Here is a 72089-nt window from a genome sequence, read left to right on the forward strand (position 1 = left end):
CGGTCATTTGATGCGTTATATTGAGCCTTTTTAAAAAATAATATTGTCACGATCTCTTTCAGATTACTTTTTTTATTGGTTCATGATCAGATTATAGTGTGCTTTTTTTTTTTGCTTAATTTGGTATACAAAATTAGTTTTTTAGATAAATTTCAAAATTATGTACTTTTTTGCTTCATTTGGTCTCATGATTAGATTATTTTCTAGATCATTGTGATTTTTTGGCAAACATAATAAATGTAGATTTTCTCGGATTATGATCAACAAATTTTTATAGCAAAACAGCCCAATATTATACTTGCTCTATGAAGTATCTTTTATCTCAAGAAGTGTAAGAAAACATGTCAAGAAGATTTGTGCCTAGAATATTAGAAATCAAGTGTGCACATGTTCTTGGTTTGGTCGGTTTTAATCTTGGATATCACTTATTTCTTCGACATATATCATTATCAATTGCATTAATCTTTCTAGAGTACATGCCAACAAAATTTATTTTGCTTTACGTGTCCTTTTGTAATTTTTTTGGTTGTGACAGGTTTTAAGTCTTCAATGCTCATCCAAAACGAAGGTTTTAAGATGTTCACGACGTATCGATCTCACACTCAAGAGTCCTTTTGTAGATATGATTTTGTTGCCTGCAATTAAGGAAAAAGGGAATGACCAGAATGCTGCTCTTTTGGTACTAACAACCTCTGGGCAACTGCATTATTTTGATGATACTATCTGTTCTAATTCAATTTCCAGAGGCGAGGAAAGAATATCGGCATCTTCTGTTGACATCCCTGCAGTAATACCCACAGACCATCCACATATGACTGTGGCAAAAATATTTATGGTACCTTCAGGTGGAAATTCATCAAATGCTTTGTTAAAGGTGACTAATAAATATGTGAAATATTATGGATTTCATCTCTTTCGTTATTTGCCGTTATTTACTGTGATGTTTTTGAGCAACAGATAGCCTCTCTCGCCGATGACACTCCTAAGGTGTTGCCGAAGGGTGCAAGATGGCCATTGAGAGGAGGCATATCTAATCCAATGACACTTTCAAAGGACAATGAGGTTAAGAGAGTGTATATTGCTGGTTATGAAGATGGATCTGTTCGTATGTGGGATGCTACACATTCAGTCTTTACTCTTCTTTTCATTTTTGAGAGCAATGTCACTATGCTATTAGAAGAACAAAGTAAAGTATGTACAATTGACTCACAATAATACAGAGGCATGATTATCTGAACTCTGCTCAATGAAGTTTCTAAATAATTGAAATGATATTGCAGATTGATGGCGTAGAGGTGGACTGTTCAAGTACTTCCATATCACAAATGGACTTCTGCTTCCTCACTTTAAGTCTAGCTGTTGGATGTGAAAGTGGTCTGGTCAGGCCTGCCTTTAGTGTTTGTCCAAGATCCGTCATTTTTGTGCTTATCTAACATGTACATTGGTCAACACTTGCAGGTTCAGATCTACAACTTCAGTTGCAGTTCCAGCATTAGAAGTTTTCACTTTGTCACACAATCCAAACATGAAGGTGATTCTTACTATAAACACTTATAAATCAGAAATGATTCTGAACTAATGATTTATTTTTCTTTGCAAACATTCCTTTTTGTTATGTCTATCTAAGTACAGAAAGTGAATAATAGTCCAAAACCTGCATCTGTTTATATACCAAGGGAAAAGTACATATATAGTGTAAAAGCAATGTGGTGTAAAGAGCATGCATGAAGAGTGGAATTTTGTATTTTCATAAGAAATAAATTCTAGATGTGGAATTAAGGTTTGCTATTGCATTTATTTTGTTTCTACTAAGGCCACCCAAGAAATCTCCGATTAAACCCAAGATCATATTAAAACAAAAAGCTCCAATGGTGACAAATTTCCCAGTTTTGTGAGATAGTAGATGAGGTTGTATGATGCTATTCCTACAGAGTCTATCCTTTCTGATAATCTTACAATCTATAAGTATTACTCCTGAAACTGAAATGTATCTTGTATTTTATATTATAGTTTTCTTCTTTTTCTCTCTGAGGGGAGCTACTGTCAAAAGTCCTTTCTTTTTGTATAGAACCTTCATGTTTTCAATCATTTTATAGACTAGGCTGTTTTGTTAGACATATTTTTAATGTGGAGCATGATTCAAATAAATCTACATTTATTATGTTTGCCAAAAATCACAATCTAAACAATAATTTGGATCATGATCTAGAAAATATCAAATAAAGCAAAAACTTTCACTAAATTTGGATCATCAATTTTATAAATTGTATACAAATTGAAGCCACAAAAATCACACACTATAATCTGGATCATAGTCTACCAAACAAAAGAAAACACTTTCAGTTTTAACTTAGACAATTTTCCAATGGGAACAAAATACCAATTTCCATATAAGGTTGTATCTAGTCACATTCATCTTATGTAAAAAGTTTCACTCGTGTGTCAGTCAGAAGTTTACTCCAAGGAAACTATGAAGCTATATTCTGCCTTAACTATTCCTCCATTAGAGCGCTACAGTTTACAAGTTCAGGATCCCAACTTCTTGTAGGATATGACTCTGGTGAAGTAAGTACAACATACAAATACTGTTTACCTTTTTAATATTTATCATCATATTTAGTTGATGAGTGGACATAGTGTCTCCATTTCAGGTAGCAGTTCTTGATATGAAGTCATACACCATTCTCTCCTTAACAGGGGTTCATTCTGTCCCTAGCTCACAAATTGTTTCTATTGCTTCAAAAACAATTATTCATTCTAACAATCATATTAAAAGTCCAAAGAATGAAGGACAAAAAGTTCCCAATTACTCTGAGGATGATTTGATATTTGTGCTAACGAAGGACACTAATGTCTGTGTTCTAAGGAAGAGTGTTACTGGCATAAGCAGCTCTCAACCGCTGTTCTTGAAGAGGACTGCAACAGCATTGTCTATTTGTATCATAGGAAAGTATCAGTTTTTCAATCCATTTGAGTAGCGACATATTCATATATTGATAATTTTCTGCTAATAGACAGTGAAATTATTTCAGACTTTGGAAGGGGGATTTGTGGATTATCGAACAAAGATCAGGATGAAGGATCCAGTAGCAATGAGCCTTTGCTGAAGAAGGCATTTGGTAGAACTGATCAAAAACCTACATCAGAGAATGCGGACTTTTCAGAAAGTTCAAAGGATTCACTTATGTTGTTGTGTTGTAAAGAAACCATTCGCTTGTATCATTTAGAGACTATAATTCAGGTCAGTATGCTTCATTCTCACTTCTTTTTCTAAAACATCAAGATCTTGTTTGATTTTTTTTTAATAATCTGATGTTTGAAAAACAAAACTTGTTTGATGAATAAGTGGATTATTTGGGTTAACTAAAATATCCTTTGTATTTACTTTTTTGTTTGTTTTTAATGTAAGGGTATTTTAGTATTAGTTGATGAAGTGAGTCATCAAACAAGGCATACATGTTTTTTTATTGAAGGAAGAGCCTGTAGATGTAAAGTTTATGCACATAATTATATAGAAAATGTGCATTAAAGGCAACCATGCTTTATTGATGAATACTTGATGTATTTGTATCATTACAATCACATTGTTGTCAGAGTTATTGAACTATACTGGCTCATCTCATATGGATGTAGCTTCAATGTTTTTAACATGGCATTGTGAAACTTTGAAGGGAAAGAGAAAATACATCGCTAAAGTGAAACTGGCCAAGCCTTGTTGCTGGGCAGCTACTTTCAAGAAAGATCAAATGGTTGTTGGCTTAGTCATAATCTTTCACAACGGAGATTTAGAAATCAGGTAAAAATAAATTACTAGTCAGAAACTCTCTCTATGAAATAAATTAATGTAATGATACCTCATGTCTTTTGAAACCCATGTATGAAGATCTTTGCCAGAGTTAGAATTGATAAAACAAGCTTCGCTTCAGTCAACTTTAAGGTGGAGTTTCCAGGAAAATTTTGAAAGAAGACTATGTTCCACAGAGGATGGTCTTATTACCTTGGTAACTTTTTTTGATATGAGTAACCTTCACATTTAAAAAAAAATTGTAAATAGATAAAATTATATGAAATCCTTTTTTAACAACTCTAGGTATTTGCTATATATTATGGGACTTGTGCATATGCATGACTTTTCTAGTTTTCTTGTAGGTAAATGGGTGTGAATTGGCTTTCATCTCCCTTATAGGCGGTGATGATAACATAAGGTATGATCTTGCATTAATACTCATCCATTACCCAAAACAAGTGCTTTCTTTTTTTCTTTAGTGGATCATCATTCCTTTGTAAAATTCGATCTGCACCTTGATTGGATTGGGGTGTCATGGCGGAGGGATCTTGTACGAGCCTCCTTTAAGAAAATAAAACTGGTCTAAAAATAAAATAAAACCATTCCTTTGTAAAATGCTTCTGGTGGTTTTCTTATTTGTATTGTCTGTGTAGGATATCAAAATCTTTGCCCTCCCTTCACGATAAAGTGCTTGCAGCCATGCCAGATACTTCTTCGGGGGAAAAACAGGTTACAAATTAGTGTTTTTTCCTTTATTCATGGAGATTTAACCCCATTTGGAAACACTTGTAATTTATCTTTTGTATCCGGATCAGGATCCGTATGAGACACACCTTTTAAATTTTTGAATCCGTCTCTCAGTAAATTTAGTATTCAAACATAATCTCATTAGTATTCAAACATAATCTCCTCCAGATACGTTTCTGGATCCAAATTTTTGGGGTGTGATATGCTTGTTGGCTGTGTTGTTGTTTTTGTTGTTGTTGTTGACTCTTTGTTGCCTTCTCAACGCCTTTTATTTGAAAAATGCCCCTTAACGGTTTGCAGAGTAACCGTTCCAAGTTATTTGGTGGAATCAAGAACACAAATACTAGTAAAAAGGCAGATATTACAAACAGTTCTGACTATAGCCATCTAGAAGACATACTTTCAAGAGATCCATTTCCTGAAGTCGTGGGTAATGAGAAGGGTGATATAGAGCTCGACATAGGTTTGGATTATCTCAAATATCTAGACAGTACTTTCTTATAGACTTACAATATACAACCTGAACAGCTATTTACTTCTAAGTTCTAATGCAGATGACATTAAAATTGATGAACCTGCATCTCTAGCATCTTCATCGAATAAAAATTCTAGAAACAAGAAAGGTATGCTTCAATGTTTGCTTAGATTTTTTCTTTTGTGTAGCTTTACAATTTGATCCAATGTGATTGATTCTACAGGAAAGAGTGAAAGGAAGAAACCAAGTGATGGTGCAGATGTTGATAACATGCCCAAAATTCAAACATATGAGGAAGTTCTTTCTAAATATAGGAAAAAGGTATTACCATTAGTGGACTCTAAAGAGGAGTTTTAAGTTTTAACACCTCAGCAATGTGTTGTAACTTATTTCACTCTTGGACTGTTCTACAGGATCCTTCTGTGATCGAACAAGCGAAAAACAAACTCATTGAGCGTCAGCAGAAACTAGAGGTGAGACATCTCATATGGTCTTGTTTGGATTTTAGGTTGGAGACCAGCGATTTTTGTTGTCGCTTGCCCAACCAATTACCAATAACTATATAAGCCTTAGGGCCAATAAATATGTCTTTTCAAGAATTGTTTTGACCTAATCCATAAGAATTGAAGTCATATTTGTTGACTCAGATGGGATCATATTAGGAAATAAGGAGTATATAATGTTTCAGAGACTCAGATTCATAAATTAATTGGCGGTTTCTCTTTCGAATTTCCAAATAGACTTTAGCCTGTTTTACACTACAATGTTAAACTTAACAAAAAGTCCAAATGAATTTTCATCAGGAAGGCATAATTGTTTCTCTAATTTTAATGAAACATCATTAGTTCACATATTTGGAGATGTTGTAAATATTTCCAATTCTTTGATTCCTGTTATACAGATGCTTAGTAAGAAAACAGAAGATTTGAAAAGCGGAGCTGAAGACTTCAATTCGTTAGCGGAAGAGCTTGTCAAGGTAATGAAAGAACGAAAACCATGGCATTATTGAAGCAAGAACAAGATTATTCTAGTCATTGGATGATGAAGATGAACCATTCAATAATATTATATTGCTTGTTTTTTTGTGTTTTTGCCTTGAACTGGTCATATGAATTATGAATCTATTTACTTAGGTTTGTTTAATAGGGGTGGATACTTTTCTAGTACTTTTTATTTTATTTTGTTTATAGAAATATCCATCAGTTTAACAGATTTACCAAAAAAATCCTCATAAACAACTCTATTTGCATTTATTGTGAAAAAAAAAGTTCAAACCTTTATTGTAAAATACCGTTCAAGCCTCATTTTGATATTTCAGTTGGTAATTGTATCTGAAATTTTAGTATCTTAAAACGACTATTTTCATTAGGTTAAACAAATGTTTACACTACAAGGAATGAATAATTCTTGTTATAAAAAATAAAGATTGTTTCATATATATATTTGGCTTGCAATTAAGAGTCCTTTTATAATTTATAATTAGATTGCTTTTTATGTTTGATTAACTTCAGAGATTAATGATTCCATTTTTAAAGTATTTGTATATTAAAGTTACTTTATATTCAGAAATTAATGTTATCCATGTATTAAAAAAATGTTTGTAAATAAGTCAAATGAGTCAAAAGAAAATTGTTTGGCTTCATCCAACTAAAATAAATAAATAAACCAGCCGAAAGCAGATAATATTATTGTAGACACTTGTTAGTACATAAAACACAAATTAATCCCTGAACTAAATAATACAAGATTTAAAATAATTCTCTAAATTTGCAGATGTGATATATTACACCTAAACTTAAATAAATACTCAAAATGATCCTTAACTTTAACAAAGTGTACTATAGACATGAACCAGATATTTATTACCAATAAACTTCAACCAACTCATTAGAATGATTTATTATTCTGAATATTATTTTTATTAAAAATATTTTAAATTGAAATATAATATTATTGGTGTAAAACTGGGTTAGTTTTCTAAATTAAAAAATTAAATAAAATTATAATTATTTTTAATAATCAATATTTTTTGTTAAGATAATTTGCATGAATTTTGTAAAGAGAAGTTTTAAAAGTAAAGAATCCATCAATTTTTTTTTTTTAGTATGAAGCGTTTGGTTCATTAGTTTATTAAGGAATTTGACAAATGATATGTGAATAAAAATAATGTATTATGACAAGTCTGGCCGTTTATGTCATATGACAACTCATCTATTTTGCATTGTCAGATATCAGTATTTGGTATTTGGAGTTTTTTTAAAAATGAATAACGTTGTTCGAGAAGTTTGGATTAAGATCGTAGATATGACATACCTAGGAAGATTAAAATAAATCGTCGAATTTTTATTAATCGTTGTTGTCTGATTCGTATAGTTAATAATGTTATTATTGTGATATTTTCTGAAATTCGTTTGAAATGATATCGGCCGGAAAGCTAATCGTCTTTGTCAATGGTCTACGAGTTCGATAATACTTTTTTAGACGACGTGTTTGTGTTTTTAATTTCATATTTTTGTAGTTTTTAATTTTATTTTCTAAACGATTAACATTCATTTTTAATTTCTCTATACATATTTTTTTTATTCAGCAACCAACCCTAATCCAAACCCAACATATTAATTTGGGTAAGTTAATTTAGGTTTGGTTGAATTCATATTGAGTTTATTTCAGGTTTGGTTGAGTTATCCAAATTACCCTAATTAAATTAATTTAATTCTCTCTTATTAATCCAATATAAATTAACCATCTTCCACCTCCAATATATTTTCTTAATTTTTACTACGTTGATCTTCATTACATTCAAATAGAAAATAATTAAAAAATTTATAACTCATTAATACTATATGGTGGCGTTTGGTAGGATGTATTAGACTATTAGGATAGTATACTTATACTAATAGTGAAATTAAAAAAGTGTTTGGTTTGATTAATTTTATATGTACAGGAAAACTAATGGTATAACTTATGCCTTGGATGAGATGAAGTATAAATTAGTAACACATCCTACCTGTTACAAGGCAGTATTAAAATTTTAATTTTTTTTATTGTTATTTTTATCTAATTTTTTTTAATATTAAAATTTATTTAATCAATAAATAAAAAGTATTTTAATTTCAACATATATTACTTTCTTTTATAAAATAAACTTATTTTACAAATTTTATTATTTAAGAATTTTAATAATTAAAAAGTTAATTTATTTTTAATAAAAAAAATTAAGGTTAATTTTAAAATTAGTAGTATAAAATAATAAAAATATGAGTATTAATTATAATTATTTATTTTTATATAATATTACTAATTATTTATTTTTATATAATATTATTAATTTAATAATAACATAATTATATTATTATTTATTTATTTGATATAATATTTAAACAAATTAAAATAAAATATAAATATTTAAAATATCAATAAATTTAACTAGGAATAATATTAAAGAAACAATTAACAAAAATAAAAATAAATAAAAATAATATTTTATTCTTTTACTAAATTTTATATTATCTACCCAACACAAATTATAAACTTATACAATTTATATTATATCTTATACTTCCAACCAAACAATAATAATATATATAACTTATATCTTCTTATACCTTCTTATACCTCCTTACAATTTATACATATATATAATTTATACCTTATATATTATACCTCGTAACAAACGCAGTCTATATTTATTAATTATAGTCTATCTATATAGAACTAACAAATCACTATTTTATTAAAACTTTTTAATGAATTAATTTATTTCTAAAAATAAACGGAGTTACTGTATTCAAGACTTTATTTAGTAATTATTTAAATCATCTATACTAATCTCACATATTATATCTTTAACTAATTTATTAATTAAAATATCAAAATAATTTCAAACAAATCAAAATTAGGTTAAACCTAGATAAAAAAACATATAATAATGTTAAATACATATTAGACGAAGCAAAAAAATAAATTAAACAGACCGAAAATATTAATTGTGTCACGAGTGTGTTAAACAGGCCAAAACATGTTAAACATATCAAAAACGTGTTAAACGTAGGGCTGATAATTTTGGACACGACACGAAAATACGACCTAGACCAAACACGAAAAAACCAGGTTAAAGTAATGTATTTTTTTGTTCAGGTCAAAATTAGGTCGACCTGTTTAACTTGATTATTAAACATGTCAAAATCGGGTCGACTTGACATGACCCAAAATAAACCCGATAACCCGTTTACAACTTTCTTTTGTTGAGTTTTGTGTTATTCTTTCTTATTCACTCACTCATTTTTTTTGTAAATTTTTTTACAAGTGAATTTGTGATTTAACTTTATTTTTATTTTGTATTGATGTCATCCTAATTTGAAATAGAGAGATGTGAATTAATTATATCGGGTTTGGTTCAAGTTGAGTTATGTAAATCGGGTCAAACGGGTCAAATGAGTCAAGTTCAAGTTTGAAATTTTTGACCCGAATTATTAAACAAGTCTGGTTTAGGTTATAATCGTTGAGCCCGTTAACCTACCAATTCGAACCCACCAACCTAAAATTTACCTAAATTGCCACCCCTAGTTAAACGTGCCAAAACGTGCTAAAAACGTGTTAAATGTGTCAAAAGCGTGTGAAATGCATTAAAACGAGTTTTTTTGGGAAAACGGTTAGAACCATTTCATTAAAATCTCAAAAATGGAAGTGTTAAAAATCAAAGCTAGACAAACCCTAGTTATGATTAAGGATGACAATCAAAACACCCTAAAAAACTGATTAGTAATATTCATATATTCTAAAAAAACAGAGATTACAAACAGAAAAAACTACATTCAAACTTAACTATCAAAGCTTAACATTTTTCCATGCCATTCGTTTTCATTGAGAGGTTTTTTTTCCCTTCTTCTAGCGATGAAAGGAGGTTGTATTGAAGAGGATGATGAATATTGTTGTTTCTCATTTTGAAATTCTCTCTATTTACGAGTCCGTTCTGATTTGATAGAAAGAATTGTTTTTGAGAATTTTAGGGTTTTTATCTTTGTTATCTTCAACTTGAATTTCTGTGTTCTTGTCTTCCTTATCTTCGACTTCAGCTTCAGACTCCACGTTGGTTTTGGAATCTTCTTTATCGGCTTTAGAATTTTCTGTTTCAGCTTTGAAATTCTGGGTATCTTCAATTTGAGTTTCCTCAACAACAACTTGAGGTTCATCTTCCATTTCCATCTTGATCCTTCGCATTATAGAAATTTTTTTTCCTCCTCACATTGATTCCCTTTACTTTCTTTCCTTCACTTTTTTCCTTTTTCCCAGAATCATTCTTACCCCCTTCTTACGAGTCCGTTCTGATTTGATAGAAAGAATTGTTTCTGAGAATTTTAGGGTTTTATCTTTGTTATCTTCAACTTGAATTTCTGTGTTCTTGTCTTCCTTATCTTTGACTTCAGCTTCAGACTCCACGTTGGTTTTGGAATCTTCTTTATCGGCTTTAGAATTTTCTGTTTCAGCTTTGAAATTCTGGGTATCTTCAATTTGAGTTTCCTCAACAACAACTTGAGGTTCATCTTCCATTTCCATCTTGATCCTTCGCATTATAGAAATTTTTTTTTCCTCCTCACATTGATTCCTTTTACTTTCTTTCCTTCACTTTTTTCCTTTTTCCCAGAATCATTCTTACCCCCTTCTACATTTGTTTGATCTTTGAGTTTAGCCTCATCTGTTTCCTTCTTTTTCTTTTCTACTTATTGGTTTTTTGTTTTTTGTTTTTCTATTTTTCTTTGGCTTTATCACATTTATTGTGCAGGAAAGTGTTACAAAAGCACACCTCTTTGGTTTCAATTCATAAGAGATCTCCATGACATTTTGCTTCATTTTCTGTCAACAATTCTCATTTTCATTGGCAGAACACTAATAAGATGCACTTCAATGCTAATTCTAGCAAAGGACAAGTACTCTTCTCCTTCAGTTATTGGGTCCATACATAATGGTTTTAAGCGTCATCAATCACAAAAATTGTACTTATAAAATGACTAATTGCTTCAGCATTGTACATGTGGGCTGAAATGTTTCAAAGCTTGAACCAAATTTAGGTTATTTCCTTTGGTCTACTCTATAGATTTATCTCTTCTGATCACTTTTCGAACTTCATGCAATTTGATCCTATGTATGTATGCATTAAAACGAGTTACATACTTGTTAAAACTAAAATCGCATTAAATGAGTCAAAACAAGTTAAACGAATCAAATATTAGTTAAACCAGTTAAAAACGTGTTGAATAAGTAAAAAAACGTATTAAATTATGTAAAACGAATTAAATAATTGTTAAACGAATTAAATAATTGTTAAACGAATTAAATAATTGTTAAACGAATTAAAATGTATTGGCTGGGACAAAAACTTGTTAAATATTAAACGAGTGAAAAAAAGTAATAAATGTGTTACAAACTAAAATTTAGTTTGGATTACCCAATCCAATCCATACCTAACTCATATTATTCATTAATATAAGATGATTAATTAGTTGACTAAATTTAATTTGAGTCGAATATGAGTTGAATTTACCCATTTGCACATTCTTAATCATATCATTTATCTAATAATTATTTTATAAATTTAAATACCAAAATTATCTTTTACTTCAATATTTTATTTTATATTAATAAAAAATATATTTTATTAGGGATATTTTGATCATAATAATTTAAAAACTGATTTTTCTTGTAACATATATGTTTGGGTAAAAACCCCAAAAAATCATAAACTCAAACAAGTCCTAAAGTTTTTTTCTCTCTAACCATTTGTACTACTTCAATGCGGGCCATATAATAATATAATTACAATATAAATCTTATTATAGTAATATTAATGATATTCAATCTCATGTCATAACAATTTTATTATCTCAAAATCCCTGTAAATTAAAATAAAATAATTACATCTTAGTAAAATTAAACCGTCCCGTTTACCGACCGTTGAGAACATTGGGCCGGCCGACAAATAACTCGTGGGTTCACATTACATATATATTTATTTATAGGAATAATTGATTCCAAATGAAGTTCCCTTTTGAAACAGAAGATAAGTAATAACTAAGTGAAAGCTCTCTCTCTCCCCTTTCTCTCTCCTCTTTCTCTCTCCAAAAGCAAAGCAAAGCAAAGCAAAGTGCTTTCTTCTTCTTCCTACTGCAAACAGTTTGATTACGCACTTGCTGAATCAGACTTACAGTCAGTCATACATACTCTCTCTCTAAATTTCCGGATCCTTTTCTCTCTCTGAAATGTTACTGTGAAGTAATCCTATGTGAAAAAGACTAGCTAGCTGTAGTTAGCTAGGGTTTTGATACATTATTCTCTTTGTTACAACTAATCAGATCACTCCAATGGGGAACTGTTGCAGATCTCCAGCTTCTGTCGCCAGAGAAGATGTCAAGTCATCAAACTACTCCGGTCACGGAGACGGTCGGAAAGACAAGTCCGGTGGAGTTACTAGCGGTAAAAAGACTATTACAGTTCTAGCAGATGTTCCCAAGGAGAACATTGAGGAGAAGTATTTAGTAGATAGAGAGCTTGGTCGAGGCGAATTCGGTGTTACTTATCTCTGTATCGAACGTGATACGAGAGAGTTACTTGCTTGTAAGTCGATTTCGAAGAGGAAGCTTCGGACGGCTGTGGATGTGGAGGATGTGAAGAGAGAGGTAGCGATTATGAAACATTTGCCTAAGAATTCTAGTATTGTGACTTTGAAAGAGGCGTGTGAGGATGAGAATGCTGTTCATTTGGTGATGGAATTGTGTGAGGGAGGTGAGTTGTTTGATCGAATTGTGGCTCGTGGTCATTATACTGAACGAGCTGCTGCTGCTGTTACTCGGACGATTGTTGAGGTTGTTCAGCTTTGTCATAAACATGGGGTGATTCATAGGGATTTGAAGCCGGAAAATTTTCTATTTGCGAATAAGAAGGAGAATTCACCACTTAAAGCTATTGATTTTGGATTGTCTATATTCTTTAAGCCTGGTTAGTATTTTTTAACTCTTCTTTAGGTGTTAATTTTCATGTTTTTGTTTGATTTCAGAGTTTAGGTATGCTTAATGTTCTATGTCTTTATTGGGTTTGGTGTTGATGCCAAACATAATAGAAATGAGTTGCATCTGTATTAAAGTTGAGATATTGAAGAATCTTTTGTTTCCAATTTGGAATTACTTCATAATGGATCAGGGAACCAATGCAGGCTTTAACTTGTAGGAAGTTGGACTCAAACTGGAAAATAGAAACTTTGTTTCCAAAATCAGATCGGGAAGCACATTTCAATGTAATCACCATAATTTCTCTTTCCGTAACTAGTAAGTTGGAAAAGACCATGTTCATTGTCTATGTTTGGAAAAGAAGTCAGGAAATGTCAGTCATACATGAAGTGTTGCCAATGTCAATCAGAGTAAAAAGATATTTTACATTTTAGTCTCTCTGTTTCACTCATATGATTTATCCTCATAATGTATCTAGTGCTAACCTCATTTTGCAGCATGATGCAGTTGACCAACATAGATACTCAAGTATTAGTTCGTAATTTGAACACACCCATTCTAGGAAAGCAAGTCTAACTGAGGGTACATATCTAGAGCAAAATTCCAGATACTATAATCTTGAGTCTATAGGATTGGAAATGTCTAAGCTTACCTAATCCGAAAATGTTAGGCTAACTATTGGTTTTGGTGAAGAAATCAACTCCAAAATGTAATCTTGTTGGTGTATATGAAGTGTGGCACTATAGTTCACCCATAAAAGGCGATTTCACGTTTTGGCCAATCTGTATCACTCATAAGTTCATCTTAATAATATATCTGGTGTTAATTTTCCTCATTATAGCATGACACAGCTGACAAAGATGGATATTCAACTCTGAATTCATATTTTGTCCACATCCATTCTACAAAAGCAAGTCTGATTGAGGGTTCATAACTTGAGAAGCTTATAATTTCGAGTCTACAGGAATATTCAAGCTAACCTAATTTAGAGATGTTATGTCAATTATAGGTTCTGATGAAGAAGTCAAGGTGTAACAGAAGTAAGTAGTAAGTAATAGTAGTAGTATAAGGATAGCGTGTAGTTAGTTGACTAAGTTAGCGGGTTAGTTGTTTATAAATAGTAGATGATATAGTATTTGGGATAGTATGTAGTTAGTTGAGACTGTTGAGTAAGTTAATGGGTTAGTAGTTTATAAATGACAAGAGTATATTATATATAGGGTAATGAAAGAAATAATATTGAATATGGATTATCTCTCTCAGGCTTAGGCCATTCTTAGTCTCACCTACATTTCTTATACAAATCCTAGATCTCTAGGATGATACAACTCCTTAGACGAAACGGGATGGGAACATACTCTTCATATCATCATTCATAATCTAACCCTAATAATCTCTACCACTTATATACCCACACTTTAATATCTATGTGGGCCTTATAGAATACAACCATTAAATAGCCCATAGTCCTTATATAATATAAATAACACATGGCACCATACAACATGATAGATCTGTGAATTATATTTGTTTGCCCCTGCTCTAATCATTCACAAATGTGGTTCTAATGTGGCACACCAATTCCTTTGATTTCTGTAGGTGAAAGGTTTTCTGAAATTGTTGGAAGCCCATATTACATGGCTCCTGAGGTGCTCAAGCGTAACTATGGACCAGAAATAGATATATGGAGTGCAGGAGTCATTCTCTACATATTACTCTGCGGTGTTCCTCCATTTTGGGCTGGTAAGCATATCTACAGTGTGGATTTTCCTTTACATGGATTTTATGTGAACTATAAGTCTATAAATAATATCCATGTTTAGTTAGGAAGAGTGGAGCGTTAGGGAATGGAAAAGAAGAGAAGAAAAGAAAACGATAAAATGAAAAGAAGGGAAGAGGAGTTTTAGTTCCTATTTGGGTCATTTATTCTCTCCTTGTTCTCCCTCCCTTTCCATCTACTTGTTTGGGTGTTTTTATAGTTAATATGTTTAAACATTTGGTTTCCTTTTGTTTTCCTTCAAATTGGAGAAGTGGAAATTCTAGAAAAGAATGAAGCTTTTTACACTTTGTCTCCCTCCTATTTAACAATGCAAATAAGATGAGGCAGTGTATTGCCTCTTCTCTATTTTGTCTAACCAAGCAAGGAAGAGGGTGTTGCGTCTCTCCTCTCTTCTCTTCTCTTCCCTTCCCATTCCCTTATAAAAGATATGGTATATTCTTTCTTCCATGGTTGTATTATGTGCATACTCATACGTTTTCACCCTTCAATGACACTTTTTTAAACATTAATGCTATTGTCCTGTATATAAATCTCTTCCTCATTCTAAAACAACTTATGCTATGTCAGAGTCTGAACAGGGGGTTGCACAGGCCATTCTTCGTGGAACAATTGATTTCAAAAGGGAACCATGGCCAAATATTTCGGAGAGTGCCAAGAGTCTAGTCCAGCAGATGTTGGAACCGGATCCAAAGCTCCGATTAACAGCAAAACAAGTCCTTGGTGAGTTAAGATCTCACTTTTTTTCCGAAAGAAAAGAAAATATTCATCCTTTGTTAGTTCGCATGAATGTTGTGAGGTTTTTCTAGTCTTATTCTCCTGTAGGATATCTTAGAATAAATCACGCACCATGGATTTAGTGACGGCCAAAGAACATGGCACCATGGCGTTTAGGTGGCCTTGTTTGATGAAAGGTTATTTGGATTTAATCAAAACTACCCCTTATCCCATCATCAATCAAATTATTCAAATCATCAACTAAAATACCAAATTACCCCGACTTTATTTTTTTATAACATTTTAAATAATATATACAAAAGATATTTTAGTAATTTAACCCAAAATAATCCACTTTTTCATGAAACAATTTTTTTTTTTTCAAATAACCCTACATCAAACAAGATCTAGCTCTCATTTGGGCTTGTTAAGCATTATGGGCCAAATTTTGTTTTTCTCAATGGAAGAATATTAAATGAATGCATAATACACTTTTAGAACCTTCTCTTTGTCATTTGGTTGCACTTCTTTTACTTTGTTTATTACCTTCAAAATGCCACTCAAAGGGTAAGCATTTCTCTTCCCTTGTTGCCAGTGGTATATTATCTATCTTGACATGTGATGCTTGTCAGATATTTGAATTATTACTTTATTATTGTTGTTATAATTACATTTTAGTCCTCAAAATGCATATGAATTAAATTTACAACTTAAACAAAGTTGTTCACTACATGCTGGTGTCTCCCTCCCTCACTCTTTGTATGTGCATATTCTGTAGCAAAAACAAAGTTACGTTGCACAAACAAATAGCACAAACAAATAGCACAAACAATCCATTTGTATATTAAGTTGCACACTAATTGAATCCTCTTATAGAGCATACTTGGCTTCAAAATGCGAAGAAAGCTTCGAATGTTCCTCTTGGTGACGTTGTCAAGTCAAGGTTAAAGCAGTTCTCCATGATGAACAGATTCAAGAGAAAGGCTTTGAGGGTTGGTTGACAATCTACTCTTGATTCTTTTTAACATAATTTTGTTATGCAATATTAACATTATAAATGGTATTTATATGTACAGATTATTGCTGATTTCTTATCGGTTGAAGAGATTGGAGACATCAAAGATACTTTCACAAAAATAGACACTGATAATGATGGTATTGTCTCTGTTGAAGAACTAAAAGCTGGTCTTGAAAAGTTTGGTTCACAACTTGCAGAGTCTGAAGTTCAAATGCTCATAGAAGCTGTAAGCCCTTTTTCTGGTTGATGCTTTTAGATGTTGGCTATTTATCCTTTTTCACATGAACTTAAACCAAATAATTGTTAAGTGTCTGAAAAACAAGTCTGAAAAATAAATGATGAATAAACCAAATGAACATATCTGAATCTTAAGTACTTATGTAACTTGAAGTTGATTTGATAAATATGGAGCTAATGTCTGAAAAGTACTTCAAGACTAACATAATTTGATTATTTTCGGGGGTTATAGACTCTTACTATATTACCGAGTAAAGTCATTCATAACTTACCGAATTAAGCTAGATTCTTAGCTTAATTTGAGATGAATTTAATTAATTAATTAAGTGATTTTAAATAACAGTTATGAAATTAACTTGAATAAAAAAGCTATTTGTTTAAGGTTATACTGTTTTGAATATGAATGGCTCAATTTGGACTTTTGATAACAGGTGGATACAAGTAAGAAAGGAACATTGGATTATGGAGAGTTCGTAGCTGTTTCCCTTCATATGCAAAGGATGGCCAATGATGAACATCTTCACAAGGCTTTCTCCTATTTTGATAAAAATGGTAATGGTTACATAGAACCAGATGAACTCAGGGATGCCCTAATGGAAGACGGTGAAGAAGACTGTACAGATGTAGCAAGAGACATCTTCCAAGAAGTTGATTTGGACAAGGTAAGAAACATATATATAGGAATTTTTCAAGAAGTTAATATATTTTTTCTTTTAAGAAAAAACTTAGTTGATGTAACGTGGGTTATTTGGGTAAAGTCAGTGTTTTATGATTAATGGATGTGGGATATCCAAATATATAACCTTACATCAAACAAGCTCATAGTTTTATTAATGAAATGCAGGATGGTCAAATCAGCTACGATGAATTTGCGTCTATGATGAAAACTGGTACTGACTGGAGAAAGGCTTCTAGACATTACTCTAGAGGAAGATTCAACAGCCTAAGCTTGAAGCTAGTGAAAGATGGTTCGGTAAAATTGACTAGTGAATGAGAACTGTGGTAAGTTCTATTCACTTGTTCTATGTTTCATCTCGCGGGTGTGATTATTATATGTAGGCGCACTTTTATCGGTTTGCCTGGCTGGCTATTATGGAGAGGTGAAAGTATATATAATCTACCCTCTTTCCAAAAAAATATATGCTAGAAGTGTTAACTGCTGCCCCCCTGTAATCACGAAAACAGGCAAATTTGTATGATCCGATATCTTCTCCCTCGTGTTGTTTCTGACCAGGTATTTTGTTTTTCCCAATTGACAACAATGTGAAATTGATGAACACTATGTATTTGTTGAAACATGTTCTTGAGGAAATATTATTGAGATTTGGTAGTGTTTTGTTTGGCGGGTGTATGAGCCATCCTTTTGAAGTCCACATCTTCATTTCATTCATTCTTTGTTTTAACTTCATACAAAGCTATCTTTCGATATATCAACAAAATCGAGCATCTCTCGTGATCAACAATGTTGAAACATATTTTGAAATGGGTATTTGTCGCAATTCAAACCCAATCACGATCTTATCCTATTTCGAAACAGGTATTTGTTGCAATTTGACACACACGATTTTATCTTATTTTTTGGGTATTTGTTGCAGTTCCACACAATCACTATATTATCTTATTGTAAAGCCATTTAACCACTTTTTTTTCTTTCTAAATGTTATTCAAATTATATTTTTAATTTTGCTTCATTTGGTAAAAAAAAAATATTACTTTGTTAATATGTTAAATTGTAATTTTTGATATAGCAAATTTTTCTTCGACAGCATTAAATTAAAATTGAAGTAATGAATGTTGGGTAATTTCTTAAATAAAATAAAAGACAAATATAACAAATTTAAATTTTATTTGTATCATAATTCAAATAATAAATTGTTATAACAAAATAAATTATTTAATAAATAGGGTTATTATAATTTATTTAAAATATATATATAGAATCTTCACTTAAATTTAAAATATTCTTAATAATAATTGAATCATAATGTAAGACACATATATTTTTAGTTAGAATCAAATCTATACCTTTATTTAAGTTAACCAGTTTTACCATTTTTAAACATTAATTTATTTTTACCACATTAAAGATTATGTGTAGTGACTAGGTTCACTTTGAATTTATATCATATCCTAATAAGAGGCTAGGTTAATAAACTTGCATAATTATGAAATTGTATTATAAAAATTAAGATTTTAAAATGAAATTGAGATTTTAATAATAAAGAAAGACAAGAACACGATTTTCACTCCTTATAAAAACCCTCTTTCCTCACTTTTCTCTCTACAATTTCCCACCTTATCTTCTTGGGTCTCAAATTCAAGAGTGATGGACCTTTACTCTGTCAAAACTAAACCCAGAAAGATGACAATTGACAAAGCTTGTTTGGTATGGCGAGACATTTCTACTCTCGAATCCGGTTTTCAAGATTCAATAGGCGAGAAAAAGCTATGGCGGAAAGACAACAAACCCACTACTTGTTCCTTTTCTTGTATTTCACTCACGGAGAAGAGAGAAGAAAGAGAATTCGAACCCACAATGGCGCAACTCTTGAAGCATCCAGTCGCTTTTGCTTCTATGGTTCCCAAAGAATTGGCACTCTTTACAGCCGGTGCCATGGCTGGTGCTGCGGCAAAGACTGTTACTGCACCTCTTGACCGTATCAAGCTTATTATGCAGGTTTTATAACAACCCTTTTCTTCTTTCTCTTGAAATCTACATCGTATTTGGTTTGGGGAAATTTGGTTTTCTGAATGAAACTTGGCATTTATGGAAAATAGTTTATGCATTTGCGTCCTTTGTAGTAGTGACAATAAAATGTTTCTTGAAAAAATGTGATTGTAGATTCATTTTCATCTTGTATGTCAAGATTTCAAGATTAAGATTTCAAGATTCAAGAGTGCCCGTGAGTCCTGGTTAAATGGTTGAGTGTGTTTGCGGGCTAACCTTTGACCACATTTTTATCCCCTCTTCTAGCTTAGCGGCAACAAGAGGTCGATATCCCAGTCTCCTTGAGAGATCCTAGGTTCGAGCCTGTCAGACAATAAATTTGGTTAAATGGTTAAGATTGTTTGCGGGCTATGTGATTGTCCTTGTGGCCACATTTTTTCCTTTTTTTGTATTGACCTTCAGTGTTTATCTTGTTCTGAATATTAAGAGTTCAGTAATGAATTCAGTTCACGGTTTGTTCTTGGAGGGATAGGCATCTATCTTGTTTGTGTTACCCTTACCATGTACATTTGATTCTCTGTTTGTAGACACATGGATTGAGGGCTGGGCAAGAAGCAACTAAGAAGGGTATTAGTCTTGTTGAGGTGGTTAATTTTTCAACTTAAATCAGTATTTACTACCATCATTTCGCATTAATTCTGATTTGAACTTAAATTGCAGGCATTTGCATTGATAGGAAAGGACGAAGGGATTAAGGGTTTCTGGAAAGGGAATCTTCCACAGGTTATTTTAAATCCTTAGTTTTGAATGTGGTTTCCATTTTGAGTTGATGTATTTTATTAATAGATGATTAAAAATTGTGGTATTTATGAAAATTTTGAAGGTGATGCGAGTCATACCTTATAGTGCCGTCCAGCTTTTTTCTTATGAAACTTACAAGGTATAATCTCGATCATCGGTTTTATGGAAAGAGGATATTTTAACACTTTGAAATTTGATTTTTCTTCACATTTCAATTTAAAGAGACTATTTAGGGGGAAGGATGGTGAACTCTCTGTCATGGGAAGACTTGCAGCTGGTGCTTGTGCTGGAATGACCTCAACCCTTGTGAGTAATTATGGTCAATGTTCACTTGTCAACTCTATTTTATAATGTTAATGACAAAAATTTCCAACTACAGGTTACGTACCCACTAGATGTTTTACGGTTACGTTTGGCAGTAGAGCCTGGTTACAGAACAATGTCTCAGGTCTCTATGAACATGCTAAAGGAGGAAGGAGTTGCATCCTTTTATAACGGTCTTGGACCTTCTCTTATTGGAATAGCACCATATATTGCTGTCAACTTTTGCATTTTTGACTTGTGAGCTTTTTTACTTTACTAAAAGATTATTGGAGGTGATGATTTTTTTATTTTCTTTTTTCTTTTTGGGTTGTGGTTGAATCTGCTAATAATGTTAGGGTGAAGAAGGCATTGCCTGAGAAATATCGGAAGAGGACTGAATCTTCACTGGTTACAGCTTTGGTGTCGGCTACTATGGCCACACTTATGTGTTATCCTCTCGATACAGTTCGAAGGCAAATGCAGATGAGGAGTACACCATACAATACCATTTTCGATGCATTTTCAGGTATTTTATTAGACTGAAAATTAAGTGATGAATGCTGAGTATTTGTTGAATTAGTTATGAGTCTGAAAAATAAATGCTATCAAATTAACTCTTTTACCTTTATAGTGACGTAATTGATATGTTAGCTGGTTTTGATAAAATGTAAGCTATTTTACCTTTATAGTGACGAAATTTACAAAGGTTATAAATTTAGGCTGTTGTAAGCTCTTAATATATTATCGAGTTAAGCCATTCATACTTACCGAATTTTGTAGCTTTAATTTGAGATGAATCTAAATAATCAAGTGGTTTTGAATAAAAGCTATCAAATGATTTTTATTTTTTTTGAATTTTAGGAAGATTCTTAGTGGGAATTGAACCTGTAACATTTGGTCTTCTCGACAAGACTATTTCTACGTCAACTACCCTAATGGGTTAAAAGCTATCAAAAGAAGTTAATTCATAATAAGTACTTAATACAGAATGGGTGGAAGAAACAATGATAAACCCTTTTGATAAAAGTGTGATTGATTTCCTGTAGAGAGAGCATTTGTTGATCTATTATGGTAATAATAATAGCTTGGCCTTTTGAAGGTATTGTGGAACGCGATGGTTTAGTAGGACTTTACAGGGGATTTATTCCCAATGCTTTGAAAAGTCTACCAAACAGCAGGTTTGTGTTTGAAGCATAGTGTTATCTGAATCTTAAGATTTTGGTTATATGTTTTGTGAAAGTTTGTGACATTTTTATTTTGGTTTTCCTTTGTATGCAGCATTAGACTTACTGCTTTCGACACTGTCAAAAGTCTGATTGCAGCTGGTGAAAAGGAGTATCAAAATATCATGAATGAAAACCGAGACACGATTAAGCAGCAGTAGCAGCAGCAGCGTTAGTTTTTACAGAAAAAGATCTCTTACGATTTGCAGTTGCGAGAATTAATTTTCTTTTCAGATGGAGCTTTAGTCTATGTTGAGGTGATTCTTTTTTCTGTGTTTAGTTTAGTAGTCTATGTGAGAGTTAGTTTGGCCTTGTTATGGCAAATATTAGGTTTAAACCTTCAGATTTTGATTGTATTAAAATTTCAGAGGCACTTTTCCAACACTTGTAATGTTTAATGTTTATTGTCATTAATATTTTTCTTTAAAAATTATGCAATTTGAATGGTGGTGTTTACAAAATTAAAAAAAAAATAAAAATTGAATAGCTTAAAACAATTGTATAAAATGTTTGGTAAGAAAAATTAATTCGAAATTCAAATTTTGGTGGGTTTGGATTGAATTAGTTTGGGTTTGGATTGAATTAGTTTGGGTTGAGTATTATTCGAAAAATATGCTTAAATTACTGGATAAAATAAATTTAATATTGAAAGAAAAATAAATAAAAAATAAATTTAATATTGAAAGAAAAATAAATAAACATAAGAAGATAAAAAGAAAGGGGAAAATTGATGAAATAACTTTAATAATTGACTTAAATACGGAGATGATTAATTTCTAATAAAAATTGCGTAAATGACCATTTTCTATTTATCGGACAAAAATATTTCTGTCGCGGAGTAATGATATATACAGCACCTACTTTATTTGTAAAGAAAGAGAAAATATATCTTAAAAAAATAATAAAGAGAAAAACATTTTATCTTTCTTTTCAAATGAGGTAGATACTGTACGAAAGTGCTGTATAAGAGTGCTGTATATATTATTACTCTATGTCGCGTAACGCGACGCTGCGTCGCGTTACGCGACGGAACCCTAGTTCGTAAAGTGTTCCGTCGCGTGACGAGCGTGCTATCGCGCGACGCGATTGCTATCTCGTAACGCGACGATGTTATTTTTGTCGAAAAGATAGGAAGGGGTCATTTACAATTAAGGCAATTATTAGATCATTCCATCAAATTTTCCAAAGAAAATACATCTAAATAAATTTAATCCTGATAAATAAGTTATGATTAGTAATTATTAAAATCAAGATAAAAAAAAACAAGAAAATATAGTTTCCTTGGCTTTCAGTTGGCCGTTTTATAAGATAGAATTCTAATCTTGCACCGCACAGAACAAACCAGCTTCGAAATAATAATATGCCGTCATCTCTGCAAATCACTTCGCCTTCATTTGCTTTTGATTCGCCGAGAATTTTGGGGCTGAAGATATTACGGCACCGTCATTTCCTCTGCTCTTCTTCTTCCTCTCCGATTGAGCCACCTGATGATGGAATTCATGAAGATCCGAATTGCACAAGGTAATAAATGTCCTAACCGATTTTTATTGTGGATAATAAGACTATTCAGCACTTTAGGTATACGGTTAGTTTGATTTGGTGATGGAATTCGCACTACTGCTTGTTCGTTCGTTCATCTTGTTTGAAATATGTAAATATCATGTTAAATTGTAATTAATTAGCTTATTTCTGTTAGTGAGTGCAAATTATTTGAAGTGTACTGAATGCATACTTTAGGTATTGGATTTTACATTTCGTTCCTTGTTTTTAGTTCTATCATTTGGAATAAGTTACTGTCATTCGTTTTTTAGCCTTTTTCGATATTGAGCTTAACAAAAGTCCTCTCTGATCCAGTTCTACCAACAGATTTCATGCATTTATGTGATAAGAGCCGGATTAAGTATTTGTTGCCTTCTGATTTTATGATATGATATATGGAAGCACCATACCAAGCTGATTGGACAGAATTTTGGTAATAATTTTATAAAAAGAGTAGACAAGACTAATAGGATGAAAGTTTTTAGATTCACCATACCTAGGATCTTTATAATTAACACGATCTTCATAGAATTCAATCTCTTCTCAAAAGATGTATTAATAATGAAATGATTCATAGCATTTATGAGGTCATTCTTTAGAACGGTTACCTTGCTTTAAAGAATTCCATAGTAAAACCGTCTGAACTCTCGTTGAGAGCATGTCATACCTCTTGTTCGGAAAAAGCTAATTCATATTTCCTTGGCTTGGGATGCATACATCTAGGCACTTGATGTGCAAAAGATAGTCCTTCCAACTTTGGCCTAATTAGAATATCCTCATTATCTGACTTTTTATAGAACTTCATTATCCCTAAGAATCTCTTTTATTAAATAAGTTAGTATCCTCTACTTGGCTTTCTTTCTGATTGAAACACCCTACTATTAGTACCTTCTTGCTTTTGCAATTTAATATCTCTTGTAATGGCTTGTATCACTAAATGTTTTTTTGGTGCTTGCTTTATATGTTGCAGAAAGAGGATTGATTCAAATGTGATTTTGAGGGAAAGGAATGTTAATGGAACTTATAAAAGGTTTGATTTCTCTTTCAGTTTTTCAAATTTTGGTGTTTTTCTTTGTCACAACAAAAATCTGATTTAGGAAATTGTTACAAGTCCATCGTGATCGATTCTCATGGTTCATTGAATTTCCGACTTTGTTTTGGATTTGGTTCTAGGTTGTGGATAATCTTACTTGATTACAAGTATGATCTCAAAGACATTCATTACTTTTGATTTCACATATTCTTAATGCAGGTATACAATGGATAATAACTCGTATTTAAGAACTTTTCTCGATAAACAGAATTTTGAAAGTAAGGTCCCCAGGCGTTTCCATCTTTTTGGTGTAGAATTATCTTGGCTACCAGATTCCATCAAAGTCTTCTTCTTGCCTGCTGGATTTCCAGGTCAACAAAGTTGATCTCCTATGTTTTACCTCTATCTGTTTTGGATTACTAAGCATGTATAATAATTACTAGAATTTTGTTCCAATTTTCATCAATTAAGAGCCTTGGATATCAAATAGGAGAAAACAGTGCCTATATCAGTTGTTAATGCAATGGCTTGTAATTATTCATTTTGACTGTGATATATGGGGGATTTTATCTCCATTATTTAATCTTACATGCTTCTATCATATCAAAATCCAGAATGGATGAGCTAAATCAGTTACTAGCCAATTTAATATAGGCTAATTCAATGCTTTCTGATGTCTCTGATTGGGTGGTTATATAGGCAGAAACTCTTTACTTATATATAGTGTTGTCATTAATGTTTAGTTCAATTATTATGTTACCTTTTGTTTTCTGAAAATGGCCACTAACATGTTAAGCAGAAATCTTTTAATGTCTTTATGCAGGATCAGTTTCAGATGATTATTTGGAGTACATGTTCTTGCAGTTTCCCACCAATATCACTGGCTGGATATGCCACGCATTAGTGACGTCAAGCCTCTTAAAGGCACGTCTCTCTAACTCAGGATGTTAACCATGCATGGTATGTAAGCATGAAAAGATTTTACCAAGTGAACTATGCTTTGTTATTTCCATTTAAGCTGGCAATCTCCATATTTCCTTTTTTGGTTGGAATTTGGTTGGAATTAGAATATTTCATGTCCTCAAATTTTATTTTGTTTTTACTTCCATAGTTGATTCTACAAATATTTTATTGAACTAGTATAAGAAGTTTATGCTGGTGTTGATCCCTGTTAACGCACTATCATATATAAAGAACTGTTTGTTTGTTTTTCTCATACTTGATAATTTTTTTCTCATTACATCCCATGTTGGTGCTAACTGGCACAAATTGTTGGTGAACTAGGCCAACACCAAGATTTTCTCACAGTTGAGATAAAATATCAGTGCAGGCTGTTGGAGTGGGATCTTTCTCAGGGACTACTGCAGCTGCTGCTTCTGCTGCCATTATGTGGGTGTTTTATTCCTGTAATTTCTGACACAATATCATTGTTTCTTGTTTTCCAGTTACCATCATCCTTGATAGTTTCTGAGTGTAGGCCTTTTATTGATCTTGAGAATTAGAAACGGATTGACTTGTTGGTTCCTCTGAATGTGACGTAGGTGGGTTTCAAAAGATGGCATTGGTGCTATTGGCCGCTTGATTATTGGTAGGAACTATCTGTTATTTATATGGGACGAAAATATTACGGTATTGGAAATAAGTACTTGTGATATGAAGGTGGGCGATTTGGTGATCTTTTCGATGATGACCCAAAACAATGGAGGATGTATGCAGACTTCATTGGAAGTGCTGGAAGGTCCATGAAATTAGAGTTTGTTTCAGAATGATTTAAGGAGTTATTATTGATAATATAAAAAATTAACCAGACTAATGTTGTGTGCAGCATATTTGACCTGACCACACAATTATATCCCACTTATTTCTTTCCATTGGCATCGCTTGGGAATCTAACTAAGGTGTGTAAAAGTCTGATTTATCTATGTTCTTCTATGACACAATATGATTATCAGGGCCTTGTTTGATGTAGGTTATTTGAGATTAATTTCAAATAACCCACTATCCAAACAATCAACTCATCAATCAAAATCCTTATTTATATATCCTTAATGTTTTTTATACCCAAATAATCTGATTTTCAATAACCTACATCGAAATTACTTTGATATAACCACTTGGTTATTCAAATAACCCTAGATCAAACAAGGCCAAATTATTTGGATAAATTATAATTACTTCTGAATTGATGATTTCTTTTTGAGTTGGGACAAAGATCTAGTTTCCATGTTACTTTTGGATTTACACACAGAGAGGGAGAGTATCAGAGTTTTATTTTGAGTTCATTTTTATTTGGGTCAGGCTGTGGCAAGAGGATTGAAAGATCCATCATTTCGTGTTATACAAAGCCACTTTGCAATCTCAGGAAATCTGGGGGAGGTAGCAGCTAAGGTATGTTCCCTACTTCCTTTGTACTGTGTTTCTTTGTCAAGTGCAACAAATCTGTACCTATAACATTCTAGAGTTACCAATTGTAAGTTACTATAACTTTGCCAATAACTTTCTTAATGTCACGTCTTCTTAAAAATATCAATTCCTGCTGATTGATGAGAAGAATCACTCATCAAAATTCTTGTTCTCTTCTTGGTAAAGGAGGAGGTCTGGGAAGTATCTGCTCAGTTGCTTGGTCTTTCTCTCGGCGTATGGATTCTGGTCTGTTATGTTAAATGAATCTCTCGTATTCTTTTAAAATGGTCTCTTTCTGGATGTCATGGTGACGGCCTCAAAATTAAATGCAGGCAACACCAGGTCTCTCATCTTCATACCCAATATTGACATTTACGTGGTTCGGCATGCGCCTTTTACACCTTTGGTTGCGTTATCAGTCTCTTTCAGTCCTCAAATTTGACAATGTAAACATCATACTGTTGGGTTCTTCTCTTTTTTAACATAAAATTAGTATTTTATAATTGATTTAGAGTATCATTTGATTGCCAGATAAATCTCAAGCGCGCTCGTGTACTTGTGAGTTCTCATATTTTGGATGATACTGTACCAGGCAAGCAATAATTTTCTGTCTTGTTTTATGTTTCTGCCTCAAATTGGTAGTGCTGATGCTTTTGGTAAAGTAGTATTTCAGGTTGTTCTGATTGCAATAAATCAGAAAGCATCTTATCATGGCAAAGGTTCTTGAAACCGCGAATAGATTTTGGTGTGTCAGTTGAAGATATGCTAGATGGTGAAGGGAAATCTGTTTCCATGGTATGACCTGTTTCTGAATTGCTCTATTCATATTTTGTTTGTGGCCTGTGATCATATGAAGAAGATTTTGACATAAATAGGTGAAAAAACTTGTGGAGTTATATACAAAGGAGAAATACATCCTTGTCGTCAAGAAATCACAAAACTCGGAATTTCAGGCGTTTGTTTCATTCAAGGTATATAGAACAGAGACAAATGCTTCTGGTTAAAAAGAAAGCAGACATTAAACCATGTTGAAAATTCTCTTAGGTAGGAGCAACCGGAGAGTCGGTTTTGAGAAGTGTTTGGCAGGCTTATTGGCTATACCATAAGACAGAAATTGAAAGTTATTCTATTGAGATCGAGAAGCTGGAGAAAAGCCTGTTAGCATTGGAAGATGGTTTTCGAGATTTTATTGTGCAGTTGGAGTCTGCTGGATGGGATATTAAGAAAATCAACCTTAAGATCCCTAAAGGGTTTCTCATTGAAGAATTGGATGAATCGGAATCCGACACATGCAAGTAAGGACTTCTTTTTTACTATTTTCTTCTTTAGATTATTGTAAAAATACAATTGAAATCCACAATAATAGTAATAGAAACAAATGGAGGGAGTGTCACTCTGATGGTTATTCATGGGAAACCATATATAATAATAATTCAGAAGGAAAAAGAAGAGAGGTCAATAATTAAAGCAACAGACAGTAGTGTTAATATTAGTATTAGTATTAGTATTAGTATTAGTAATAGTAGACCTCTGGATCTTCCTCAACCATCTTACTTGGCACCATATGGAAGTAAGAGAAATAATTAGTCAAGCAGTAGTTACCTCTGGTTCTTCTTCAACCATCTTAGCAGCACCATATGATGATGATGCCCTAGAAATAACATCCTCCATTGCTGCTGCTGTTGTTTCTTTAATAAGAACCTCTTCTTTTTCTGGTGCACCATTTGAAATCTCTTCTTCTTCTTCCTCTTGCATAAGAGGCATCGTTTCGTCTTCTTCTTCCATGATCTTCTGAATAAGTACATCGTCCCAATCCTCGCACACAACAATTCTTTTACTAGTTTCCCATGTCGTCAAAACCCTATCAGATCCTGGCTGCCATGTCAGATGATCTTCAATACAACCACCACCACCACCACCACCTTTCAGTAAGAACTTGTACTGAATTGTTTTCCCAATTGCTATGTCCTGTTTAATTTCCCAATTAATTGATTATTTGTCTAGATAGATAGATTTTAGAGAGAATGTTAGATAATTAATTTACCAGATTAGCAGTCCAAAGATGTCCTTCAGACCATTGTAGTGGAACTGCATTTTGTGGATTCCATGAGCCAAACATTGGATCATCACCAACTAAGTAGAACTGGTCACCGTAGGAGCATTCTCTTTGAAGCTGAAATTTCACATTAACCTTCCTCGTCGACGAACTTAGATCTTGAATTTGATGATCATCATCATCATCCTGAAAATCGTTAATCTGCATGCATGGTGGAAGAAAACAAAAGAAAAGAAAAGAAGATGCATGTGAATTCATAATTTGAGATTGGGGGGTTGCAGAAATATGATGAAAGAGACCTGAGCGTGGTAGGAGAGTCTAGAAGCAGAGATGATAGGTAGAAGAGAAGCGATCCGGTTGTTGTTGTTGTTGTGAAGAGAGATGAGTGATCTGGTGAGGAGAGTATTATTGTTTCTATTTGCATTTGGGTGTCCGGCGGTGGCGATGGGGAGAAGAATATCCCGGCGGCGAATGGTAAAACAACAGTTATGTTTATTAGTGATTTTGAGGGAGGAGATGTTTAGGGCTTCCATCATCTCTCTTCTTCTTTTCTTCTTCTTCTGTGTGTCTGATCGATCAGTCTGTGTCTGTGAGATTTGAGAAAATGAAAATGAAAATGGAGAGAGAGAGAGAGAGGAGAGAGAGAGACAGAGATGAAGATGGAGTAGAAATAGTCGTAACGCCGCGAAAGTCTGATCAGAACGCGAGAGAATCTCCTTCACCATAAAACTCACAAACAAAGGTGGTGGTGGTGGTGCTCCTTGCTTGCTGGTGCACTACTATTTAACTATATATATATTTCACTCAACTAAATCATTTATCATATAATTTCATGAAAAACATGCTATTATTACTAATCAAACTAATCATTTTATTTAGTGAGATTAAATATTCAAGAGATGACTAATTTATATTTTCTTCTTTACCCAATTCCTCTTAATGAGAGATGACAGGATATGAATGTATTACCATTCAACAAATATTAAGATTTTTTTATTATAATGAATTAACCCATATTAAATTAAGTAAATAGTTACATATAAAACATGAATTTGCAAATAATAAAAGTAATATTTTAAAAAAAATTATATGAAAATGATCGACCAATCATGTAATTTATTTAGGATGAAGTGATGAGAAACTAAATAAGCGGTGTCGGAAGATTTTTTACACAAAATTTTGAACGACATGAAATTTATTTTTGTCCAAAAGTTGGTAAGTAACGTCGATGCCGATGAATGAAAGATAAATTTAAAAAACGAGAGGAAAGATAAATTTTAAAACATTTTATTAGAAAAATAAAAATAACTCCAGATTCGACATCATTATCTCATTTGCGGCAAAAAAAAATGAGATGAATACGTACTCGAGAAATTGTCAGTAATACGATTGAAAGATATGAGCAACAGACGTCCATCAAAGATTGAGAATATTATTCAAATTTAAAAAAGTCGAGATGACAAATTCGATTCGGATAATAAAATGCCGTACCAAACAGAACACAATATCAATTCAAATTCAAATATGAGTACCAAACAGAACACAATATCAATTCAAATTCAAATATGAGTGATAAAAACATAAACAAAACACTATATATGTAATCAATTGGCTTGGGCATGTTGTATCTAAAAAAAAATATTATAAATTATTAAATTGATTAATCTTAAATAGACTAATATAAAAAAAAAATTGAACTAGAATAAGATGGTTTCTCTGCAACATTTGAGATTAAGTAAATGATTGAGACAAAAGAGATTTTTTTTCTTATTTGACAGGACTATATAGAGCGAATCACTACTTCATGTAAAACGATTTTTACTTTATGTAAAGCGTTTCAAAAATTTATTTCAAGTGCTTCAGTCTATTGTGAATGATTTGATTTTATGTCTATAATTATCGACTTTTAATGTTTGAAAATTAAAATTTATATAACAAATTTTCATGTAAATTGCTTGGCAGAGTAAGAATAATGTACAGTGATTCACTGCTTCATGTAAATCGATTGTCACTTTCATGTAAAACGTTTCACACCTTCATTTTAAGCGTTTCACTCATAGATTAATTTTTTTATATTTTATTTTCTATCCGACATGGCCTGCATGTGACATGCCACATCGGATTCGCTATCCGTCGTTTAATGCCCTGTTATATCTCTTGATATAATTAATACCAACAATATATATTATTAATCTAAAGAGCATATATTCAAAGAGAGATAAATTTAAAATAAATATTTTTTCTTCACAAATATTTGCTTTTAGTGAATGGCTAGTTGTTGAGATGATAAATCTTTGATATGGGCAAGAGGAATGATGTGCGGACTGAAGTGGGTTAAATGAGGCAACATGTTTTTTTGCGAGGCTGAGATTGAGTATCCATCTTCACAATCCTCGGGTTGCGATGCCACCCCGAATGTCGAAAAAGAGGAGTGCAAACATGTAGTGGAGTATCAAAACCTGATGTCATCAAGCCCCCATAATATTTCGGGATTTATTGTCCAAACAAGAAGCGATTGATTAGGTAAAAAGGAGATGTTGGTCACGATGGAAGACATAATCCAAGCCATCCTATTAGAATCATTTATCTTGAAATTAAAAATAATGAATTGCTAGTTTTCATTCACGATGTGTCCGATGAGAAATTAGTGGATTCTGATGTCCATGAGATATCTTAATGAAATTCTCGACACATAATATGACATTAAATGAAAACAAATCCCCTTTGAGGGATGATTTGAATTAGAGACTAAAGTGTGGCCTAATGTACGCGAGATCCCACCCATTCAATATATTTTCTACCCAAACCTATTTTTATCAAACAACTACTAACATTGTGAACTGAAGAAGCTAAATGATCTACCGTAGAGTTATACGTAAGAGGGAAAGCGTGTTTCGAAGTCGAGAAAGAGTTATTCCGATGGTAAGTTGCATTATGGTAAGTCATTTTCGTATGTGTCATAAGGAGGTGAAATTGGAGACTCGTTACTTTTACATTGTCAATGGTGACATGATTTAGAGTCTTTGTGGAATATGATTGGATTCACAAGTGGTGATCGAGTCTTTGGATAGTTGTTATGAAATTTGAATTGAGGCAGTTGATACGATAGAAATACATATTTGAGTTACCATCTTGAATGATGGACTAACTATTTGGAAAGAATAAGAGAAATTGACAAACTTTCAATGATTGAGTTGTCCGATACATATTCTTTATAATATTATTATTATGACGTTTTCTAATATTTGTTCTGGAAAATCGATAGAGTTGGTCGGGGAGTTATTCGTTTTTATCTATGAGTTTGATTATCTGTTAAGTAACATGTTTGTATTTTTTTTCTTAATTTTTTGTTTTTTAACATTTTTTTTATGATGTCAGGTTGTTGTGCTTAAACGATTTTTTTATTTTTATTTTTAATATATATGAAATATATAAATTTAAACTCTCAACTTTGAGATAAAATTAACTGATCATATTGTGCAGCATTTGTATTATTAATAATGTGTTTTACATTTAAACATTATTATATAGATAAATATTAAAATTTATAATTTTAAAACAAAAAAAACTACCATAGTAGAATGAAACAAAAATTGTGGTACATTAAAATCAATCGACATGTTTCTAATTATGGAAATTCCTAAAATCAATCTGAATTAAAGAAAAAAAAAAGCACATTAAAATTTCCTACAACATATGAAAACCTTAAGCCTCCTAACCCTAAACCCAAATCTAAACATCCTCCAATTCCAAATTCTTGGAAGCCTTCTAAATGATCTTTTTCTCCTCAGCCGTCGTCGTCTCGGGTGTCGACGATTACTTCCAAATCCGGAATCTTTATTTCCAAACGATGTCAATAACAAATTTGACTTACCATAACCAAATTCGTGGTCACATGATCCAATAGGAGAGGCATTAGATGGAAATGGATTAATAATCGAGTTATTGAAATTCCAAGGATCATAACCATGAAGTCCATAATGATTAGAGCCACTACTAGTACTACCCCAAAGAAGTATAGGTCTAATTAAAGGGGAACCACTATAGTCCTTAAAAAGAGTAGCTAAACTTGTGTGCTCCATTTCAAATAATCTCCCAAGAGAAGAGCTTCCTTCTTTCATTAACTCCATTAACGATGTCGTAGTTCGTAAAGACAAGTGCGACAATGATGATGACGACAACAAAGAAGAAGAGGAAGAATAGAGAGATTTTTGATACTTGATGATCTTCCTCACTTTGTCCTTTTCGGCTTCATTGTTAATAAGGTAATTAGAGTTCATGTCTTCATCTTCTTCAATGTTAGTTATCTCGTGTATTGACATTCCTTATGAGTTCAATGGGGATAAGGAATATTAATTGAAGAAGAATTGGTCATGGATTATTTGTTTTAAGGGATTATATTGCCGGCCAAGAGATTTGTCACTAGTGCTTTAACTAATATATGATTTAAAAAAATATGAAAAGAAAAACAAAATATAGTTTTGTATTTTTTTTTCACCTACTGAAATTGAGTAGGGCTCACTATACAAATTAAACTTGTAAAAAATTGTCAAATCATAACCATAAGTTTTGCCGACTATTTAAGGTAAACAAAAGAAACCAAATGCACAAGACTTTCCTTGATGTTTAAGATTCATTTTCAATAAACAAGTAAGAGATATGTGATTGACTTATTTTCGACCATCGAGATCTAAATTAGGGATGACAAATGAGGTTAGTTCCATGGGGTATGTCTTTAGTTTATAAGACATTCAAATATTGAAATATATTGCATACAGTTTTTAAGAGAAATTTATCAAAACAACTCACAAGCACCAACTTGAAGATCATACAAATTTTAAATGACCCATTTCATGTGATTTCCTAAAACAGAATTCATATATGAAATAGTTTTCAAATCACATCCTGTAAACATATTCATGGTTGAATGAACTCTATGAATTTATCCTGTAAGGGAAAGACTAATAACAAAAACAGAGAATAACCTCATATGTTCTATATAATATGAAAAACAATCACCAGTTTTAATGATAGTTCGAGTACCAGTATAAAATTTATAAATAGAACAATTTTCAACAACTATATAGTATTTTATAAGTAGAAGAAATTTCGAAACAAACTAGCAAAATCTAGTTCACAGATAAAAACTATAAACATTTTTGTGACATCCAAACTATAAACATCCTTATGACATCTCAATTAGCACTTACCATTTTTTTTTTCAAATTCACTACATTTATTAATCTTATAAATTAGTAAAAGAAGAAAATAAAAAATTTAAACTAAAAAAAAATAATGATTATTGATAATAATTTAAGGGTGTGGGATTTTATTTTTTTTGTTAAAAAAAAATTAAATGACATTAATATATAATAAAATAATTTAAAATATAGTGTTATTTTAGTATTTTAGTTAATAAATTGAGTGTTGTGATAGACGGGATGAAGAGTAAAATGATGTTAGAGTAGTTTGAGTTATTTAAAAAGTAATGATTGATCATGATAATTTTAAGGAGGTGTAGAATATTTTGATAAAAAACTTAAATAGTTAATATATATAATGATAAAATAAAAAATAATAATTTAAAATAAATATTATTTTATTATTTAGGTAATTAATTGAGTGATGTGATCATGAATACGAGAATATTAAAATGATATTTAATTATGTTGAGTTATTTTAATAATCTCACCTGAATAGAGAGAGGATCTACTGTCCCAAAGGTTGAGTCATTTTGAAATTGGAGTCCACGTACAATTTTTTATGGAAAAAATATAATAATTTTGAAGGATGACTCTTCCTTTAAGACATCCTTAGGGACATCAGATCCTCTCCCAACTAAATAAGTCTTACCTTACACAATTAATCATTTCACCCTCACCATTCATTCATTTCCTTATTCTGCTTATTATAACATTATAACACTAAGTCGCTTTGGCCGAGAGTGATTAAGGCGTGTGTGCCTGCTAAGTACATGGGGTCTCCTCGTGAGAGTTTGAATATATCAGGCGATGGTCTTTTTTTGGTTCGATTAGACTTTCTTTAAAGTTCCATTCAATATAATATATATGAAGTCGTTTAAGCATCAAGATAAAAGTCATTTGGTTTGTATGAAATAATAACACTAAGTCATTTTGGGGACTCCTCGTACTCTTAGGCGATGGTATTTTTTTCGATTGTTCTTTTTTAAAGTTCCACACCAAAGTAACTCAGTGATAAGAGTCGACTTAAAAGATTAAAATGTCACGGATTCGATTCCATCTAGAATTGATTTTAGTTAAGTGGGGGGCATGACTGTGGGGTGTCATGTTAGTTCTTCTTTAATTCTAAAAAAAAAGTTCTATGTATGGCTGCAAACGAGTCAAGCCCAGCTTGAGCTCGAACTCAACTTAATTAAGTATTTTTTAGCTTGACTCGAACGAGTTTATAAATTTAAGCTCGAGCTCGACTCGAAAAACTTGAACTAAAATTAAATTTTCAAATATTTGTGAAGAAAAAATATTTATTTTAAAATTTAGATTTTAATATTAAAATAAATAATATTTATTTTTAAGCTCGAAAAACTCGACAAGTCATCGAGTAAGTATTATATGAGCCCAAGCTTGACCCGAATATTAAACGAGTCGGCTCGAGCTCGACTCGAACTTGGTCAAAGTCAAACTCAAGTCGAGCTTGGATCGAGTGACTCGCGAGAAGTTTGATTCATTTGCATCCCTAATTCTATGCGATATAATATAAATGAAGTCGTTTAAGCATAAAAATATAAGTCATTTAGTTTTTATGACTTTCTGAAGAAGAGAATTCGACTCGTCAAAATCCACAAGATTCCAATTCTATGCATCTATCTACATTTCAATTCTTACATTTCCACGGTTAAATTTAGTTTTGTAGTTGTTAATGAAATATCTAAAGTTAGGGTTTTGTGGTGTGATGAATTAATAATATCAAGTCGCTTTGGCCGAGTGGTTAAAGCGTGTGCCTGCTAAGTACATGAGGTATCCCTGCGAATGTTTGAATTTCTCAGGTGATGATTTTTTTTTTGTTTCTATCTTTCAATTTTTACATTTTTATAGTTAAATTTAGTTTTTAGTTGTTCATGAAATATCTAAAGTTATGGTTTTTTGATGTGATGAAAAAATAACACTAAGTCATTTTGGCCGAGTGGTTAAGATGTGTGCCCATTAAGTACATGGGTCTCCCTGTGAGAGTTCAAAATCTCAAGCGATGATTTTTTTGGGTTCGATTGTTCTTTTTTCAAAGTTCCATGTAGGGCTGCAAACGAGTCAAGTCGAACTCAAGTCAACTTGAGCTCGAACTCAACTCGATTAAGTATTTTTTAGCTCGACTCGAACTCAGGCTCAAACGAATTTATAAATTGGAGCTCAAGATCGACTCGACTATTTATCTACAAGTTCGGCTCGACTCGAAAAACTTGAACTAAAATTAAATTTTTAAATATTTGTGAAGAAAAAATATTTATTTAAATTTTAAGTTTTAATCTTAAAATAAATATTATTTATTATTAGGCTCTAAAAAGCTTAACAAGGCATCGAGTAAGTATTATATGAGCCCAAGCTCGACCCGAATATTAAACGAGTCGGCTCGAGCTCGACTCGAACTTGGTCAAAGTCAAACTCAAGTCGAGCTTTGACCGAGTGACTCACGAGAAGCTTGGTTCATTTGCATCCCTAATTCTATGCGATATAATATAAATAAAGTCGTTTAAGCATAAAGATAAAAGTCATTTAGTTTTTATGGCTCCCGAAGAAGAGAAATTGACTCATTGAAATCCACAATATTCATATTTTATGCATCTTTCTATCTTTCAATTTTTACATTTTCATGGTTAAATTTAGTTTTTGTAGTTGTTAATGAAATATCTAAAGTTAGGGTTTCTTGATGTGATGAAATAATAAAACTAAGTCGTTTTGGCTGATTGGTTAAGGCGTGTTCCTGCGAAATACATTGGGTATCCCCGCGAGAGTTTGAATCTCTCAAGCGACGTTTTTTTGGTTCGATTCTTTTTTTTAAAGTTCCATACAATATAATTTAAATGAAGTTGTTTAAGCATAAAGATTAAAGTCATTTGGTTTGTATGGATCCTAAAGAAGAGAAATCGACTCGCAGAAATCCCTAGATTCCATATTCTATGCATCTTTCTATCTCTCAATTTTTATATTTTCATGGTTAAATTTATTTATTGCAGTTGATAATGAAATATCTAAAGTTAGGGTTTTGTGATGTGATGAAATAATAACACTAAGTCGTTTTTACCGAGGAGTTAAGACGTGTGTCTGCTAAGTACATGGGTCTCCATGTGAGAATTTGAATTTCTCATGTGATGGTTTTTTTCGGTTCGATTGTTCTTTTCTTAAAGTTCCATGCGATATAATATAGATGAAGTCGTTTAAGCATAAAGATAAAAAAACATTTGGTTTGTGTAGCTCCCGAAGATAAGAAATCGACTCGTTGAAATCAACTATATTCTCATTCTATGCATCTTTTTATCTTTCAATTTTTACATTTTCATGGTTAAAATTAGTTTTTGTAATTGTTAACGAAATATCTAACAGAAATTATGAAATAATGAAACTAAGTTGTTTTGTGATGTTATGAAATAATAAAACTAAGTCGTCTCGGGTAAAAAAGACTTGAATAACATTAATATAATAATAAAATAATAATTTAAAATAGACAATATTTTAAGGTTTTGGATAATGATTTGAGTGAACGGAGTGTAGTGAAATGATTTTTGATTAGTTTGAGACTTTGAGTTATTTAAAAAGTAATTATGGATAATGAATTTGAAAAAGTTTAACTTTTTTTTTGACAAAAAAAATTCAATGTATTAATATAATTAATACATAATGATAAAATAAAAAATAATATTTTAAAATAAAAGATATTTTATTATTTTGGTTAATGAATTGAGTGATATAAAATATGAGAAGAGAGTGAAATTATTTTTGATTAGACTGTGTTACTTAAATATTTCCAAATAAAACCCAACTTACACAATTAATCATACACCCACACAATTCATTCATTTCCTTGTTTCTTTTCTCATAATATAATAACAACAAGTCGCTTTGGCCGAGTGGTTAAGGCGTGTGCCTGCTAAGTACATGGGGTTTCCCTGCGAGAGTTCGAATCTCTCAGGCGACGTTATTTTGCAGTTGTTCATAAAATATCTAAAATCCAAATATTTTTGATGCACTTGTTCTTAAATCTTATTATATATTTATATCTATGTATATAAGTTTGGTTAAATTTCTTATTGAAAATGAGTTAGAACTACATCCTTAAGAATTCAGGTTTTTTTTATGTGTTTAATGTTGATGAACACACAAGAGTGGAACAAACCAAAGCCTGGAAAGATGCCTGATATATTTCTTCAATTTAGTCCAATGGACACCAATACCACCACTTGAGGAAGATGAAAAAGAAGATTAATGTCATGAAAAGCAAGACCATGACAATACTTAACCTGATAACAAGTAGTGATTAGGAACATCTTTTTTAGTTATAAAACATGTCATAATTTCTATATAGAATAAGATGGAAAAGGAGTTGTAGTATATCTTATGATGTATTGAATAAGAATTTGTTTAAATATATGGATTCAAACTCTATAATATATCACTTTTATCCTACAAAGAATAGAATAATGCAACTTAAATAATATGTAAGAATTGGTCAAATTTTATTGTTATTTAGGCCTTGTTCGGATTGGGGTTTTTGAAAAAACCCAGAGAGGGAAAAAGTAATGATTAATGATGATTTTGAGAAGGTGATGATTATTTTTGGTAAAAAGATTTTGAGGAGGTGATGGAAAAGGGGTTTTTGAAATTTTATTGGTATTGATATATATGAATAAAATAAAAAATAATAATTTAAAATAGAGGGTATTTTAGTATTTTGGTTAATGAAATGAGTGATGTGATTGTTGAGAACTGATTGATTGGAAAATTGATTTGGGGTGAGTTTTTTAAAAAACCCAAAGAGAACAAGGCCTTAGTAAATTTTCTTTGATCTCATATTCTTGTTTCAATTTTAGTAACTTAGGTGAAAAAAATATTCCTAGCCTCGTCCTTGTCCTTAATTCTAGTAAACGAATGTCAGAAAGGTCGAAGTTTTGATCAACAGAAACCTCGTTGTTATGGAGAATGTTACATTTTAGAAGTTCAATGGTCTCTTCATACAGTGCAAGAAATCTTGTTTGTTTTAAATAAAATGATATTTTTTTACTCAAACGAGAAAGAAAACTAAAACAAAATAAAGAATGACGAGATAATAATTTCTATATTATTCATTACACATTGGATATTATATATTTTTAATATAATAAGTTAAATAAAAATAGGTATAATTTTAGCTAGGAAATCCCAAACTTCCGTGCAGGTCCTGATTATGGGATAATTTACTAAATAAGATGAATAATCTGAAAACAATTAAAATAATAAATTAAAATGCTTAAACATTATAAACACACTTAACATAAAAATGATTATGGGATAGTTTAATTTATTATGAATAAGTTATACAATAGTCATGGATCGATATTGTATTATTGAAGTTTTTGTATTCTTGCCTCTATTAATTAACCCTTAATAATTAATGGTTATTATAGATCATAATCTATAGTTGACTTTAACCCATGGCTAATAAATTAAATATGTACCCATAGGCTTATTTATAATCAAATCATATTGAGCATTCCAAGAAAAAGTAATAGTAAAAAGCCATGTTGGCACGCAACTTGCTGACCAGAAACATATATAAAGTTTGTTTATAGTCAACCAACATATTTAATTAGTTGAAATAGCCAAACAAAAAGTAAAAAATAAAGAAACAAGATCAAATATGTAGTCCCCCAAACCTATAGTTGAAGATCAAATAGCTCCTAAGCTCTTGCATATATATTTTTATTCTAATAAAAGTTAAAAAAAAAAATTACAAGGAAGAAGTTGAAAAACAAGCAAAAAGTAGAGTAATAGATTGAAGAAGATGATTATGTTTTAATACACATCTTTTTTAATGTTTTATTGTAGATAATGAGGAGTGATAGGGGGAGGGAATTTGAGGGAGAGAATGATGTGTCACTATGGTTGGAAAAAGGATAAAAGGTGATGAGAAAGAGAAGAGAGAGAAATTTTGTTATTTTTTTGGCTAATCAAATTGCGCCACATCATTCTCTCCCTCAAATTCCTTCTCCAAATCATTTCTCGTAGATAATATAGAGAATGTGTTTGTTGAAATCAATGTTTTTAAATGATTTTGCAAAATATTGTAGTATATTTACGGCTTCGTAACTTGATTTTGTTTGCTTCGTCTTGAAAATTCAATCACAAACAAACATTCAGATACATATAAGAATTATAAAATTCTCTTATGGATATTTTGTTAGAACGCTGATTTCGCTTCTTTAATGAAGTGCGATTAATCCATACGAGTTGAGTACATAGCCTACAAATACACTTTAACAATTTCACCAGAAGAATCAGGACTTCAGTAAGCTAGAGACATCGACATCTTTAAATGTTCCATCCTCTTTATTTATATATATATATTTTATCTATTTTAACTATCTTCTTAACTTTACTGTCTAACCCTAAAGATTGTTATTATTTTTTCATTGGTTCTTTCAAACTTTCCAATAATTTATGGTATAAAATACTTATTTGATCCATTATTATATATAAATTTATGGGGATTATAATATTCTAATATTTTGAACCAGCAAGAACAAAGTCTAAAAGGCCAAAATCAAAAGACAGGAGACACCTATATATATATATATATATATATCCATTTACTTCTCTATTTTCTATCATTTAATTCTCTGGATCTATTTCTGTGATGGCACAACCGAGTACTCCACTTGCGGTCGTGGGATCGCAGTACTGCTGCATATCGGAGTTCCCAGTGGACCTTGCGATTGTTGTGAACGCCGGAAGCCTCATGGTCACCGACACATTAGACAAAGTTATGTTCAAATTAGAACTCCAATTGTCTCTTCACCACCGTAGGATCATTGTTGATCCTGCAAGAAATCCCGTTGTTACTCTTAGACAAAAGGTTTGGTTTGTTTCAATTTTTTCTCAATGATGTTACTTGTTAGATATACAAATAATTATTAGAATCACTACTATAGATCATAGGAACATTGCATGGAAGATGGAAGGTTTACATGGGAGACAGTCACGACAAAAAAGACCTTCTCTTCACAGCTAAAGCGACTTCATGGGTACAATTCAAGACAAAGATACACGTGTTCTTGGCAAACAACACGAAAAAAAAAGTCCCCGATTTTACTTTGGAAGGAAATTATTTTGAGAGATCTTGCATTGTATACTCTGGAGATGGAGAGTCCAAATCCATTCTTGCTCAGGTAATTAACTAATTATATAATTAAACACATTGTTTGATTGATTGATTATTTGAAAATGGAAATGCAGATGCATAAGAACATTGGTTCGACGCCGACAATGAAGAGCTTATTGGCGGGGAATGATAATTATAGTGTAACCGTGTATCCGAACGTGGACTACGCATTTATAGTGGCACTTATTGCGATTCTTCATAGTAACTACTCGCCTAATGCAGGAGCAGCAGCTGCAGGAGCAGGAGCAGCAACTTCCATGATTTTATTATGTTAGATCCCTTTGGATTTGAGGATATGTTCATATACATTGATTTGGATTAATATTTTTTAAAATAAACTTTGTTATGGATTGATATTTGATTGTAAACTGTTTGATTTCATTATATATATATATATTATGAATAATTTGTACAATGTAATGAGGCTGTTGAAATAAAAATTGAAAAATAAGACCACCCAAGTGTGGCAAAATTTGATCATTGTTAATTAAATAATAGCAAGAAGTAAAAAAAATAAGGAATAAGAAAATGAAAATAAATAGATATAAAAATTTGATCATGTTATTTCATTCAATTATAAAGTTGAAGTTACTTATTTAACACTAGGAAGATCACGAATAAAAATATATTGTTACAACGTTTCGCGTTCATCAAATTTGATGTTAAATTAAAAATATAAAATATTATTAGCCTAGTTGGTTAAAGAGTTATATTTATTTTGTTAGGTTGCGAGTTCGAAACATACCTATAGCATTTTTAATTTATTTTTAACCGTTTTAAATTTATGTGCGGGTCAACTTAGAATCCGACCCAAGTATCCATTTACTCTCACATATATATCTAAATTAACCACACCTCTCGATCCGGCAATCCGGACACTTTCAAAATTAAGCATCATTATATATATATATATATATATATATATATATATATATATATATATATATATATATATATATATATATATATATATATATATATATATATATATTAGTTAGTTAAAAAGTTGAACTTATATTGTTACAACGTCACGCGTTCATCAAATTTGCGTTCATCAAATTTGGTGTTAAATTAAAAATATAAAGTGTTATTAGCTTAGTTGGTTAAAAAGTTGTACTTGTTTAGTTAAGTTACAAGTTCGAAACATACCTATAACATTTTTAATTTTATTTTTAACCGTTTTAAGTTTATGGCGGGTCAACCCAGTATATCTAAATTAACCACAGCTCTCGACCCGGCAATTCGAACACTTTCAAAATAAAGCATCATTATATATATATATATATTTCCGTAAGCGACGTGAAACACACTATGTTTGTCATTTGTGTGATGATTTTTTTGTGTGAGAGTATTAAATACTGGACTAACAAATAAAATAAATAACAAAATACAATATATGTGGACTTGGTAATGTGAATCTTAATTTTAAAAATACTAAATACAGAAACAAACAAATAAAATAAGAATAATAAATTCAGTGACTTTTTTTATTTTAGTTTCTCAGAGGTTATGTTTTAGTGTTGAAAACAAATAATTCTATGACATAATTTTGAGAATTGTGATGAAAGGATAGAACTTAATCTCATTTTTTTTTTTCTAATTTAATAAACATTTAATTCATTAACTAAAATAATAATAATAAATAATAATTATTTTTATCAATATATATTAATGCACATTAAGTTTTTTTCCAACAAAATTTCACTTTCTCAACATTATCAAATAATCCATTGTCAACAATGCCTCAGTGAAGAAATTTTGAAAGCATATTAAAAACATACACTATAACTTAAAGATCTTATATCACAACCCAGCCTCCTAAAAGTCTAGTTATGTTCTATGCTTAGTCACACCTTTTATTTTATCTACCTTCATCATCAAGGTAATTCAAAATAATTTTCTGGAGTCTAAAAGAATTGACTATTGCACAAAATTGTACGGCAATGTTTGCTCATAAGAAAAAACTATGGGATTTGTCAAATTTGAATATTTGGAAAGAAGTATATGCTTAGTCCTTAGCTTTTTTTTTCTCAAGAAAATGATATTGAAATCTTTATATACTAAATAAAAAACAAATTTACAAACCTTAATAAGTTTTCATTTAGAATTTCTAACAAAATTTCTAACAAAGTTACTAATTGTTGCACTCATAAATTTCTAACTATTGGCTAGAGATAATAACAAAATCAGAGCAATAACTTCGACCTAAAAATCAATCTCAATAGATAGTAATTGATTCACAATTGTAATAAATTCATTCAAATTAGTAGTTAGTCTATAGTTTCTCATACATATCAGATAGTGTTTTCATCAAACTCATGGTGGTCTTCTTATACTAAGTTGTTTTGTCCGAGTGGTTAAGGCGTGTGCCTGTTAAGTACATGGGGTTTCTCCGCGAGAGTTCGAATATCTCCAGCGACGAACATTTTGGTTCGATCTGATGTTTGGTTATTTAAATAACCCCAACAAAATAAGTCATAACTTACACAATTAATCATTTCACCCAAATAATTCATTTATTTTCTTATTTCGCTCATCATAACATAATAATACTAAGTCGCTTTGGCGAGTGATTATGGCATTAAGGCGTGCGCCGGATAAGTACATGAGTTTCCCTGCGAGAGCTCGAATCTCTTAGGCGACAAACATTTTGGAACCATCATATGTTTGGTTATTTAAATAACCCCAACCAAATAAGTCCTAACTTACACAATTAATCATTTCACCCACGCAATTCATTTATTTCCTTATTTCGCTCAACATAAGAAAATAATACTAAGTCGCTTTGGCCGAGTGGTTAAGGCGTGTGCCTGCTAAGTACATGGGGTTTCCCCACGAAAGTTTGAATCTCTTAGGCGATGAACTCCTAACTTACACTGCTAAGTACATGGGGTTTCCCCATGAGAGTTCGAATCTCTCAGGCGACGAACTCCTAACTTACACTGCTAAGTACATGGGGTTTCCCCATGAGAGTTCGAATCTCTCAGGCGACGAACTCCTAACTTACACAATTAATCATTTCACCCACTTAATTTATTAATTTCCTTATTTCGCTCATCATAACATAATAATACTAAGTCGCTTTGCGAGTGATTATGGAATTAAGGTGTGTGCCTGCTAAGTACATAGGAATCCCCACGATAGTTTGATCTCTCCGGCGACGAATATTTTGGTTCGATCTGAAGTTTGGTTATTTAAATAACCCAACCGAATAAGTCCTAACTTACACAATTAATCATTTCACCCACTCAATTCATTTATTTTTTATTTCGCTTAACATAAAATAATAATACTAAGTCGCTTTGGCCGAGTGGTTAAGGCGTGTGCCTGGCGACGAAATCCAACCGAATAAGTCCTAACTTACACAATTAATCATTTCACCCACACAATTCATTTATTTCTTTATCTCGCTCATCATAATATTATAATATTAAGTCGCTTTGGCCGAGTGATTAAGGCGTGTGCCTACTAAGTCCATGTGGTTTCCTGCGAGAGTTCGTATCTCTCAAGCGACGAACATTTTGGTTCGATCTGATGTTTGGTTATTTAAATAATCCAACGGAATAAGTCCTAACTTACACAATTAATCATTTCACCCACACAATTTATTTATTTCCTTATTCTTTCATCGAGAGCGTGTGCCTGCTAAGTACATGAGGTTTATTCGTGAGTTTGAATCTCTTAGGCGACGAACATTCCGGTTTGATCTGTTGTTTGGTTATCTAAATAACCCCAATCGAATAATTCTTAACTTACACAATTAATCATTTCACCCACACATGAATAATAATACTAAGTCACTTTGATCGAGTGGTTAAAGCGTGTGCCTACTAAGTAAATGAGTGTTTGAATCTCTTAGGCGACAAATATATTGGTTTGATTGTCTTTTTAAAAGTTATATGCAATATAATATAAATGAGATCATTTAAACATAAAGATAAAAGCATAACAAAAATATGACTCGCGCGGAAATCCACTAGATTCTTTATTCAATGCATCTTTCTATCTCTCAATTTACATTTTCATGGTTAAATTTAATCTTTTGCAGTTGTTCATTAAATAACTCAAGAAAAATGTCGAAGAAGAAGAGGTTGTCATGATATGGAGTCTATACGAACCAATTATGGCTCCTCGTAACTAGTCCATCTTTTCTTCGCGAGCTATGGAGTTTATTTTCGACAAAAAATCGTGAATCGTCTAGAGAGAAAATAGAGATCCATAGGCGGTAAAAGATTTGAGTTATATTTGAGGATAGTGGAAGATGAAGAGACAAAGCGGCAATAATTTGGGTTACAAACTGGTCGGATTTTTTTCGGATTAAAAAATTCAGCTTCATTTCCGTCACAAAAGATCCGGACGGGGCTTAAGCCTCATTAGCACTTCCTGCATTGTCTCTAGACACAACTTACTTAAAATAGTTTTGTGTAATTTTTTTTGAAACGTCGTTTCTCTTTCAGAAAAAAAAAATACCCGTTAACATATTAATTTACTATAAATTTAGCAGGCTAAATTTTTAAATTAAAAAAAGAATTATTGGTTTGACATGTTCAATTTCTAAACTAAAAAATATATATATTAAATCGAAATATTAACTTTCAAATTTTTAAAAAAAAATTCTTTATTTTAACTTTCTAAATTTCTAAAATATATTAATTCAATAATTTAATTGTATTTTAATAATAAAATAATAATTTTTTTTTATTTAGAAAATATATAAAAAAATAAATATTTGAAATTACTATTCAAAACTAAAAAGAGTTGAGAATTATAAATACATATTATTAGTTTAAATTATATTGTAATTTTAATTTCAATTTTAATCTTAGTCTAATTAACTTAAAAATTAGAATTACCCAAATTCAAATTACATTGTTATCAAACATACACTAAAGCTAAGTATTAAATTTTTGGTGTTGTTATATTAGATTAAAATCTATGATCATCTTTAATAATATATTTTTTATTTATCACGAGTTCTCTATTATTAATTAATAACGTGCCGACATTTCTCAAGTCTAATTATAATTTAGACGGCATTACAGTTTTTTTTATCCAAATTAATCTAAAAGAAATGTTTTCTAATGCACCTTGTTGATATGGTTAACTTTGAAACAAAAATGTTTTTTTAAACTATAACATCTTAGTTGTTAACTTCATTTTGAAATCAGATGACACAATATATGGATACTATTTATAATATATTTTCAGTGAAAATTTACACACAAAAAGAAGGAAAAAATCTTTTAAAAGTAGAGATATTTTTTTCAAGCAATCTCGCGTTTTATATCTAAAATTGAGGTAAGTACAAAACTTTAATGAACTTTGAGATGTTACATAAAAATATCATTCATTCAACATTTTTGTTCTTCTAAATCACTATTTTTTTTAAATCAAGATTTTTTCTTTTAAATTAATAAAAACATTTTAAACTATTTTTTTGAATTAAAAACTATTTCAAATAGTGTATAATATATACTAGTTAGACCGAAAATTCAAGATAGATCAATTATGAGTAGAATTATGAGTAGTGACGGACCCATAATTTAGAGTTGGAGGGATCTTGAATTTAATGTACTAAATTATATAAATGTATATATATCAAAAATATTATAATGTTTAAACAAGTTGAGCTATAAGAGATTTAAACGTATCTCATCTCGAACATTAACATTTAACATCATATTTACATATGTGTTTTATTTTTGCTGGATCTCGTTCAATACAATTATAAAATGAATGATGTTCGTTATTAAAAGAAGAAATTTGAAGACTTTCACTAGATTAATTTTGGATTATAGAGACCGCAAATGTAGAACTTTTCACTGATTTGACAATCTATCTTTTTAAAGATTAAAGATATCAATGTCTTTCTTTTCTTTGTAGCAGATTCATGTTCCATTTTTTTATATACTTATACACAATTTTTAAGATTGAATATTTTATAAAACAATTAGAATGTAATGTCGAAAAAATATTAAAAAAAAAAATCAAATAAATAATACTAACATAATAAATTCTCAAAATTCTATATTAAATCAAACCTACCTAAAATCAATTTTTATATATATATATATATATATATATATATATATATATATATATATATATATATATATATAAATTGACAATTATATCAATTAAAAACATGAAAATTAGAAGAAAAAAAAATTAAAAAAAATAAATTTTATCTCTTTAAGAATATTTTTGTTTACAAAATTAGTTACGGAGGAAATTAAAAACAAAATTAATAATAGAACTATAAAAGAATTATGATATATAAAGGAATTAAAATATATATATCTAATATACTTGGAGAGGATATGGATTTATAGTTTTATTTTATTATATATATATATATATATATATATATATATATATATATATTATGAAAAGTGATGTAGGATAAAATTTGAGAAAAAGAAAAAGGGAGGAAGGCTCAATGTTAAAAAAAAAAATGTGAGAAAAGAGATAAAATAAAGAAATTATTTTATTTTTTTCACTAAATTAAGCACTTTATTCAATTTCCATAATTTCTCATATAATATAATATAATATAATATAATATAATATAATATAATATAATATATATATATATATTATATAACATATATTTTAATTTAAAAAGTTTTAATTTATTAATTTTATTTTATTCTTTCAAGGGGTGTGTTTAAGCCAAAAAAAAAATGTATATATAAAATACAGGCATCATATATAATCCATTGTATATGCAATTGTACATTTTTTTAAATAAAATTTTATTTCATTATTGTTAAAAAAAAAATTATTATGTTATTATTTATTAAAAAACTAATTATATTATTTTAAAAAAATATATTTGTTACTTTTATGTAGAAACTAGTATATCCTTTACTTCACTCTTAAGTTTTTTTTTTCTTTTTAGGTGTTTTTAAATAATTCATACAAAATTATTTTTCTAATTAATCATTTTTCAATAATCACTTATTTCATTAACTAAAATACTAAAATACCCTTAATATTAAATTATTATTTTTTATTTTATTTATATGTATAGATACATTTTAAGTTTTTCAAAAAAATTAATCATTTTCTTCTCAAAATCATTAACCTATCATTATTTTTTTCTTTCTCTAAATTTTTTTAAAAATCTCAATCCGAACCAGACCTTAATCTCTTAAAAGTAACTTTCATTACTGTAATTATTTTCACATGTTATTTTAAAGAATATATATATATATATATATATATATATATATATATATAAAATTAAATAATGAAATAGTGTACAGATACATCTTAAGTATAACAAAGATAAATTTACAAAATAAAAAATAAAAAAAGTATAAATATATAAATATATATATGTTACATTTTAAAATCAGTCAATTATATGAAACAATATTAGACATTTTTTACTTTAAGAAAGCAAAACAAGAAAATTATGAATTACCCTTTCTGTATATACACTATGTTTCTAATTAACTTTATTTTTTCTAAAAATAAATAGGAATGACCATCTGCCAATTGATTCTAAATTTCTAAATTGAAATCTGAAGACAGATTTAACCAAAGAATAAGACTTCAGATTTCTTTACAATGCTCAAAAGTCTTTAAGGTTCAATCGGGAAAATCTAGATCTATCTTAAGCAACCCAAATCAATGAAAAAACCCAATTGATCTGAAGAGAACACAGTCAAACAAGACAAATAAGAGAAAAACAAAGACCAAAATTTACATTTGAAAAGAACAATGCACCAAAAACCCACTTTAACCAACCAACCAATAGATACAAGAACAAACCTACAGGTTACTAATAATCTCAGAATCACAAAAGGGACCACTCCTGTAGAAGAATTAAGAAGATCAAGAAGCCAAATATCAATTAATTAGAAGAAGATGCTCTAATTATTACATTAAGAATTGAAAAAATTACTGTAATATCTGGAAAAACCAGTAAGAAGAGCAAACAACTATTCATCAAACAGTCTAAGTTTGATTTCCAATTCTACTGAAAAAAAACACTAAAGAAAATACACAAGAATGAACATGATTGCGGCTGAATTGACAGATGATGCTTCTTAAGAGATTGATGGAGAATAGATAAGATAGATGATACATACAACTGATGAATGAATGAAGGATTTGATCAAATCAATCCAGACTCACCATTCTCCTGATCATCATCAACTTCAGGAGGTATCTCATTGAGATCAAAGTCATGAACTATGATCCCTCTGTTAGTCTCTGCCTCTGCACCGCCTTTCCAATGGATCCTCATGTGACCCCCAAGAGCCTGACCACTTGAGAAAACCTTTTCACATTGTTTGCATGGATGAAGAACAGAAGATGACCCTTCCCCTGTCAATTCCTTGTTTACATTTTCAGTCTGAGTCTTGCATTTGGTATGGCTAGATTTATGCCCACCTAATGCTTGATGGGTTGAGAAGGTTTTTGGGCAAAGGCTACAATTATACATTTCTTCACTCTGTTTCATCTTCTTCTTCATTGAACCATGTTCATGATCATCATCATCATCATCTAAGGGATGCACCAATTTTGAACGAATTTTAGGGGAAACCCTATCAGATTGTACCTTATTTATAAAAGCACTAGCCAACATCAACAAACCCTGTACCGCAAGATTAATATCCTCCTGCTCCTGATCATGTTTCTCTACAGATGAATACGATGAAGAACTTTCTCCTGTTTCTGAATGAATCCTCATATGCCCATAAAGTGATTTGTTTGAAGGGAAATTCCTCCGACAATGCGAACAATAGTAGTCTTGGATTTCATGGGTATTTTCAACGCTAGACTGATGATCATCAACAAGATTCTTTTTTACCTTCACTTTCAGCTTCAACTTAACTCTTTCCAGCGACGGTTCATTGGTGGCGGCGTCTCTGTGCATCCTCATATGGCCGCCGAGAGCTTTACCAGAGATGAAAACCTTCTTGCATTCATGGCAGACGATCGGAAGGGACGATGATTGTTTCTCTTTCATTGCTGAAACTGATGAGTTGCTACACTCTGTTCTAGGGTTTTAAACTAGTTGTGCATGTTATACTGGCTGACGACATATGCTGACGACATAACCAGTACTTTTTTTAAAAAATTAATTAAAATTAAATAAAAGTAGTTCAAATCCCGAAGACCTGGGTTTTATTTTTGGAATTTTATCTTTTTAATATATTATAGTTATTTAATTGAAATATTATTATTTCACTTTTATTAAATTTAAATAAAAAAGTAATATAAAGTAAGAATATTTTTTTTATTAATGAATAAATTGAATAATTTTATGGTTAAAAGATATATAATATAATGGATTGATTTTGAATCAAAATAAAAATTAATTGTACTGACCCTTCTTTATTATTGTCAATAATTACTTATTGGACTTATTTTTATTTTTATTTTTATTTTGAAAATACAATAATATTTTATTTTATTATCAAGATCCTTATAAATTCATTGCTAATTTTACTTCTTAATTTAAATTAAAAGATAATTTTTGTTTGATGAGAAAATGATTTGTGTGAATCAAGTTAGCTTGTTAAATATTTAAATTTAAAATATATTTGATAATAAGTTATAATATTAATAAAAATATTAAAAATAAAATATTTAGAAATAAAATAACAGTATTTTAAATAATAAACAAAATTAATTTGGAAATTTCAACTTCAAACAAAATTATTTTTTAGACCCTCTCATTAACTGTACGTACTTAAAAAAAAACAATTCAATTTTTAAATATGAAGAAATGGATTCCAAGTGAACAAATTTTCAACATGTAGATCTTTAAAGAATCGGCCATACATGAGAACAATTCAATAATTTTATAATATTTATCTAATTAAATTATTTTTTAAAACATTATCTTATTTAAATTCATATAAAATTAAGTATTTGACCAAAAAAAAAAATACTTTTTAAAGAATTTATTAACTCTTTTTAGTTTAAAATTGAACTTCATATCAATTCTAACCAAACTAAAAAATAATATATATAATAATGATTAATTTAAATACTTATATAACACAAAATGAATATTTTAATTGAATTTGTATCCTAAAAAATTAATGGTATAGTATAAGTTATAAAAAGATCTTTCATTTAGTTATTATTTTTTATTTAATAAAGAATATTTATATTAAAAATTAATGAATACATATTTAATTATAAAACTTAAAAAATAATATATATATGAGAAGTCAACTATCTTTTTTAATTTATTTATTTTATATATATATTATTTTTTAACAATCTATTTAAATAATATTTTTATTAATTGTCACTTTATATATAGATATATAATTTTATTTTTATTAATTATTTTATAATATATATAATTATATTATATATATAACTAAATTATTATTTAAACTCCTTTTTTTAATTTAGTTTTTTAAAACTTTTATATATATATATATATATATATATATATATATATATATATATATATATATATATATATATATATATATATTCTTTTTAAAATAAATTTTTGATTTTTCTATTATTGGTACTTTAATTTTGAGTATTTATTAGTCTTACTTTTAAATTTATCTTTTATAAAAGTTTTCATTTTTGGTTATGTATTTTTTTTACTACTCTTCTTATTTTAGTTTACAATTTGGTATGAAATGAGTGTATCCAACATTTATCAACATATTGTTTTCAACAAAAATAAGTCAAAAATATTTTAATATTTGAAATTATATGAAAATCAGCAACAATTATTTTGTAATCCAACAATAAAATCAAAAAAACAAAATGCTTAAAGAACACATTTAACTAAATTAATTTTATTCATTGGGTTACAATTACATTAATCAACATTACACAATTTCTCGCTAGTTCTAAAATTTTATTTCATTTCCTTGATAAAGATCGGGAATTCGTCTCCTAAACTTTCCAGAATTTCAGTGACCCTCTCCTCTAACAAACTTGGTACATCAACGACCTTCCTTTTCACACCCCTACAATTTCAGATTACATGATAAAAGAAATAATTAGTTGTATCCATTTTGTTTTTCTAGCAAAAATGCATACGTGTGATCATGACAATAAAAACAAATAATAATAATAATAATAATATAATTGACCTTGGGCTTTCAATTTACCTTTCAAATTCCCCGTTAATTGAAGTTGATACTCGGTCCTTTTCTAATGGGTAAGGTCTGCCAATCAACAAAATCATTCATATCAATCAAAAAAAGAAGAAGAAAAACGTATAGAAAACATGCAAATTAAAACAAATTAAACGAAGACAGATCACGACTTACGAAAGGGAGTGCAGGTTGCATTTGAATTAAGTCATTCACTTGTGTTGACTCCATTGATGAACAAAGAACAAATTAATTAAGTTAGCTAATGCAAGAAATGATGAGAAGAGATTAACATAAAATCTGAAATAGATTTGAGATCGCTGAATACCTCATACACCAAAGCTTGAAGTTCTATATAAACCATCTTAGACGTAAACTTCTTTAGAAGAAGTTAAGCTAACACGGTATTTGAATCTTCGCATAACAAGAATAAGAAGATGAATAGAGATCAGAACTGGTTCATTCCAATTTTGATAAAACAGAATAAATAGAAGAAGGAAGAAGAAGTAAGGACGGGGCGGCGGCGGAAAAAACAAGAAAAAAAATTAGGGTTGGGCCTTTCTTTTGGGCCTACTTGTGTTTTATTAAATAAAATACAAAATATAAATTATAAATTATAATTTTATCCAACAAATAAAGGAATGACGTAAAATTCTTTTGGGCCTACTTGTTATTTATTAAATAAAATAGTAAATATAAATTATAATTTTATTTAACAGACAGAGGAATGATATGTAAAAATAAAATGATGGTCAAAGATTTTTTTAATACAATTATATTCTCATTGAACATTGAGTGACTATTGTTGTGTTAATCCATAAACACACTTCAAGAAAGAAAAAAAAAACAAAAAAAAGCTGGAAAACTGATCACACAACCAAACCGATAGGTTATAATGCAAGAAATGATGAGAAGAGATTAACATAAAATCTAAAATAGATCGCTGAATACCTCATACACCAAAGCTTGAAGTTCTATATCTTTAGAAGAAGTTACGGTATTTGAATCTTCTCATAACGAGAATAAGAAGATGACTAGAGATCAGAACTGGTTCATTCTAATTATGATAAAAGAGAATAAATAGAAGAAGGAAGAAGAAGTAGAATACGGCGGCGGCGGAAAAAACAATAAAATAAAATTAGGGTTGGGCCTTTCTTTTGGGCTGTGTGTTTTAATAAATAAAATTGTAAATATAAATAATAATTTTATCTAACATTTTTTAAAAATTTTATCAATAATTTGTTACAAATTTAATATTAAACTCAATTTTATAATAAATAAATAAAAATACAAATTTTATACTTCATATTAAATTTGTCAATAAAATTCTAAAATAAATATCATTTATTTAAAAATTAAAAATATTTTCGATTTCAAAATATTATAACAAATTTTTTTGTAAGAATTGAGTCAAAGTAAATAGCTAAAGGATTAAAAGTGGTTGAGATTAAATGTCACGAATTTGATATAAAAAAATAAGTGAAAATCATAGTTGAAAGATCCATATATTCAAATTCCCGTATGTGAAAATTGTAGATTGAACATTGAATTTTTTAAACTTAAAAAAAAACTAGTTTAATTGTTGTTGTATTAACCAATAAACACACCTAAAATTAGGGTGTGTAAAAAAAAGAAAATTGATAACATAACTAAATTGATAGCTTACTAGTTTCATTTCACCGGTTTATTGATTAATCGGTTTAACGGTTCCGATTAAACGATTTTTTACTCGTTAAACGGTTCGGTTTTCGGTTGAACTATTTAAACCGGTACTAATTTAATCTTATATTTATATTAATTATTTTGTAAATATTAGATATATTATAAATAATATTTAATAATATATTAGTTATTTTTAAATTTTAAATTATAGTTTGTATAAAATTGTTTAAAAAAAATATAATTTATACTGTTATTAGTATAAAAGTAGAGATTTTTAAAATATATTATATTATTATAATAATATAATATATTATAACATATTTCTAAATATATCTATAAATATTATTATAATATAATATATTATAACATAAATAAAAATGGAATATACTAAAAAAAAATACGTCAACAAGGATTTTAAAAAAAATAATAATTATTTATTGGATATAAGTAAGAAAACCTATACAATTGCATAAACTCTCACCTTTATAGGTTCCATTTTTTAATATTTGATAGTCTTATTAATTATATATAATATATTATTAATCTTATTTTTTTTCTTTTTTTTTTCTCCTTTCATATTAAATATATATTATATATAAAACTTTTTTTTATCTTATTTTTAATCTCTTCTTTCCATATACTAAATTTATATGTCATTTTATCTTATTAAAATTAAATAAAAAAATAAAAATTAATTATTATTATAAAGTATACAAAATTTAAATTTGCGTGCTAGTCTAGCAGATAATAATTATTATTTTTTTAATAATAATTATTATTTTAATGCCCCTTCTTCTATGTGAGAGGATGCATGAGAATAAACACGATTGGGTAAGAGGACCAAACATGAGGACTAGTGGAGCTTCATGTGACCGTAGAGCATACTCTCTTATTTTCTCTTTTTTTGATTCATTCCTAGATTTTATAATACTTCTAGAGCAGGTTGTTATCGAAGATCTAAGACTTATGTGGGCCAACAAGACCTTATAATCAATGATGCAAACGTGTGGAACTTGTTTGTTTCTTTTGATAAATTGGGAATACGAAACAGGCTTTGGAGAGACATTGACAAAAAGAGTGTCAAAAGATTGTCTTTCACCAATCAAGACAGCTAGAAAAAGTATCCGTCCATATGTCTTTAGAAATAATGTCTTGAAATAACAGATAATATATATAAAATGATGTTACAAATAAATTAAATAAATACAATATTACAAAGAACGAAATCACCAGATAAAATGTTGATTTGAGACATGTGTTAGACACATTTCCCTTAAAACAGTTCCATCGTTTCCCGTTTGTGCTGGAGCTTATCGTAGATGGCTGTCTCCCAGGGTACAACGAATCCAGTAGTGATTCTGCACTGAAGTCACTACTCGTCGAACTTGATCAGCGTACCTGAATTATCCCCGGGTTTCAACGGAAATATCGAGTAAAGAACTCGAAGAATACTCATAAAAACAAGAAGAGGGCTTTTGGAATTCTAGAGTGAAAAAATATAAGATGATTAAGTGATGTAAAATGAATAATGAATGAGTATATATTGCTGAGAATTAAACCTTCAAATAAAACCATTCAAACGTTTATTAGCAATAAATATTGCTCATTCATTTGTTAATTAATCCATAACTAATTAACATCAGCTTATACGTTGATTTGCAGAAATGCAATGTTAGACATTCAATGCTAGCTAATTGAAGAGTTTAGCCAATAGGCCAATTAAAGCTAAATGTTTATCCTAACATTATGCTTTAATTTTCTAATTAGGCATTAAATATCAATTAAACAATTAATATTTAATTATAATTTAGATTAAATTCACCATTAATTCACGTTTGAATTTGTATGAATTTTATTTATTTATAATCTTATTTCTATTCATTAATGGAATTAGCTTAATTCCAACAATCCCCCACATTAATGAAATTGAAAGATTAACCCGGTGAAAGGTTCAGCAGTTGAATTATACATAGGATAGGTAGGTGTAACCCTTTGAACCTTCCCTTATGAAAGTATATAACTTTACTAGCCAATTAGTAGACTCGATGTCCTTGAACTATTCTGCCATTTGTGTAAACGATTACACACTTTCACATAGAATTCTCCCTGATACATGTCAAGCTCTCATGGTTGTGTCCATTTTGGCCATGGAACACGTGCCTGGTTCTGTGAGAGGGTCTATAATTGAGCCGTGCAATTCTTTCGAAGCGACCCCACTTCTCCCTCACATAGGTGATCTTTTTTTTTCTCAGAAAGAATCATTAAAAGCGATATGCTTATCCTCGTCAAAATATATATTGTTTCGTTATAGGATTAATTCTCAACAATAACTTTCCAAGTTAGTACAATTAGGTTGTCCCATTGAACCTAGTTCTTGGAATCTCCAGTCTGCATAGGTTGAGTTTTCCTTCATACCAACTTATAGTAGACCGATGTCTCAAAAGACTTCAAACTATCTCTCTATTCAATAATCTGATTAGTGGATCCACAATGTTATCTTTGACTTACATAGTCAAATTTGATAACTCCATTAGAGAGTATAGTCTAATGACATTATGTCTAAGACGTGTATGTCTAGACTTATCATTGACTCTAAGCTTGTCCAATTTCAAATTACTATCACAATAATTAGAAACTTTTGTTGGTAAATTCTTAGTTAACCTTGAAACATCTTCTAATAATAAGCATAGTCATTCGTGCATGCTTATCATTTAATTTTTTTTATGAAAATATTGTTTACTTGGCTAAGTAGTAGACAAAATGCCTTTGAACTATTCTGCCTTCGTGTAAACGATTATATATTTTGCATAAAAATATTTTATTTTTCGACATAAGTCAAAAATATAGATTATAACGTTTAATCTATCCATCATAAATTTCTTAGAAGATTTCCATACGTAGATTGCACTTCTAAGTGTAAACATATTCACTTTTAGACGTAAAGTCTTTTATTTAATAATATCAATATATAATTTGATAACAACATGATATTTCGTGTAGTGCAATTCAAATCCTTAATGGATTTAATCATTTTTATCGTAATTTTCAACAATAAAAATATCGTACAAAAGACACGTAATGAAATAATTTTCATTGTCTTCATGATATATATAAATGTCACATCTACTTTTTAATAAAAGTATGATCAAATTTTCATATTATTATTATAAAATTTGTTATAAGTTATATCAAAACTTTATAAATTTTCATTTTCATTTATTTCATAAAATCCTTTTGAAGACATTGATTCTTCAAAATTTTTATGAAAGTAATGTCAAAATATGACACGTTTCTTGATTTCAAAATCCTTAAATTTTAAATACCAACTCAGCAAATATAAACAAGACATTTTCTTATTATTTTCTTTCTTTTTGTAAAGTTGCGCAACTTTATCTTTTATAGAGAACATATTTCTCTAACAATAAATTATCTTTTTATTTATCATAATATACACAATTATTTTTGTGTTATAATCAATAAAAATATTTTTCCCCACATTCGTGTTGGTATCCTTTTTAAATCACACATATTTGTATTATTTAAATCAATGATTTTCTAATCAAGAAATTTTTACACATTTCTTTTGTTATATTTATCATACAATGAATAAGATAACTATATCATAAATATTTAATTGAATAAAATATAATTTCTATTCAAGAGATTAGAATGTTTATTCATATATAAATCATTCTTCACATAATCTCTACATAAGAAATTAAAAATATTTAATCAATTAAAATATTTATTTCAACACTTAATTTCTATAAAAGAAATTAGAATATTTAATCAAATAAATATTCACCATATCACATGATTTCTACAAAAGAAATCATAATGTTTCAAGCATCTTTGACCGAAGTCGCTTAAATATTTATTTTCGGTTGCACGTTTGCATCCCGTAATATCGGCACGTTTGCTACATTATTCTCAAATCAAACAAGACTTTGCTTGTAATTATTTGAATTCAAAATTATCAAATTAAGTAAGTCTTAATGATGCAATTGAACAATGTATATCAAATATATTATATTAAACCAAAATTAATATATCCATATATATGATATTATATATTATTGCTTCTTTCATTTTAGTCACCACGATGACAAAACAACTATAATATATATATAGTCAATAACATAGATCAGATAAATAATATGTCATATATATTAGTAAACAAATATATATACAACTTCATTTATCATTAAAAATACCGTTTAAAAAATACATAATAATTAATTAGAATATTAATTATTACACTTAATTAGAATGTTGATTATTTATCTTTAATCGAATATAAAACTAACTAATTATAAAAATAAATATTCAACCCATCAATTATTCGTTTCTTAATTAATTAGATGACCTTTAACATTCTATAACAAATCTTTGTCAATCAAAGAACACATGATTAGTGACAAATTTCAAAATTATATATTAAAATAAAAATAGATAGACAATAAATCTTAATATATATATATATAAATTTCTAGATAATCATACTTATTACGAATAACATGAATCATCATATTATTAGATAATATGCATGATTTATATTAATAATCAATTAGCACATAATCAAATATATTTCATATATTAATCGAAGCACTTATATTGCCATATTTTGAACAATAATCGACGTGAAACGACTATGCATGCTCAAAATAAATCTGAGTAGATTGTTCTCACCGAGACAATTTTTGCGAAGACAATTTCGACTAACATAGTCGTGTCTCTTTAAATGCATGATTAGAATAAGTTCTAACACAAACAACTTATTTAATCTCATTATACATATGACCTTCATTTTCTGTCATTATGAATCACATAATTTCTATAGTGTCCCATTTCATTTCATTTAATAATTTTCACACAAGAAATTAGAATGATTCTAACATCCATGGTTAATATCATTTAGACAAATCATATTATATATATATATATTTATAAAAATCATTATGAACCCATTAATATCATAATTTCTACACAAGAAATTAGAATGGTTTTAACATCAATGACTTTAACAAGTCTGATTTCTACCAAGAAATCATTGACTACCCATTCATCTCATAATTTCCACACAAAAATTGGAATGGTTTCAACATCAATGATTTTAACAAGTCTGATTTCTACCAAGAAATCATTGACTACCCATTCATCTCATAATCAACTGAATTTGAACACGGGACCTCCCATCCGTCACGCACCATTGCGTCTGAACTTTGAACTACTGCGCCAATGCACATTTACATCATTCTATCGCTTTTATGATCTTTTGTATCCTTTAATTAGAAGAATCTATTTATTTTCTTTCACTCAACTCTGTCAACAAACAAATATATACACACATTTTAAAATGATATCTTAATACCATAATAAAATATAGTATGTAAAATAATGTAGATCATCTCTCCTTATTTAGTAATCATCCTACCACATTCTTATTAATTATCAACTCTTAATTAATTTAAGAATGCATATATTATAATTAATTATTTTAAAACTGAAACCATATGTTTCAATTATAATTAATTTTAATTATTATTAAATATAACCACTAATTTTATTTTATTTTGAAAAATTATAAGTTAAGCTTTTAGTTACCTTTTCATTTATTAAAAATAATAATTCTAGTAACTATCAAACTTTTAATGAAAAAGAAAACAAATTATTGTTTTCGAAATTATTTTCAAGATAACGTTTGTATAATGAATATACATCATTTTTCTTTAGAATATAAATCTACATCAACATATATTAGCTTATAAAAGTAAGCTTTCATACAAATAATATTAATAATAATTAACATTATATGTATACAATAAAGACTTATCTTTATTTGTAGATTCTTTTATTTAGATGAACAACTTTATCTTATCGAAATAAGCCATCATCCCCTTTGCAACATCGCGACTCGTATTTATGAAACATCAAAGACATATTTTCGACGACAAAAGCTACTAAATAACTTAGCACACGAAACTGTTTTAAGATTGTTAGAAATAATGTCTTGAAATAACAGATAATATATATAAAATGATGTTACAAATAAATTAAATAAATACAATATTACAAAAAACGAAATCACCAGATAAAATGTTGATTCGAGGCATGTGTTAGACACATTTCCCTTAAAACAGTTTCATCGTCTCCCGTTTATGCTGGAGCTTATCGTAGATGGCTGTCTCCCAAGGTACAATGAATCCAGTAGTGATTCTGCACTGAAATCACTACTCGACGAACTTGATCAGCGTACCTGAACTATCACCGGGTTTTAACAGAAATATCAAGTAAAGAACTCGAAGAACACTCTTAAAAACAAGAAGTCTTTTAGCATCTTAAAGTGAAAAAATATAAGATGATTAAGTGATGTAAAATGAATAATGAATGTGTATATATTGCTGAGAATTAAACCATCAAATAAAACCATCCAAACATTTATTAGCAATAAATATTGCTCATTTATTTTTTAATTAATCCATAACTAATTAACATCAGCCTATTTGATTTATGCAATGTTAGACATTCAATGCTAGCTAATTGAAGAGTCCATAGTTAGCCAATAGGCCAATTAAAGCTAAATGTTTATCCTAACATTATGCTTTAATTTTCTAATTAGGCATTAAATATCAATTAAACAATTAATATTTCATTATAATTTGAATTAAATTCACCGTTAATTCACATTTGAATTTGTGTGAATTTTATTTGATTTTATTTATTTACAATCTTACTTCCATTCATTAATGGAATTAGCTTAATTCCAACAATGTCATCAATATTAAGCCTATTTGAAAATACTTATATGGGTGTTAAACGGTTTTTCCAAAAAATATATTCATATGGATCTTGATGAATAGTCAATAAAAGATGATCTATGTCGGGATGAAAGGTAGCGATAACTTATATGACCTCATTTAAATTAGGATATGGATAGTAAAAATAGAATTTATAATCTCAGTCTTATCATTATTACTGTGGTAAAGTATTTATAAAAATATAATCTTTTGAAGAATAATGATAATTTTTTTATATGAGAATAATGTTTGTTATGTTCATCCTTAACATATGATAAATCTTGTCAAAATAGATCGTGGGACATGTCAATTGTACATATTTCCAATTTGTATGATGTTTTGCAGGTAGAACATGTAAGAAACAAACCTAAAAAGAGAATAAAAACAACCTTCAAAACAATATAAAATAATGTTTAAATGGGAAATTTATTTCTAAATCACTAGCTCGTCTCAAAACAAAACAATTTTAAGTGAAAGAATATGGAGGACTTTAGTGTGTCAATGATTTCATTTTGTGAGAAAATTTGGAGTCGTATCTCTTCTAAGATCTTTATTTTTGTTGTAACATTATCCATGGTAGTATCTTAATTGACGACAAATGTATATAATATACGTGTAAGAGTTTGACTTTGTGTGTTCTCGAAAAATATTAGTATAATGTATCATTTTCCCGTTCGAGAGAAACGAAAAAATTTTCAATGATGCGAACAGATATATTAAGTTTATCCATATCAACATTAGCTCACACTTCCCAAAGCTCTGTCCAGAGGGCCAAGTGCCTCTATAATGATATTAGCACTTTACTTAAAAGTCTTAAAAGAGCTCATAGTTTTGAACTGTGTTTTTGTTTTATCACTCTTAAATAATTGATATTTTAAACCAACTATTAAACATTTATTTTAATTAGTTCATTTTTTTGATAAGTTTAATTTCTAATTAGTTCGTTTTTAAATATTCCAATTTTTCGAAGAACTAGTTTAGTTTCTAATTATAAGTGTTTTTTTTATTTAAAGGTGTGCCTCTTCAATAAATATTTTTCTTCGAATAATTAGAATATTAAGATTGAACAATACCCAAATTACTCATATTTTATTTTATATATGGTATTAATATTAATAATATTTAAAATATTTTACCTAAATCGTTCAATTAAACCAATTTTTTATTCTCAACATTTGATCAAGTTTAATGAAATATAAATCTAAAATATCTTTATCTCATAAGACAATTTGTCCGAGCGGTCTAAGGCTCCATATTTAGGCTCTGGTCCGAAAGGGCGTGGGTTCAAATCCCAACATTTCATAGGTCGAAGAGAAAAGCATCAGATTTGGCTTGTTTGATTATAAGAATAAACTGAATCAAACATCCTTTAAAATTCAGCCCCACAAATTCCAAGTTATTTGGATTAGGACTTATCAAATTCTAATTTAATGCATTTCCATGAAAACACCCTATTTGATAGATAAAAGAAACACGTTTCAAAGCAATAAAAAAAATCATAAAGAATTATAAATTATTAAATGCATCCTATTTTCAAATTGGAGTAATTGTTAAATGCTTTTAACTTACGTGACACAGGTCAGCTCATTTGTTACAAATCTTTAGTTCCATTATAAATTATATTATTTTATTTATTTTTTTAAGTATTATATTTTGAGTCTTATTAATGAATTGTTGTTTTATTTAAATGGCTTAAGTTTTTTGATTTATTAATTTAAATCATAAAAGACATAAAAAAACAAAAATTATAAAACTTGTTTGATGTAGAGTTATATAGAACAAAATCAAATTATTTTAATAAAAGATTAATTAAAAAGAGAATTATTTAATTTAAATGATTAAAATACTTTTTTACTTATTATTTTTAAGTAATATAATCAAAAATCAATAAACTAGGCAAATAAAGTATTTTAAAACATTTTATCATTGATAACAACATATTTATATACTTATTTTTTTAAAACCTAAATAAAAATATGTTAAAAAGTAATGTTTATAATATTTTAAAACAGCTAATATTCTTAATTAAATATATTTTTATTTCACTCTTTTTATTTAAAAATATATATTTTAAAATAACATAATTATTATTTAAAATAATAATATTAATTATTAAAAAATACATTAAATATTTACATCAGGTCAAAATATAATGTATCAACTATTTTGTTGGTATTGATATTTAAAAAGAAATAGGTATTTATATAAATATATAATAATAATTAAATGTAATATAATTTTATATATTTATTATTTTAATTTAAAATGTTAAAATATAATGACATTTTAAACTAATTAATAAAATATTTAACACATTTATTTCTTTTGTCATTTCGTATTTTTTTATATTTTTAAATATATGTTTTAAAAAATGAGAGTTTTTTCCACTAGTAAAAAATTGTTTTTTTAAGGAGGGTAAAAACCCTTTAAAAAAGGTAATATGTCTTCGTTGAAAGAATTCGTAGAGACAGAGTTTAAACTAGAGAATTAAGTTAGATTTTTAAAACATTGAGAAATAAGTTACAGATTATTGGTTTTTAAATTATTTATACTAAGTTAATTGTTTAAATATAATTAATTATTAATTTTAACTATTTTAATATACAACATAAATATGTATTTTATTTTTGTTGGGTTATCGATTTTCTGGTTTATATCATAAACAGTTTTGCGACACAACCGAACTGATAGTTTACTGATTTTATTTAACCGGTTTTTAATATACAACATAAATATGTTCCGTGACAATCTCGAGGTTCGATAATTTCAACCTCGATTTGTATATTAAGGGTATGTTTGGTTGAAGGTATAGAGGGGTACTACACTATTGGTATAGTATAAACTATACCAATAATGTTTTAATATGGTGTTCTTTTACCTTTTTACTGTTGGTATAAATTATACCCCTATATAATTTATACCTCATATCTGGTATAAAATAGTAACTAGTCCCCCCTAGGTACAACACTATTCTTATATAGTTTAATTTTTAATTTTTTAATATATCTTTTATTAATATTATATATAACCTATTATTGTATAATATATTAAATATTTTATTTAGTTTTAATATTATTATTATTATATATAATCATTTTTAATATATATTTTTTTTTTTTAAATAGTCAATATTTTAATTAAAAAATATTTATTTATTTTTATAACGATAATTTTATTGTTTATATTATAATTAATTGTTTAAATTTTAAATAAATTACATAATTATTAAATAATCACAAAACAATAATTTATAATAATAAACAATATTATTTATAATATAAATAATTAAATAAAATAATAATATTAATAATACTTTTAAATTAATATTTATTATTTATACAACTTATACTACATTCTTATACCAAACACACAATTATAAACCATGTACAACTTATACCATTTTTTATAATTCTTACCACACATCAATAACCTATACAATTTATACTACCCTATATTATTTATACCTCGTTACAATTTATACCTCTATACAACTTATACCCTATATAATTTGTACCACATACCAAACGCTACTTAAGAATATTTTTAAAATAAAACATTGTTTTAAAATATTTTAAATAATTTCTAATAACTTTTTGAAATTAATTACACTAATAAAAAAATGCACATCTACCAAGAAACATCGTCGAGATCGAAAAAATTCTCTTGGTAAGAACAAATGAGTGATTTCAGTAAAAATATATAATTATAATCGAGAGCAGAATGAATGTTACTCTCGTTAAAAAAAATATACTTTATAATATATATATATATAATAATCTATTTAAATATTTTTTTTATTAATTACTTTTTTAATTCATAATTCAATTTCATATTCAATTCTAAAAAAAATTAATATATAATAATAATTAAATTTAAAGTACTCAAAGACATAATTAATTTGGTATTTATATAAAAAAAATGAATATTTAGATCAATTTGCATCATAAACTCAACATTAAAATAATGTAAAATAATAGATAGGTATAAGTTATACAAAATATATTTCATTTAATTATTATTTTTATTTAATAAAAAATATATTTATATTAAAAATTAATGAATACATACTTAATTATAAAAACTTAAAATATATATATATATATATATGAAAAGTCATTTTCTTTTTTACTTTATTTATTTTATAATATATATATTTTTAACAATCTATTTAAATAATTTTTTTTTATTAATGGTCACTTTATATATATATATATATATATATATATATATATATATATATATATATATATATATATAATTTTTTTATTAATTATTTTATAATATATAACTAAATTATTATTTTAACTCTTTTTTTAAACTTTTTTATATATATTTAAAAATAGATTTTTGATTTTTATATTATTGGTACTTTAATTTTGAGTATTTATTAGTCCTACTTTTAAATTTATCTTTTAAAAAAGTTTTCATTTTTTGTTATGTATTTTTTTTACTCCTCTTCTTATTTTAGTTTACAATTTGGTATGAAATGAGTGTATCCAACATTTATCAACATATTGTTTTTTAACAAAAATAAGTCAAAAATATTTTAATATTTGAAATTATATGAAAATCAGCAACAATTATCTTGTAATCTCCTTACCACTTACCATAATGAATGACCATGACTTTTCATTTACATTTTTTATTTATTGTGAAGGATTGTCAAATACAAGTACACTAAATCCAATATAACAACAATAAAATCAAAAAAACAAAATGCATAAAGAACACATTTATCTAAATTAATTTTATTCATTGGGTTACAATTACATTAATCAACATTACACAATTTCTCACTAGTTCTAAAATCTTATTTCATTCTAACTTAACCGTTTATTTTCAGAAACGACATTTTTCCTTGATAAAGATCGGGAATTCGTCTCCTAAACTTTCCAGAATTTCAGTGATCCTCTCCTCTAACAAACTTGGTACATCAACAACCTTCCCTTTTCACGCCCCTACAATTTCAGATTACATGATAAAGAAATAATTAGTTGTATCCATTTTGTTTTTCTAGCAAAATGCGTACGTGTGACCATGTGACCATGACAATAAAAACAAATAATAATAATAATAATAATATAATTGACTTTGGGCTTTCAATCTACCTTTCAATTTCCCCGTTAATTGAAGTTCATACTTGCTGCTCCACCATAAAAGAAAACATTAATTAAGCTAGATAGATCATCACGGTTCAACTAGTTAAATTTATAACAATATTAAAATAGTAGATTCTTCTTATAACCTCTTTTCTCATGTATATGTAAACAATTTGGGGTCGCGGCCAAGGCATAGGCACCATAGGTCTAGGAGTCCTCGGTCCTTTTCTCATGGGTAAGGTCTGCAAATCAACAAAATCATTCATATCAATCAAAAAAGAAGAAAAACTTATAGAAAACATGCAAATTAAAACAGATTAAACGAAGACAAATCATGACTTACGAAAGAGAGTGCAGGTTGCATTTGAATCAAGTCATTCACTTGTGTTGACTACATTGATGAACAAAGAACAAATTAATCAAGTTAGCTAATGCAAAAATGATGAGAAGAGATTAACATAAAATCTGAAATAGATTTGAGATCGCTGAATACCTCATACACCAAAGCTTGAAGTTCTATATAAACCATCTTAGACGTAAACTTCTTTAGAAGAAGTTAAGCTAACACGGTATTTGAATCTTCGCATAACGAGAATAAGAAGATGAATAGAGATCAGAACTGGTTCATTCCAATTTTGATAAAACAGAATAAATAGAAGAAGGAAGAAGAAGTAAGGACGGGGACGGGGGCGGCGGCGGAAAAAACAAGTAAATGAAATTAGGGTTGGGCCTTTCTTTTGGGCCTACTTGTGTTTTATTAAATAAAATACTAAATATAAATTATAATTTTATCCAACAGATAGAGGAACGACATAAAATTCTTTTGGGCCTATTTGTTATTTATTAAATAAATAGTAAATATAAATTATAATTTTATCCAACAGATAGAGGAATGACGTAAAAACAAAATGTTGGTCAAAGATTTTTTAATACAATTATATTATCATATTATTATGTGAAAATTTCAGGGTGGACATTGAATGTTATAAAGTTAGAAGTAAAATAGAAAAAACTAGTTTAACTATGGTTGTATTAATCCATAAAAACACTTAAAAGGACGAAAAAAAACTATTTTTTTTAGTAGTTGAACCGATAAAACGGTAATAATTTAATCATATATTTATATTTATATATTTATATAAATATTAGATATATTATAAATAATATTTAATAATATATATTGGTTATTTTTAAATTTTAAATTTTAAATTATAATTTGTATAAAATTGTTTAAAATAAATCTAATATGATTATTAGTATAAAAATATAATTTTTTTTAAAATATATTATATTGTTTTTTTGGAAAAAATATATATTATATTTTTAGAATAATATAATATATTTCTAAATATATCTATAAAATATTATTATAATATATTATATTATAACAATAATGTAATATATTATAAATAGATAAAAATGGAAAATAGCACATAAAAGGTAGGCACAAACAAGAATTTTAAAAAAAAATTATTTAATAAGTTTAATATTTAATTTAAAAAATTAAATTATAGTTTAACTTAAAATTAATATAAATAATTAAATTTAAAATATATTTAATTGATAATAAGTTATTATATTAATAAAAAAAATTTAAAAATAATTGAGTTTTAAATAATAAACAAAATTAATTTGAGAATTTGAACTTCAAACTAGATTAATTTTAAACCTCCCCTAGATTATTTGAACTTCAGACAGGTCCATTAGAGTTTTCAGTTAATTAATGTTTTCAAATTTATTTTCTGATGAGTATATTGAACTGATAATATATATGAAGTAAGTGTTTCAACTGCTTTAGATAAGCTCAAATTAATACATGGAAGAATTGAACGTTTCAGGCAATCACTGTCTTATGAACTTTTGGTGCCCTGTTTCCTTCTTTACTAATCTAAAGGATGATACTTCTAGAACAGGTTGTTATCGAATCGAAGATCTAATACTTATGGCCAACAAGACCGAATAAGCAATGGCGCAAACGTGTGAAACTTGCTTGTTTCTTTCGATAAATTGGGAATACGATACAGACTTTGGAGAGACGCTGTCAAAAAGGGTGTCAAAAGACTGTCTTTCACCGACCATATGTCATCAACATTGAGCCTATTTGAAAATACTTATATGGGTGTTAAACCGTTTTCCAAACAAAATACTTATATGGATCATGATGAAAAATAGTCAATGAAAGATGATCTATGTCAGTATGAAAATGTAGCGATAATTTATATGACCTCATTTAAATTAGGATATGAATACTGAAAATTGAATTTGAGATTTCAGTCTTATCACTATCATTGTGGTTAAGTATTTATAAAAATATAAACTATGCGAGAGAAACGAAAAAATATTGAATGATGCGACCAGATATATTGGGTTTATCAATTTTCAACATCTAGCTCACGCTTTCCCAAAGCTCGGTCCAGAAGGCCAAGTGCCTCTATTATGATATTAGTACTTTACTTAAAAGACTTAAAGGAGCTCATAGTGTTTTTGTTTATATCCCTCTTAAATAATTGATATTACAAACTAATTATTAAACATTTATTTTAATTAGTTCACTTTTAGATATGTTAAATTTCTAATTAGTTCATTTTTAGATATTTCAATTATTCGAAGAACCCAATTAAACCAATTTTTACTTAAATCGCTAATTAAACCAATTTTTTATCCTCAACATTTGATCAAGATTAATGAAATATAAATCTAAAATATCTATTATATCACATAGGACAGTTTGGCCGAGCGGTCTAAGGCGCCAGATTTAGGCTCTGGTCCGAAAGGGCGTGGGTTCAAATCCCACAGCTGTCAAATATTTTTTTGTTTTACGACATTTTGGAATAATATTTTTTTTGTTTTACGACATTTTGGAATAATATATTTTTTTTTGTTTTTTTAGGACATTTTGGAATAATTTTATCTTGGACATTTTCGTAGGTAGTTGGGGTTGTTTGAGGATCTTGTACAAATTTTTGGATGTAAGAGTTTAGTGCTTGTTTGATTATAAGAATAAACTGAATCAAACATCCTTAGAATTTAGCCCCTAAATGAACAAATTCCAAGTTATTTGGATTAGGAGTTATCAAATTCCAATTTGATGCATTTTCCATGAAAACACCCTATTTGATAGATAAAAGAAACATGTTTCAAAGCAATAAAAAAAATCAGAGCATCCTATTTTCAAATTGGAGTAATTGTTTAATAATAATTTCATTTTGAATATTATAGTTTTTTAAAACTAACAAATGGGACTAACCATACTATATTTTAAATAACTAAAAATGTACTACTTAAATAAAAGAAAATAATAATAATAATCTATTTGATGTTTGTTTATTCAATTTTTATTAAGTTAAAAAAATAGAATTCTTGTTTTTTATAATAAAAAAAATTATTTGAATTATAATATATATTTATTTTATTTTAAATTATTATTTTTTTTTTATAAAAGATTACCGTGTTTTAATGTTTTAATTGATAAATTGATTGATTATATTGATTTGGAATAATCCCATCTTTACTCGGCATGCTTATTATATAAACGAGTTACAATTCGACTGGTCTTCTTCTTCATTCTTGGCAAAAGGAAAAACCTACATGCCAAATTGAGACTTTGATGAGTTCCTCATGACATGCTTCATGGAAGAACACATTATCTTCCCAAATAAGACATAACTAATCAATCAAAGATAATTATTTACTAATTTAGAATAAGTTTGAATATATAAAAATATACTCCTCAATAATTATACACTAGTTAAAAATCTGCATTTTAATGTGGAGTTATATTGAAATAAAATAAATAAAACTGTTTAATGAGAAGATAGACTATTTGGGTCAAATGACAAAATATCCTTAGTAATTGATAATTTGATGAAACAATTTATGGGGGTCAATTTAGTCAAAGTTTGGATCTGAATTTGAATCTAAACAAATGTTGAAATTTTTAAAGAAAGTAGAGACATTTTTTGGTCAATTTTGGCTTCGATTCCTTAAATTGAATACGAGAAGTCAGCTGATCAATATCCGGATTTTGTGTCCTTCGACACGAATTAGACGATGAGTTTTCCATGTTCCTACAGTTTTCGGAGATTCCGAACGATTCTAATTTCCTTGAAAAAAATAAGTGATTTCATATAGATTGAAATTATATTGACATGCTCTTCCTAGTATACAACTCTTAAAACATTTAAGTTTTAAGCCTTAATTTTTCTCATACAATCACATACTATTTTCTTATCCTTCATTTGTATAATTCCCTCCTTATTTTTTTTACAATTCAAAACTATTGACCATAGATACTCCCATGAAAAAAAAAATCACAAATGACTTTTTTGAACCTTTCTTTTTCCTTTATTATTGGTTTGTTTGATAAATATAAGATTTATGAGGTACAAGTTAAAAATAAGTCAATTCTCATTTTATATATAAAAAAAAGATAGTCCTTCCATTTCCTTAACCTTCATTACTATAATTCCCTATTTTTTTGTTGGTGTGACTAAAAACTGTTAATCTCATATACAATACATACTAGCAACAACAACAAAAAATATTTATTATTTGAAAGTTTAAACTTGAATCAGTTTAATTAAATATGTATCCACTTTTGAAGTATGTTACATAAAGCTCAAACTAAAATTGTAGTCATATGATATTTCATTATAAATAACTTAACCATTTAAAGTTTTATTCTTAGAAACTGTGTTTTTACTTTTACATTACATATTTTTAGTTAATTTTTAACATCCATATAAAATATATTTAGAATAAAATAAATAAATCATTTCACCACCTCACTACGATTTAATCTTGAACCCTGAGCAGACGAACCTTATTCTGTTCAACTTTTCCGAATAATTGGGTTTTCTTGAAGTCGCGAGATATTGAACATAATAAAGTTTGATCGTTCAGAATTGAATTGCGACAGTTAGCATGAGTTCAAAATCGTTAATGTATATGTTGGAGATCTCTAGAAAGGGGAGTCGTGAAGTACAAAATCAATTTCTAAATATCATTTCATATATAAATGTGGAAAACTATATTTAAAAAAAAAACAAATAAATAAAAAATTTCATGCGACTATTTAAAAAATTATTTTCTTATCCTTCATTTGTATAATTCCCTACTTATTTTTTTCAAATGAGACTGATCAAGAGAGCATTTCAATTTTTCAGTTATGATTGTTTCTTATAAATATTTGTTTATCTTCTTATAACCTTACCATTTTTTTAAATCTGCAAGACCTAAATTTTATCATTTATTATATTATTACGGTTCTAATCATCTTAATAAAAGACATTCATTTTTTTTTATAAAATTTAAATTTTAAATTCTTAATATAATAATTTAACCAATTGAAACCAAATAACCTAATATTTATTTTTTACAAAACCATCAAATATAACCGGGATCGATAAGTAATTGGGTGGGATTCAAAAATAAGTATAATAAAATTAAATTTACAAAATTAGAAAATTAAATATAATTAATATATATATAGTTAAGGCTGTTAAATTTTAAAATCAGCAATTATATGAAATGAAAAATACGACATTTTATAATTGTAAGAAAAATTAGAAAATTACGAATTACCCTTTTTGTATATAAACTATGCATTTCTAATCAACTTAAATTTTTCTAAAAATAAATATGAATGACCATCTGCCAATTGATTTTTTTTTTTTTAAATCTGAAGACATCTATTTACGCAAAAGAATATGGCTGAAACTGATGAGTTGCTATATTCTGTTTCAAAATAGTTGTGCATGTTATACATTTAAAAATTAATTAAAAAATTAACCAGTGATTTTAAAAAAGTTAATTAAAAAAATAATGATGTGGGCTTTTTTAAATTTTATCTAGTTTATATAAATTTTAACTTTTATTACATTATTTTTGTTCTAATAATTTAACTAAAATAAATTTATTTATAAACAATTTAATTAACCTGTATTTATTTTTTACAAAAACCTCAAATATAATTGGATAAGTAATTGGGTGGGAATAAAAAATGCAACTAATTAATTAGGTGGAATTCAAACTTTAGCTCAAATTTAGGAGGAGAGATCCTCTGTTACCAAAATACCTCTAGGAACAGAAGCATTTTGGTGCAGCGGATCTAGCCTCCAAATTTAGGCATTGTTTTAGGCTAATTATTTGGGAAATAATAATTTAATTGTGTAATATATATAAATAATTAAATTTAAAATATATTTAATTGATAATAAATTATTATATTAATAAAAATATTTTAAAAACTAACGAAGTGCTAAATAATAA

The 72089-nt window shown here is 28.6% G+C and overlaps 6 protein-coding genes and 3 non-coding genes across 9 annotated transcripts in view; 8 read left to right on the plus strand and 1 right to left on the minus strand.

Annotated features, from left to right (window-relative positions):
• LOC124909857 overlaps positions 1-6219 on the plus strand; it is a 9428-nt gene extending 3209 nt beyond the window's left edge. Inside the window, exons 9-24 of the mRNA XM_047450487.1 lie at positions 536-874; positions 958-1191; positions 1281-1379; positions 1459-1531; positions 2447-2565; positions 2652-2946; positions 3033-3241; positions 3672-3796; positions 3884-4001; positions 4150-4205; positions 4441-4516; positions 4835-4997; positions 5089-5157; positions 5233-5330; positions 5423-5482; positions 5911-6219. Of these exons, the coding sequence (XP_047306443.1) occupies positions 536-874; positions 958-1191; positions 1281-1379; positions 1459-1531; positions 2447-2565; positions 2652-2946; positions 3033-3241; positions 3672-3796; positions 3884-4001; positions 4150-4205; positions 4441-4516; positions 4835-4997; positions 5089-5157; positions 5233-5330; positions 5423-5482; positions 5911-6018 (2241 nt within the window). The 3' untranslated portion in view covers positions 6019-6219. The remainder of the gene's footprint in view (positions 1-535; positions 875-957; positions 1192-1280; positions 1380-1458; positions 1532-2446; positions 2566-2651; positions 2947-3032; positions 3242-3671; positions 3797-3883; positions 4002-4149; positions 4206-4440; positions 4517-4834; positions 4998-5088; positions 5158-5232; positions 5331-5422; positions 5483-5910) is intronic.
• A 5869-nt stretch (positions 6220-12088) lies between these two features.
• Positions 12089-18126, plus strand: LOC124945037 (calcium-dependent protein kinase 13). Its single transcript, XM_047485402.1, has 7 exons — positions 12089-13001; positions 14609-14752; positions 15357-15509; positions 16380-16495; positions 16580-16747; positions 17190-17420; positions 17603-18126. Exons 1-7 carry the CDS (start codon positions 12368-12370, stop codon positions 17750-17752), a joined length of 1596 nt encoding a protein of 531 aa, XP_047341358.1. The 5' UTR covers positions 12089-12367; the 3' UTR covers positions 17753-18126.
• A 907-nt stretch (positions 18127-19033) lies between these two features.
• On the plus strand, positions 19034-22194 carry LOC124945039 (probable envelope ADP,ATP carrier protein, chloroplastic). Its single transcript, XM_047485405.1, has 9 exons — positions 19034-19435; positions 20014-20070; positions 20147-20209; positions 20310-20366; positions 20450-20533; positions 20607-20788; positions 20887-21056; positions 21630-21708; positions 21809-22194. Exons 1-9 carry the CDS (start codon positions 19085-19087, stop codon positions 21912-21914), a joined length of 1149 nt encoding a protein of 382 aa, XP_047341361.1. The 5' UTR covers positions 19034-19084; the 3' UTR covers positions 21915-22194.
• Positions 22195-23054: 860 nt separating this feature from the next.
• LOC124945038 (protein root UVB sensitive 5) lies at positions 23055-28167 on the plus strand. Its single transcript, XM_047485403.1, has 15 exons — positions 23055-23274; positions 24263-24322; positions 24545-24696; positions 25149-25249; positions 25656-25714; positions 25867-25913; positions 25985-26063; positions 26151-26223; positions 26624-26713; positions 26915-26974; positions 27061-27174; positions 27260-27320; positions 27402-27523; positions 27604-27699; positions 27773-28167. The coding sequence occupies exons 1-15, from the start codon at positions 23114-23116 to the stop codon at positions 28025-28027; spliced, it is 1530 nt and encodes a 509-aa protein (XP_047341359.1). The 5' UTR covers positions 23055-23113; the 3' UTR covers positions 28028-28167.
• Positions 28168-37867: 9700 nt separating this feature from the next.
• Positions 37868-37949, plus strand: TRNAS-GCU. Its single transcript has one exon. It is a non-coding gene; the product is annotated as a tRNA-Ser (tRNA).
• A 2694-nt stretch (positions 37950-40643) lies between these two features.
• Positions 40644-41443, plus strand: LOC124909858 (protein LURP-one-related 10-like). The gene is made up of 3 exons (XM_047450488.1): positions 40644-40862; positions 40939-41175; positions 41243-41443. The coding sequence occupies exons 1-3, from the start codon at positions 40644-40646 to the stop codon at positions 41441-41443; spliced, it is 657 nt and encodes a 218-aa protein (XP_047306444.1).
• Positions 41444-43947: 2504 nt separating this feature from the next.
• On the plus strand, positions 43948-44095 carry TRNAS-GCU. The gene is made up of 2 exons: positions 43948-43984; positions 44051-44095. It is a non-coding gene; the product is annotated as a tRNA-Ser (tRNA).
• Positions 44096-49293: 5198 nt separating this feature from the next.
• On the minus strand, positions 49294-50151 carry LOC124909859 (zinc finger protein ZAT2-like). Its single transcript, XM_047450489.1, has one exon. It carries the CDS (start codon positions 50149-50151, stop codon positions 49294-49296), a length of 858 nt encoding a protein of 285 aa, XP_047306445.1.
• Positions 50152-68541: 18390 nt separating this feature from the next.
• Positions 68542-68621, plus strand: TRNAL-UAG. The gene has a single exon. It is a non-coding gene; the product is annotated as a tRNA-Leu (tRNA).
• The last annotated feature ends 3468 nt before the right edge of the window (positions 68622-72089 follow it).

Source organism: Impatiens glandulifera, chromosome 7 (genome assembly GCF_907164915.1).
Source record: "Impatiens glandulifera chromosome 7, dImpGla2.1, whole genome shotgun sequence".
NCBI lineage: Eukaryota > Viridiplantae > Streptophyta > Magnoliopsida > Ericales > Balsaminaceae > Impatiens > Impatiens glandulifera.

Excerpts from the sequence above, each read along its gene's own strand:
- LOC124945037 (XM_047485402.1), top strand. The coding sequence starts at position 12,368 with ATGGGGAACTGTTGCAGATCTCCAGCTTCTGTCGCCAGAGAAGATGTC. Across the intron at positions 14,753-15,356 it reads TGTTCCTCCATTTTGGGCTG|AGTCTGAACAGGGGGTTGCA; the intron begins GTAAGCATATCT and ends ATGCTATGTCAG. Across the intron at positions 16,496-16,579 it reads TCAAGAGAAAGGCTTTGAGG|ATTATTGCTGATTTCTTATC; the intron begins GTTGGTTGACAA and ends TTATATGTACAG.
- LOC124945039 (XM_047485405.1), top strand. The coding sequence starts at position 19,085 with ATGGACCTTTACTCTGTCAAAACTAAACCCAGAAAGATGACAATTGAC. Across the intron at positions 19,436-20,013 it reads GTATCAAGCTTATTATGCAG|ACACATGGATTGAGGGCTGG; the intron begins GTTTTATAACAA and ends CTCTGTTTGTAG. Across the intron at positions 20,534-20,606 it reads CTGGAATGACCTCAACCCTT|GTTACGTACCCACTAGATGT; the intron begins GTGAGTAATTAT and ends TTCCAACTACAG.
- LOC124945038 (XM_047485403.1), top strand. The coding sequence starts at position 23,114 with ATGCCGTCATCTCTGCAAATCACTTCGCCTTCATTTGCTTTTGATTCG. Across the intron at positions 26,975-27,060 it reads CTCTCGGCGTATGGATTCTG|GCAACACCAGGTCTCTCATC; the intron begins GTCTGTTATGTT and ends AATTAAATGCAG. Across the intron at positions 27,524-27,603 it reads AAGGGAAATCTGTTTCCATG|GTGAAAAAACTTGTGGAGTT; the intron begins GTATGACCTGTT and ends TGACATAAATAG.
- LOC124909858 (XM_047450488.1), top strand. The coding sequence starts at position 40,644 with ATGGCACAACCGAGTACTCCACTTGCGGTCGTGGGATCGCAGTACTGC. Across the intron at positions 40,863-40,938 it reads TTGTTACTCTTAGACAAAAG|ATCATAGGAACATTGCATGG; the intron begins GTTTGGTTTGTT and ends TCACTACTATAG. Across the intron at positions 41,176-41,242 it reads CCAAATCCATTCTTGCTCAG|ATGCATAAGAACATTGGTTC; the intron begins GTAATTAACTAA and ends ATGGAAATGCAG.
- LOC124909859 (XM_047450489.1), bottom strand. The coding sequence starts at position 50,151 with ATGAAAGAGAAACAATCATCGTCCCTTCCGATCGTCTGCCATGAATGC.